At 40.5% G+C, this 72,089-nt stretch overlaps 1 long non-coding RNA gene across 3 annotated transcripts; it reads right to left on the bottom strand.

The window, feature by feature from the left end:
• Positions 1-31,414: 31,414 nt before the first annotated feature.
• LOC310849434 lies at positions 31,415-61,742 on the bottom strand. 3 transcript variants are annotated; one of them, XR_014566903.1, is made up of 5 exons: positions 61,683-61,742; positions 58,268-58,400; positions 56,585-56,748; positions 56,177-56,246; positions 31,415-31,550 (listed from the first exon to the last, which is right to left on the bottom strand). It is a non-coding gene; the product is annotated as an uncharacterized lncRNA (long non-coding RNA). The 3 variants fall into 3 exon arrangements; XR_014566904.1 differs by lacking the exon at positions 61,683-61,742 and adding an exon at positions 58,662-58,728 and having other exon boundaries at positions 58,268-58,381; XR_014566905.1 differs by lacking the exon at positions 61,683-61,742 and having other exon boundaries at positions 58,268-58,564.
• Between the last annotated feature and the right edge of the window lie 10,347 nt (positions 61,743-72,089).

The following is a 72,089-nucleotide window of genomic DNA, read 5'->3' as shown; positions in this document are numbered from 1 at the left end:
CCCATTAGCTAAAGTGGTACCTTAGGTTAAGAACAGTTTCAGGTTAAGAATGGACCTCTGGAACAAATTAAGTACTTAACCTGAGGTACTACTGTAATCACAGATAACAGCGTACACATGGCTTGGATCCAAATAACTGTTCACCTCAAAAAGTAAATTGTGGAATTTGGAAAGTTTCAGAAAAAAGGCAACCAAACTGATCAAGGGAATGGAGAAGCTCCCCTATGAGGAAAGTTTGCATCATTTGGAGCTTTTCAGTTTACAGAAAATGTGAATAAGAGTCAATATGATAGAAGTGTATAAAATGCACAGCACGGAGATATATTTTTTTCCTCACTCACTCATAACATTAGAACTCATGGCCATCCAATGAAACTGAGTGTTGAAGGATTCAGACAAAAAGTACTTATTCACACATGTAGCTAAATTGTGGATTTTGCTCCCACAAGAGGCACTGGTGGTCACCCACTTGGATGGCTTTAAGGGCAGATTTGAAAATTCATGAGTGTAAAGGCTACCAGTGACTACTAGTCCTGATGGTTCTCCTCTGCCTCCATAGCTTGAGGCTGTGTGCTTCTGAATACCTGTTGCTGGAAATGGTAGGAGATGACAATGCTCTTGTGCTTGGGTGCTGCTTGCAGCCTCCCATTGACATCTGTTTGGGCACTGGAAGAACAGCATACTGGAGTAGATGGACCATTGGCCTGATCCAGCAGGCTCATCTTATGTTGTTAACACTTAGCAGGAGCAAACAAGGCAAATGCATCTATACAAAGCTAGTTCAGAGCCACCATGTATCTGATGGGCCATTGGTAAGAGGATATATTAATTATATTTAATCCTCTACAGACTCACATGTGTGGGTTAACAAACAAATGAAAAACAACTTGTGCTAGTTTTTTAAACTGTGGGGCTAGCAAATAAAGAGCCCCAGTAGCTGAGTTTAAATCCCATCGTTACACAGATTAATGAAGCATAGGAATAGGGTATTAAACCTTCTTTTATTTTGTTCCAGCTGTCAGAGGCAGCTGGCCCCCACTTTTAACCTCATGCAGTGAAACAGACCACAGACTGCAAAGTCAGTTTAAAAATGATTTACTTACCTGAGGTCACACTAATGCATTGCTCTATGAAGCAACTATAAGAAACGCAGGTAGATGCTTTTGGGTAAACAGACACAGACAGCCCCCCATTTCTGCGGGGGTTATGTTCCAAAGCACCACATACCTCAGTGAAATCATGTATAATTGAAACCCAATGAAAAAGCCTGCGAACACCCTGGTTCCACCCTGCCCCCGTTCCGCCCTTTTAATGATATTTCAGTGACATCTTTATAATGTTTCTGGGTCACTTATGGGTTTGGCGCAATGTGCGTATACATAGTTGTGCACATACTGAACACACGTAAATGGGACTGCCTGTATAGCAAAGCAGCCTCAGACACATGTGATATGTTGAGACATGTCAGCCTCCTTTGCATGCAGCATGAAGGGGGGGCTGACAGGAAACAAGCTCTACTTCCTCCCTCTCAGGAGAATAGGGGATGTGACATCACTGAGCCTACTCTAGCAATTTAGAACTCTCGTCCTTAACCCCTTCATACACTAACTAGCATTGTTAGGTTTGTCAGCAAATATCTTACAGTACAGTCAAACCTCAGTTGTCAAACATAATCTGTTCTGGAAGACCATTCAACTTCCAAAACGTTTGACAACTGAAAACTGAAAGCAGAAGCCTCAATACGATAGGGAAACTCAAAAAGGAAGCCACATAGCACATTCTGCTTCCCGAAAACCGTTTGAAAACCGGAGCACTTACTTCTGGGTTTTCGGAGTTTGGGAGCCAAAATGTTCCAAAAAGGAGGTGTTTGGGAACCAAGGTTTGACTGTATCAGGGGTCATGTTACAGTATAAGAACTAGTAAATAAGGAAAATACAGGCTGCGGTATATAAACTCAAGTGGGCCATTAAAGGCACTTGGAAATGAGCTTGTACAAAAGAAGAATCTCCTCTGACTTTTCTCAAGCAATACTTTTCTACGAAGTTGGAAAGTGTTGTTTGTTCTGTGCGTGGCAGAGATAGTCAGCTCACAGAAGGAAAACAAGGTACAACCAAATGTTTGCCTACAATAATGCATCCCTGTCAGGTGCAAAAGCATGTTTAAGGCATCCCTCAGGGATCCGACTCCAGCATTCTACCCTTTTCCTTGACTGCCACAGCTGCATCACACAATGATTTTATTTTTATGTTTCTGCTAACTGCCATACCCCAGACACCATCCACATCAGATCCAAAAACAAAACAAAATGCATAAAGCATCAGTCATCAACAAAATACACAAACTTGTAAGAAACATGGTCCAATGATTTCATGAAATAAAACTGACTAGGCAGAGCTGAAGAGAACAAACAGCATAAGAAAAGATACAAATGTAGGTCGGAAAATATTTAAAGGGAAGTAAGATGCAGGTATGGTTTGGGAACATATAAATCAGAACTGAAAGCAAAACAGAAGCAAATGCCAGAGGGAGTGAGAATGACTGCTTCTTAATCGGAAAAGGGTTGACATCATTTTAAAACCTCTCCTTGAACAAAACAGTACAATGCAGCAGAAGAAGGATGATACACAGAATCACACAGATTGCACTGTACAGATTGTTAGAGTTAGACTTGCCAGACCGTATAAAAATAACCTTCCTGAACTTGGAATGACCTCATTAAGGTTTTAGCCACAATGCCTACAGGAAGTAAGTCAGCAGTAGTACATAACATGCATGCCTTTCAGCATCACAGACAGACAGACACATTACATAGAAGAACACTGTATTTACTTTGTTTTGTTTTGTTTTTTAAGCCAACTACATCACACTGACTAGTTGCAACTCATCTTCTCTTAACTATATCCATCCTCAATCTCTGGGCTAGTTAAACCTTTATGCAAGTATGCTGAACAGTAAGATGCTCACCACACTGCAGAGCAGAGAAGAAAGCAGGGATGGGGGGGGGGGGGCGGGAGGATGGTTTGGTTCCCTGTTTAATGTGAACCTACCTAAGAGATACACAGTAGATGATGTTTGTGATATTTTTTTGGACGGTTAAGTCATACTGCACTCTGATCATTTTTAGCCAGTTAAATCATGTTGTATCCTGATAGTTGGCAGATAAAGATCCAATATCATGTGAAAATTCAATAAATGCCAAAAACATGTGAATGGTCACGAATAAAGCTATTGCCCTCAACCCTCTTTTATCTATATGCAACTCAAAGAGATCTTGTCACTTATCTTATGACAATGGCAAGACTAACCATAAGGGAGGTAGGAATTCAACATGGTGCTCAACAGAGCAATCCCCCTCTCCTCTCCCTGTAGGTTCTCCTGGCTCCACAGAGTGGATTTGGGGAACGCATGGGGGTGGAGAGGGGTTAGATGCCCTTGCACTAGTGGGAGCCTTTCTGCTGCCTTCAGCCAGAGTGCTTGGTTCACTGAATGCAGCCCTATGTTTTGGAGATTTTTAAATGCAAACCTGATGGAAATCTGGGTTTCAACAATTGTGGGATATAGTTCTCATGGGAAAACGTACTATTAAAATATGAGAATGAAGAAACAATAAGAAACCGGACCAGTTTTATGCTGCCACAAAGGAATATGCCCACAGAGCTCCAGCAGCTCATGGTTGCTTGCAGAAATATTCTTGTTATTTGATGGACTATAGGAATTGACAAGCTTTTGACTGTCTTTTTCCCCTTTTCAGATTTGGAATGCTGTACTCATCTGTCAGCAGAGGGGATTTCCTGTTTGTGCTGTGTTTATCTGAAAATCAATAAAATATTTTTTTTCTGAAGGAAACAAAAACAAAACAGCAACATATGTACTAAATTAGCTAAGGCTTTGTAGCTGGAGGGGAACAGACTCCCTCCAGTGTTTGACAGTGGAACAGACTCCCCTTGGAAGGTCATGGACTCTCATTCATTGGAAGTTTTTAAGCAGAGGTTGGCTGGCCATCTGTCATGGATGATTAAGATTCAACTTGGGTTGAGATTGCAGGGGTTGGATTATATGATCCTTGGGGTTCCTTCCAACTCTATTATTCTACAATGCTATTATTCTAATGCAAATGATTGTGGGTTTGGTGACCTTGGTGCTGATGAGAATACTGACCAGTTGTTTCAGAAAGAACAGCTCAACTGGATTCAGAACTTTTAAACAGGACAGGTCTTGTGGGAATGTGAATTAGCCTTCATTAGGGTGCAATCAGGATGAATTTAGGGCAAAGAGATTATTGATCTATCTAAAAGCTCTTCACATCACTTTTTAAGCATAAGCTTCACACACAAAAAGAAAACTCATACAAGATAAGCAAAATGCCCCACATAGTATATTCTTACAAAACAGAGTGGCCAAACAGCATTTAAAAGCCAAGGGGGGGGGGGGAACTGGGTCTTTAAAGTCTGTTTAAAAAATATCAAGGGAAGAAGTCTATCTAACATCCTATGGTATTGCATTTCATAGCTGTGGGGCCACTGGTGACAAGGCTCTGTCCTAAGTGCTTGTCAACTGTACAGGCTTAGTTGATAGACATCTGTCACCTTTAATCTTTTAAGGAGAGATTAATAGTGCAATCATATGCATGTCTGCTGCTCAGGAGCTGCGCTGAGTCAAATGAAGCTTACTCTCGGGTAAGTGTTTATAGAATTGCAACTTAATATCCAGTGACTTCAATGCACTCTGGTGATTGAAAAGTTGCTTAACAATATTCAAGATTTATTTGTTTTTCGTCCAATGAATAAACATATTTGGCGAAAACAGAACAGATACAAAAAGCAAACTATCAGCAGTGAACTATTTTGCAATGTAAATTGACTCAGTTGAGTGTGAGTAGAAGGATCTGCAGACTGGAACCAGTGAATGACAGGCAGCTTAGAGTTTCAGTTCCGCTGCCTGCATAAGTCATTCACAGCATCTACTGGTCCTAAGTGCAAGGGCTTGAAGAGCCAGAGGAGTGATCTGCAATACAGAGCAGAGCATTAATTCCTGGACTCTTATGTGCACAGTAGCTCCTGCATGGCTTTCTTGGGCTATGCTGTGCTCCCTATTATTAAAATGTGAAGGGAGATAAGAAAACGTAGTTACGCTCAGGCAAAAATATCTAGTTGTTGGGGGGGGGGGGGAAGGGGAGCAGTAACACAGGCTCTTTTACAGAGAAAATAGATGTTCAGAGCTTAATAAAGAAGAAATTAAAGACTTGTTCATACTAGCCCCCTCTAGCTCTTCACACACCCCTTAGTTTAGTATAAATATAGCTTTGGCACAGCTTTTCACAGATGAGTAGCTATGTTCAAATGTCAATCATTTGTCTGTAAGGAGGCACTCCAGTCTACTCTGAGTGGCTGCCCAAACTGCAAGTGTGAAGGAGCATTAAAACCACACTCACAGGAACCAGGGAAGAAACAACTGGACAGAATGACAGGAAGGATCCGGAATCGACGAGACCAAAGATTTACAGAAGATTGGGAAAAGTTTATCCAATATATGCAAAAACTGAGTGATAATAAAATTACGTTTGTAAGCTTTAAGGAAGCTCTGTGAGGGGAAAGGGTTAAAAGGGTAGAAATGTGTAAAAAGTAACAATAGGAAGGAATGGCAGAGAAATTGAGGGAAGTCAAAAAAGAGAAGTAAGATGTAATTAAGATGTATGGAATGTATAAATTTGTTTTTGTATTTGAAAACTAATAAAAATATAATATATATATAAAAAGAAACAAATGATAATGCTACAGTCTGAATATTATTATTATTGTTATTATTATTATTATTATTTTATTTTCACAGAGTTGGGGGCATATGATGCCAATCCTGGCCAACTGCACTGGCTGCCAATTAGTTTCTGGGCCAAATTCAAAGTGTTGGTTTTAACCTATAAAGCCTTAAATGGCTCAGGACCACAATACCACCATAGGCACCAACCTGAACACTGCAATCATCATTTGAGGCCTTTCATGTGTCTCTACTCCTTAAGAGGTTTGAGGGGGGTGGCAACATGAGAAAGGGCCCTTTTGCCATGGGTCCCTGCTTGTGGAATGCTCTCCCTAGAGCAGCTCGCCTGGCGCCCTCATTACATATCTTTAGATGCCAGGCAAAAACATTCTTCTTCTCCCTGGCACCTATGGCCCATCCTGGTGCATCTACAGCATCACAACTAGATGCCTTCATCTGCCCCAGCCGCAACAAAGCACATCTCTCCCATATCAGTCTCTACAGCCACAGCAAGTGCTGCAACCTTCCAATAGTTCGATTTCATTCCCAAAGGCACACTCCTCCATTGTCTCCCGAGACAGACAGATGTCAACAACAATGGCCTTTTAAACTGGGTGTGTGTGTGTGTGTGTATTATTTTGTTTGTTATCATGGTATATATTTTTGTGTTTTATATTGTAAACAACCTTTTGATCTTTAGATGAACGGTGTCAAATAACTTTAATAAGTGATGGTGTGATGATGATGATAAAATTACTAAACATAAAATGTGCTATTATACCACTTTCACAGTCATGGAGAATCTTGGGAACTGTCATTTTTATTAAAGATCCTGAGAACTGTAGTCCTGTGATACCATGCCCATAACAAAAGATGGTTCCCAGGATTGTTTGGGGGATGTCATGGCTGTTAAAATGGTAAAGGAGTGTTTTAAATCTATGTTGTGGATGTGACACCTCTGGCCAAGGCAGCAGTGTTTGGAAAGATGTATACAAAACATAACCCACAAGGGAAGATATTTATACGCAAGTGAATTTATTTGATTAACCTCATTATTTATATCAGCAGCTCTCAAATAAAGCATATGCCTTTGATTCAGAGATGTTCAATTAGTCTCTCACTCCACGGGCAAATTTGTGGTAGAGCAGAGTGATTGTTGAATTGATTGAAACCAAATCAGCAAAGATGAAGGATCATATTCATAACAGTCACATGCCACCATGAATGTTTAATCAGCCCAACAGGCTAACTCACAGATCATACCCCAACCACAGTTCGTATCTAGAGCTCCCCTAATACACTTTTATCATTTCTGATCTTCTTCTGACATGCATTTTAATAAATGCTGAAGATGAAATGAATTCTTTTTTAAAAAAAGCCAATGCTAAACTGGCTGTAGGAAATGTTTTGAAATGACTTAGTACATTCTTAGAATCTCAGTTTGAACTGATTGAACAGGCCAGTTAGAACAGATCTTGTATATTTTGGTGAAGTTCTTCAATTATGTATTTCTCTCACACACAGGCTTACACAGGGAGGGGGCATCAGGGAATTCTGCAGTTAGAGGTGGAATACTGAATGCTATAGACTGGTGATAAATGGCTAAGAATTTATTCTCTGTTGGACAGGCTAAGCTTACACATTCAGGGTTTAATTGATCAAAATATTAAGAGTAGGGAAAGCTTGCTCATTCTGGGATTTTCCATTTTATCTTTTTATATTTTCCCTTCCAACATTCATGTGTGCAAGTCACTAGAGATGTCTGATGTTACTAAACTTGTTGAAGAAAATCAGAGAGATGTACAGTGCTTGTCCTGCATTGTTGCAGAGATGTGTTGGGCTCATGCAGTCTACAGTGCAATAAAAGATAGTGGCCATTTTAGGCTCAAATATCCTCTGAGAATGTCACAGTATTGTTCTGTTGGTATAGCTATTTTATATGGGTTTACTATTTTGTGTGTATGTAAAACAACACACACCAAGAAAACAACAACCTGAAGTGGAAATATACAGAATTAATTTGAGACTGAACTAAAGCTGGGGAAAATGAGAAATCAAAGAAACCAAGACAGACAGATTATCCCATCCCTAGCTGCTTTGCAAGGGGAATCCCCTGTTTTATTTCATCTGTTGAGACTAACCATGTGGTTAGTCCCTGTGAATTAAACAAAATCCTTTTGTTCTTTGAATGATCACAGTCATTACTCCTTTGTTTCACTGCATAGCAAACTACTGCATAGCAAGGTTCAAAGAAATGCATAACTGATGCTGAAGGTACAATGTGCTGAGAGTCTCAGAGGACTTATCTTGTCCAATTTGTATGCTGTACTGCCGAGCAGGTTTGCAATTTATGCTAACAGTTAATGAAATGTGGAAGCAAATGTAGTTGAAATAGTATAATAAAAAGTGAAATCTCTTCTCTCCCCCCAAGAAACTGGCTTGACAGTAACTGAGTCTCTGATGCAATCTCTCCTGTGAAAAAGAAAAGAGAACAAATTCATGGGCGCGCCTGGGTGTGTGAGGATGCAGCAGGGGAGGCACTCCCTTCTCAGCCCGATCAGGCTGATTAGAAGTTAAGGCTTTCTGGGAAATGATATATAATGAGTTGAAAAAGGTATTTAAGTATACCTTTCCTAAGAAACCAGAGGCCTTCCTTTTAGGCATTGTTGTCCAGAGGGTGCTAAAGAAGGACCAAACATTCTTTATGTATGCAACAACAGCAGCAAGGATACTTGTAGCTAAACATTGCAAAACCCAAGACTTGCCCACACTGGAAGAATGGCAGATGCAACTGATAGACATTATGGAACTTGCAGAAATGACTGGCAGAATCCGAGACCTAGGAGAGGAAGCAGTGGAAGAGGACTGGAAGAAATTTAAGGACTATTTACAAAAACATTGCAAATTGTATGAGTGTTAAGAAAGATGCCGGAGTGTAAATAACATGGCACCACTAAGCTGGTTGAAAAAATTATGAACATAAGTGAAATCTAAGAAAAGATAAGTTTTGGATAAATATTATGTCTAAATTAAGTATTAAAGGTCTGGATAAAAGTATCTAAAGCTAGGGACACAATATTGGAAAATTTTGAAATAAGGTGATAATTTGCTGGTTAAAGTTTTATAAACCAGGAACGCAGGAACGAGAGATGTGAGGAAGTCCAAAAAGTAAATATGTTTATTGTTTAATTGATGTAAGTTTTTTTTCTTTTTTTCTTTTTTGTTGTTCTTTTGTTTTTCTCCTCTTTACTGTACTAAGAAAATCTTTAATAAATATTTTTTTAAAAAAAAAAAAATAATAGAAGTATGCCTGCCTCTTGTATCCTCACCATCTTGCTTTTCCTGCATGGGCTAGAAGGGCAAAATGAGGACACCCTTCCAGTCAAGCTGGGTGGGGGGCGCACTCAGCTTGCTGGAGCCCAGTAAAGGAGAGGGGCAGCAAAGCGGCCGCTGTCTCTATTCCTCTCTGCTGCTTCTGTCCCTGAGTTAACCCTTACCCAGGAGTGGAGCAGTGGGAGCCCGTTGTGGAGCAACTGGTTGCACACCCTCAAAAAATGTGCCCGGGGCTACAGCCCCCTATGCCATGCCCCTGTTCATAGAGGACCCTAGTAGATAGAAGCAGAGAGGAACAGGGGGGGAAGGAGACAAGAGTGATAAGAAAGAGTAGAGGAATAAAGAAGCAACTTGTTTTGTCTAAGTCTTTCTGACTGTGTCCTCCTTAGTTGTTATTTCTATTTTATTCAAGTAGTTCTGCAGTTTAGAGTGAATGGCTTATCCACAGGCACCCACCAAGTTCACTGCTGGGAAGAGGCTCACTTCTAGAATTCTTAGGACCAAGTTTAATATTTCCTCCACAAAATACTGCACTTTGTTAATGACAATGTACATGGATATTTGCATTATGGTGTGCCCTCATTTTCCTCCCTCCTTATGTGAATGGCTCAGGAGTGTGCCTATGTCATGTAGGCCTTGGGTGTCTATGTGTCTCATGGACCCTTCAGATTCACATCTTGAGAGAAAGTAAACAGCAAGAACCAAACCACTTTTAACACACACTGCCCTAAGCTGCAGTAGGATCAAGGCTATTGATTGAGACACGAAGACAAATATTGGTGATAGTGGCGGAGCAAGCTGATCGGGCTCCTGGGGCAGTGCGCATGCCCTGAGCCCAGGGGCGAGACCAGCTGCCTGTGGGGGCAGGGCCAGCCGCCCATAGGGTGGGGCTAGCTGAGGCAGGATGTGGGGTGGGGCAAGCTGGGGCAGGATGCTCCACGGGGCCTCTGAGGAGTCTGCCTGCCTCTTTCCACTCAGCTGCCCTACAGCTGAGGGGGAGGCAGCGGGTGGACTATTTGGGGTAGCGTGGAGCCTGTGGGCACCCAAGCCACTTTGTCACTCCTAGGAGAGACACATGGCTCGGGCGCACTGCGGGTCCCGCAGTGACTGCTGCATGGTATTTTGTCACCCCCCTCAGTGGTGACACCCGGGGTGGACCGCCCCCACCCCCTTCCTCTGCCCCTGGATAGTAGCTGAGGAGCATAGTGAAAAATAAAATAAAGCCCAAAAGTTTGGCGTTGATTCAATACTGAGTAAATCATGTACAGGGATAAAGGAAGAAACAAAAGGTGGCCATTGTATAAATCTTCTTGGAAAACGACCAGTTACTAAGGCCAAAAGGCAGAAGCAAACTCTAGAGAATTAGAAATCTAAGATGTCAGGCATCTTAAATAGATCACCTGATAAATTGCTGAGCTGGGGTTATTATGGTTGTCAAATGTCAGTCTTTATTAAACTACTGCTAGTTAGCTCTGAGATATTTCTTTTTTCTCCTGCCCACGCTGTAGCAGGGAATAGACTACTTCTGTTCATTTCAGTGTGTCTAGCATTTACCAATAATTATTTTCCTGCTAAAGTGCTGAAGTAAACAGACAGAAGCAGCACATGCCCCCCAGGGTAGACTGTTATTCTTTCACATAAGCTAGGATGTAACAGGAAGAAGTGACACAGCTAGTTCATTTTAGGTCCGGACTTGGTAGTCTTACCGTCGGCCCTTTAGACAGGCATTGTGCATTACTTCAGTTGTGAAGTACACAACTGACATTTCTTTTCTTCCCTTCCCCACCATCTGTGCTTTATCACTGCTTCTATATTCCTGCTATGTTAAAGCAAAACAAAATGAACAAAAACAGTTTGCTCACCCCATTTTTTTTTTAAAAAAAGAAGTAGTCTGAGCATGTCAGTTTTTGGATTTTAAATGAATTCAAATCATACCATCATAATTACAACAGAGATAAAAGGAGTTTACTTCAGTTGCCCTGATGGTAAACACATTTGCATGGGAATGAGACCATTTTCTGGTAGCAAAGGAGTGGGTGTGTATGCAAAAATAATAACTGAGCATCTGTAACCATGTAAATACTGTACCCAGTTGGTTGCCCCTGATGATAAAATGCTTTGTTTTGTTTTTAAGGAAAGAAGAAAAATAAAAATTGAAGCAGTGACCAGGGTCAGTTCTGAATTTTCCGCTTTTCAGTTACACTGTCCACTGTGTTGCATTTTGTAGAAGCACAAATAAGCAACCAATACTATGATGACAATGAAAACACAAACTTAAGTATTAATTGTATTAATTATAAGACCCGCAATCCATGCTCATTCTCAGAATGTTTGATATACTAATTATTCGTTCAATTGATTCTTCAGATGCAGTTTCTTCCATTAAGTAAATATGCCGGTCTAGTGGAGTGTGGCTGATTCCATTTATATATGACACGAAGGGAAACCATATATCTAAAAATATGTCATCCACTGCTATCCCTCTAATCCAGAAGTTGCCAATGTGCCTCTATGCAAAAGGTCTCAGTAAATATCCCCTAAAAATGCACAGCACAGGAGATACTGCTTGCTCTTTCTACTCAGGTCCTGTTTGCCCTGGTTTGGCCTCTCCTACATTGAATTCATCCCCTTAAACATGCTGACATGCTCTTTTGCCATTGAAGGGGGTGACTGATGGGGGGGGACATGGCCACATTTTGTGGTGTGCTCTCTTTTTCTGCTGTTTTAGATGACTGGTGTTCATACCACTTTCTCAAGATTCTATTTTTCATTCTTTATTACATTTATATACCTCCCTCCCTCCAGGAACTCAAGGCAGTGCACACAATTCTCCTCCTCTCCATTTTATCTTCGCAACAAACCTGTGAGTGAGGTTAGTCTTAGGTATAGTGACTGGCCCAAGGTCACCCATTAATTAAGCTGAGTGGAGATTCGAACCGTGGCCTCCTGGGTCAAGCCCAACACTTGAATCATTATACCACACTAGCTCCCAAAATGTTGCTGACCCCTGGAAGCCCCCCAAATCACACAGCTATGTGTCAGTTTTCCCACTAACATAATCTGACATTGACTCAGAGGATGAATTGCTTTCTTCTTCTTTTTACTTTTTATCGCAATCTCCATTCTTGCGGCAGCAGTGTTTAGAAATAGCAAGAATTAATGTTTCAAGGTGACAATAAAAAATCAAATTAAAGCAGCATAAATATAAAATATATCCAGTAACAGTATATTCCACAAACAGCAGAAAATCACTACATAACAGCTCTTCAATAATTAATGGTCAGCTCGAAACCAAGATGCATATGCAAGAGTCTTCCTTAAAAGGAAGGTCTTCATCATTTGACAAATGGCCATGAAAGAGAAAATAAGAGAGGCCTTAGACAAGTGTCATGAAGAAACAGAACTGGGCATGTTACTGTGACTTCTAAATATCAATTTAGTACATTTATAAACACATCTTTGTCATTCCTCTGGCAGAAGCCGTCACTGAAAAAGCACTTTAATGTGCATGCAAGATGTGTACTTTTTACTAGGGCAGCATCAGCATAGAGAGGAGCTTCAGTGCCGTATCACGAGGAGTCTATTGGCCTCATTTAGTTTTAAGGCAATTTCAATCAATTTTTCTTGTATATAGCCAAAGGCCTTTACAATGGACCACAGAGAATAAAATGAAACTTTCAACTAATATCATACACGTAACCTGTAGCAGTTTACAACTTAAAAAGTAATTTATAACATTAAGACTTAAGATTGGAGTGCATTCACATAGTTGGAATGGAGCTTCTGGGCTGCCAGTGCAAATTTGGCTACCTGGTGTGCAGTATATAGATGTTTATCTGCTAAGAGTTCCAACTGTTACTTCCTGTGTGGATTGACGTGGAAGCCAATCATGAAATGGCAACATAATTTTTCACCTGGGCATTTTATACAGGGGGCATGTCAGCAGGTACCTGATTGCATCTATGTATACATTTGCGGTCTGTATGAGGAATTCCTCTAAATAAGCCGAGGGCATCTTTTGAAATATTAGTTCTACAAAGGCCCTGCATAGTTGTGGGAAGGTCAGGGTCTAAAGGTAACAGGGCCGTGAGTAATTGATCTTAATTTGGGATACCAAGTAGAGTAGCGGGCAGCAATGATGGATGTTCTGTCTTGGTTGGCATCCTGATCAGAATTCCAATTTCTAAGGTCACGTGGGCTAAGGGCTAAGTTGTTCTCCATTTGAAGATTATAAACCCTAAACTTATCTTGGCACTTTTGTGCCCAGCCACCTGTCCTTAGTTGCAATAACCAGCAGAGCTTAGTAAGAGTATGATCCTCGTAGACATTTATCCTGTGCCAATATCTAGATGGGCTAGATCAATTCTGGCTGCTAGCGAGGGAAGCCCAACTCGGCTCTGAGGTGGGCTGCCGCTGTCCCACAGGGAAGGCCCAAAATCTGCCTCAGAAATTTGTTTTGTCAGATCACTATTTCAGATTTGACACCAGTTCCCCAAATCTTAGCCCCTAGAGCATTTGGGTCATGATTTTAGAGACAAAGATCTTAATAGCTGGGTTGATTAACTGATATTAGCTTAATTGCTTCCGGATGGGGTTTCCATGATGACTTCCCATCAATAAGTAATCCTAGATATTTAAATCTGGGTACTTGCTCAAGGGTGTGACCGCCTAGAGTCTACCTGGACTTGGTAGTCCTCTTGTCAAATACCTTGGTTTTATCATAGTTGATATTTAGATGCTCTTTTTTACACAGCTGTCCAAATTTAACCAGCATCCTTCTAAGTCTGATTTTATTCTGGGATAACAAAACTAAGTCATCAGCGTAGAGAAGAATTGGCATTTTACAATTCCCGAGGGTGGGGGTAAAAAAGAATGGGGATGCCATATCAGGAATGAGATTATTTATATCATATTTAATAGGAAGGATGCCAGTATACATCCTTGCTTGACACCTCTGTTAATTGGAATTGCCTGTGAGAGGGTGCCTTGAAGGCCCTTGAAGGTTCCTCGATGCAGTTGTTGGATGAGCCAGAGAAGTCTTTTATTCATATTTGAAGGGGCCAGTTTGTTCTACAGCTGTTCAGTTGTTCCCTGTCTATTAAATCAAAGGCTGAGGAGAAGTCAACAAATGTAGCATAGAGTCTCTTATGTGGGCTTCTGGTGAATTTACAGATTAAGTGGTACAAAACAAATACTTGGTCTGTGGTGCACCTGCCCTTCTTAAATCTGCTTGTCCTTTGTTTGATGTCCCATTCCAGAATTTTATTTCATAGATATCGTGAGTATAATTTGAAAGCCACATCTAGGAGACTAATGGGTTCTATAGTTATGGGGATCTGGTAGGTCTCCTTTTGGGGGGATTGGCACAACTATGCTGGTGAGCCACCCCAAGGGGATGTCTCCAGTCATGTTTATGTGAGTAAGTAGCTTGGCCAAAACTGGGGTAGTTTTAAGGCAGAAATCTTCTTATTTGATGTTGTCTAGCACAAAAGGAAGTCATAGGAAAACAGCCCAGTGTTGAAGCATGAGTGTTTGATGTTCCCTCCTGAACATCAAAATCACTGGTTATTCCAACCAAGGGCAAAATTGCTTCCTTATAATTATCCAGTTTTAGGAAATTCAGCATGTTAATTGCATCTGCTATCCCAAACTAATTTCAGAGTAGCATTCCCCCCATAAAAATCAACCTTCTGTAAGATCCAAAGTTGTAATTCAGTGAATCTTTAAGCAATAAAACGCAGGAATAATTTAACCGCTTTGTGAATTAGTTACTGTATTGGGGCACTCACTTTAAGGGATCTAGATACCACCTCATTTGAGCCCATTTCGCACTGAGATAGTAAAATCTGTACCTGGGTGTTCCACTTCAATCTGTAGCTCTAGGCTTCCATAATTGAATGTTTATCTATACAAACAACTCCTTCTACATAGCAAACTTGGAAGAAAGCTGGACTAGAGCACATCACCCTCTCATCCAGGTATATGTACAGGGATTGTTATAGATGGGGCAGCAATCAGTCGTGCAGGAGCAGCCCAATACATTTTTTCTGTCTGAGGCAAAGAATAAGATGGTTCTCCTCCCCATTCCATGTAGAAAAAACAAACAGCTTGGCAGCTGAATCTTATTTCAACACTATAAACATAGCACTGTCCTCTACTATGCCTGAGAATGACAGGCTAGCTTAGGGCAGGCCACATACACAACAATGCCCTCTCACACCTTCCCACTGCTCCTCATCCCTCAGCATCTGCCATCTTCACTCTTCCTAATTATAGGACTTGCCCTGCAGCCAAGTCCAACCTGTAGTGTGAAATAGATCATTCAAGAGACACGGGTTTAATAGCTCAGTGAGAACAGTGAGCTTGGTCTGTCACAATCCTGATCTCTCCGATATAAGCCTCAATTTACATAGCCAAAAATTTACATAGCAAAAAACAGAGTATGAAAACGTCTTCTGGGGGGAAATCTGGATACACACACAGCTGAATCTTACGCATATACCTGAGCAACGAACCAACTCAGCATAGGACTGTGCCATGCAAAAGCTGCACAAAGCCTCAGATTCACTGTCATGCTGAGAACCATATTGTTGTACACTGATTAAGCTACATAGAGCATCCCATCACATTTGTCCTGCTTTGGTGCACACCATCCCTTAGGCCAGGGGCAGTCACTGTGGTGCTCTCCAGATCTTGTTGGACTACAATGCCCATCATCCCTGACTTCACCTCTATTCATACTATGTCGTCTTCTCATTCTTCTGTTCATCTAGTCTAAGGTTACCAGATTTTTTCAATGAATCCAGGGACACTTTTCAATTTCAATGGATTTTGTACGGGGACTGATGTGTAAATCCAGGGACTGTCCCCGGGAAACGGGGACGTCTGGTAACCTGGTAACAGCATCTAGTCTCTGGATGCCGTCCTGTTTTTCCACAACACCAAAGTGTAATGATTGCTCTGCTGATGGTGCCAGTGCTTAGAGAAGAGTCACTATGCTGGCACTGGGCTGCTTTTTGTGGTACAACATCAGGAGAGAACGTACAAGATCAGTCTGTGAAAATGTAGTAACTTTCCTAAAAAGGCTGAAAGAGTTAGATGAAACTCCCAAATGAAATCAGGCAACTTTTCTAAAGTGTTTGCAGAGTGAAGGCATTTTGCAGCTCTAGCTTTGCAGCACACATACCACCACTTGCAACACTTTAATACCGACACCAAAGTCAGTATTTTAATAATTCAGGACACGGCATGGGAAATTTGGTCTGTTTAAAGAGAGTGCAGAGGTGGGCTACAAGCTTATTCGTTCTTCCACTTCACCACTCGGGGATCGAGAACTCACCAGGCAGAACTAAGAATGATGAATACATCACAGTGTGTTGTGCAATAAAAATCCAAAGCTCCAGCTGTCAGATTAACTCTCCAGAGGGAAAAGTAGTCTGTTTCTATTGCTATGAAGAAGGCCTTCTATAACTGTGGATTACTGCTACTCTCTAAAGATTCTGAAAAGTGTGATTGATTATTTAATTGTGTATGTTGTCATGTACACCTGTATTTTTGGTTGAGAGATCTCTGAAGACACAGTTTGGGATGAGTTCTACTAATTGCTTCTGCCATCTAAATTTGTGATGTCACTGAAGTTTGTAAATACTTTGTCCAGCACTTAATGCTTGATTGTAGCAATCAGGAAACACTTTCCCCCAAGGATTCCGCTCTAGCTTGAAACTGAAACAAGATTTTGAATGTTTCATTGGCTAGTATTCAGAGACAAAGCACCTAAAGCTTTGTGGACAACTTTTAAAAAAATAATAAGACCTTATTTTAGCCAACATTCTTGATTGCTTGAAATCATGCACCAACACTACCCAACCAACCAGAGTTGTTTCTTAAATTTTGGTGATAAGAATCATACTCAGTTAGACTAATTTTCCAATTTGTTTCTTGCAAAAAAAGAAAGAAAGAAATGCAAATTTGTTCTTCCCATTCAGTTCTACAGTGCTCTTTCTGGTTCCAGGGTGTGTTTGTTTGGGAAGAGGAATTTGGGAGCAACTGAATTAACAGCAGGTGCCCAGAACCATATTTCCTAGGAGAGAATGCACCAATGCATTCCCCACATGATTATAAACACAGGAAGTAGTTTTCATCTACTTGTGTAGTAGAAACTATTGTTTCAAATTTTAATAGTGTCAGAATAAGTAAGTAGACAGAAGACTCCAGCATGGCTCAAAAGGGTCAGCATATCAGGTGGACAAGCTCTACGTAACAGATGATCCATGATGCAAAGAGAATTTTCAGGATGAAGTCAGGGTTCTCTCTCATCCCAAAATACTCCTTAGCCATGTTTGAGCCAGATGGTAAGAAGATCAGCTTCAGGGACTGTAAGAGAGTCTTCTAGCAACAGCATAATATTGGTAAAGACAGAGGGAGGATTTGGGAATTCTGGACCCACCAGCTCTGCCCCGCATAGGACCCTGTTTTAGATACCACACTGCAAGCTTGTGCGGCAATACTTGAAACTTCAGATAGAATCAGTTCTGGTATTTACTCATGTCTTTTGTCAATACACAGTTGCCGCTGACACACTACTGCTATTTGCAATAGTCTTTTGAAAAACATGAATGTACTGTGGATCTATGTTAGCACACACAGGCACTGAATTACAGTATGGGATTGTGTGCATTATAACCTTGCAAGCTTCAACCTGCAATTTCCAGTTAATAGAAATTCATTGATTTATTCTAGCTCTCTGATAAGGAGGGTATACGGCATCACGACAGTTGATTTGCTGTGTGCTGCTGGCAGAAGGCAGTTCTAGACTGTGCATGGACTGATATACTTCTTGGTAAATAGGGATAGACATAATGGACATGGGTTGGGGATGGAACATTATTTTCCTATCCTTTGCCTTCAGCAGAAAAATCCCTTGAGCCAAGCCACATCCTGGCACCATATTTTATTTTACATTCCTATGATCAAAAGCTGGTACTTTAGTCATGCTTTCGGGCTCATTTTTTGGTCAACAACCCATCAAAGTGATGGACAGGCATGTTAGAACCTATCAGAGGTGTGGGGGAGCAGGAAGAGGTCTAGCCACTCTTCACCCTGAGCATCATTCCTTCTCTTGAGTCTCCCTCGCTGCCCTTCCGGAAGACAGAAATGGACCAAGTAGCAAAAGGCAGACTTGGTGCCAGTGGGGATTCACAAGTGCACACTAGATTGCAGTCTTAAATCCTATTATTCACTAAGCTAGTAACAGCCTAGAGATTTCCTATGTAAATAGGAAACACAGTCCAGAATGCATCCCAAAGATTCATAGACATATGCTGTGCAATCACAGTTTGTTCTAGTGGAGTTCAAGGTAAGACAACATTCAAATATTAGGCACAATACCCAGCACCACACATATCCCTCCTGTCCTGTAGCTGCTGTTACTAAGCATGCTTATCAAAGTAGCATCTGCAGGAGGGGAAGCTGGGAAAGATTTATCTGCACATCTAAACTTTCACCTAAGACAATTACAGGAACCAAGCAAAGAGAAGGGGAGGGGAATCTGTTCTGCTCATCATCTCACTAGCATGACCAGCATAGCAGGGGAGATAGAGGGGTGCTCTTTCATCTCACTCCCACCTTTCAATTCATGCCAGGTCTTGGGGTCAAAGTAGCAGGAACTGGCATACTGCCATGACCAATACCACATATAATGCCCCCCACCATCAAAATGTGCAAATGTAAGCTGAAATAGGGTTGATTTCCCATGTTCTCTCAGCTGCTCCAGTCTCCAAATGCATCAGTAGAACAGATACTGTATATCTCCTTGATTGGTGAAATGTTTATTGCCTGTAAATATGAAGAAGCAAATAGAAACTAAACAGAAATCTACACATCCAAGAAAGGGAGGTGAATAATAAGCAGATACAGAACTATACTATTCTGAAAAGTCAAAAAGAATAACTAATTATATCTGAAGGCAAAAAGTTGGGGGAATAAAACGATATGATTCATTGTTTGTTGAAATGTCTCCTCACCAACGTATGTGTCATTCATGAACCAATGAATGAATAACTAATATATGGTGTTGTCTTAAAAGCCAGATTATTATGATACCCATTATGTCAATTCCTATTCTTCTCTGCCCTAAAAACAGCATTTCAGAAGCGACAAATTTCTACTCCTGACTGAAAGAAAGCTCCATACTGAAGCTAATATTCATCTATTATGTACAGCACTTATTGCTTATTTACAGACAAATCACAGACAAGCAAGCTTTAGGGCTATAAATAATGCTCCTCAATCCTAACCTAGCAATAGGGTTCCTTTAACTCAAACATGGTAAACCTGTGGCCCTCGATGTTCCAACCCCCACCTGCCTCAATCAGTTGATGGGCATTCCCATTGAAATGGTGTGTGCGCACTGTGTCATGTGATCCATTATGTGGGGTGGGGCTTACATGGGCCCCCACAATATTTTATTCAAGTTGGCACCCCTGGGGAGTTGTAGTCCATCTGTGCATGGAGGGCTACATGTCTGAATTCCTCCTTTCACCCACTAACTTAGGATCCATACCCTCCAAGTGTCCTGATCTTCCAGGGAATTACAAATCCATCCCGGCTTCTGATTTGATCCTGGAATGTTCCTATTTCCCCTGCCAGTGCTGCTGCCACCAAGCTTGGAAAGGAGAATGAGCTGGCACTTCTCCTGAGCAGCAGAGGCAAGGGAGAATCCTATTGTCTCTCCGTGGCTTCTCCATGGTCACTGCTGCAGCCTCCTCCCTTGGGCAGCTGGTTGTAGCCGCTAGAGAGCAGAGGAGGAGGAAAGACTGTCCCTGTCAAGGACAAGCCCCATGTGACGGGCCGAGTCAGAGGGGCAGGCAGAGGGCAGGGTTGCCCTGGGTGCAGGGCCAGCTTACCCATAGGCACTAGGGGTGCTGAGCACCTGGGCGCTGGGCTCTAAGCCAGGCTGAGAGTCTGGGGCTGAGATTTGGAGTCTTGGGATTGCAGAGCCAGGCCATTCAACAGCTGCTGCCGAGTGGAGCAGAGCCCGTAATATCGGGCGCTGAGGCAGTTGGCCAGCTCTGCCCTCCTGCATGCTTGGGATTGGCGGGCCCGGTCAAGAGGCCCGGTCAGCACACCCAAGGCATGCAGCTTCCCTCCCAAGCCTCTGCAGGAAATGCTCTCCTCCTGCAGCGGCATGGGAGAGAGTTGTGTGCCCCCCCCCAAAGCTCAACAACTCTGAGCTGCCCCCCTAAAAAGCTCAACAACTTTGGCCTCCCCCCCCCCAAATTGGGGGCACTGGGCAGTTTTCTGCAACCCAGTACCGCATATGCTAAAGACAGCCCTGCATGGGTGGGAAGAAAGGGAGAACAAATTGGAGCATAAGGAGGCTTCACAAAAACAGCATATGCTGGAACCATACTAATAACCAGTGCTTTTCTTCTAGGAAAAAAAGGTGCCGGTACTCCCAGAAAAAAAGCACTGCTAATAACTTATACAGCCTATTTACATAATTGTTCAATTGCAGCATATCAAGTAATAAAAGTTCTGGAAACTTTAGCTGCCATGCCTGAACCCAATTTTGCGTTAGGGTAACTGCATGGGACGCGGGTGGCGCTGTGGGTAAAAGCCTCAGCGCCTAGGGCTTGCCGATCGAAAGGTCGGCGGTTCGAATCCCCGCGGCGGGGTGCGCTCCCGTTGCTCGGTCTCAGCGCCTGCCAACCTAGCAGTTTGAAAGCACCCTCGGGTGCAAGTAGATAAATAGGGACCGCTTTCTAGCGGGAAGGTAAACGGCGTTTCCGTGTGCAGCTCTGGCTCGCCAGAGTAGCGATGTCACGCTGGCCACGTGACCCGGAAGTGTCTTCGGACAGCGCTGGCCCCTGGCCTCTTGAGTGAGATGGGCGCACAACCCCAGAGTCTGGCAAGACTGGCCCGTACGGGCAGGGGTACCTTTACCTTTACCTTAACTGCATGGTGGTTGTTTTTTGCCACAAATTTATATTTGGAAGAAATCTATGGCAAGTGAGAATCCACTGCAATCCACAATCATTGGCTTCTAGGCAACATCATACCCATAAAAATATTCTAAGCTGAGTTGTAAGAAACACAGGCCCAGCAATCCACAGAACTAGTGCACAACCTGCAATTTGCACCAGAATGTGGCTGTAGCTTTGCCTTAATAAGGATGAGAGTCTCAGGCTTTGGGGATTAAGATCCAGTATGGATCATTTTCCTGAAGTCAAATTATATTTGTACTCTGAGTTCTTTACTACTGAGTTAATGATGGTTTGCTTCAAGCCATTAACTGTCATTGCTGGGACTTAGGGAAAGATGGCACAGAGCCATGTCACTGACTTAATTTGGAAACAGCAGGTGATTCCTCATATGTTCCATTGAGCAATCAGCTTTGTCCTAATGACTCCAGAGAACAAGGAAAGATTGCTTCCTTTCTTGAAATACATCTAGAATGCAGACGTCCTGCACCGGATATATCATACCAAGAGTTTCAGGCCTTGCATCACCTACTCTTAATGATACATTAAAATAAAACCAAATATTAGAAGGATGGATTGTTAAACCACTATGGGAATTGTAGCTCTGTGAGGGGATCAGGGGACTCCCAACAATTCTGAACACCCCTAACAAACTACAGTTCCCAAGATTCTTTGGGGGAAACCATGACTTTGTAAAGTGGTATAAGAGTGCTTTAAAAGTATAGTGCAGATGGCGTCTCAGTCTGAGAAAATTGTTCCTGAGGGAGGCTACCAAGAACTCCTGTTATGATAGTTGTAGTGCATGGGTGGGGACCCTCAAGCCTAGAGGTCAAATGTGTCCCTCCGGACCACTCTAGCCAGCACCTGAAGGAAGAGATGGACTGAGACCTTATTCCTATCCTGCTAATGTTACAGCAGCCATAGCCAACAGTCAGCTGAGTAAATGTTTATGAGGGAAGGCATGGAAGAGAGGAGTTGTAGCTGGGCAGGAATATTTATTTGAAATAGATTACAGACAGAACTGGAAATAAACTTTTGGCACCTGGTTCAGAATACAGGTGTGTAGGAGTGTGCCAAATACATTGTGGAATTTCAAAGTTTCAGTGACATCGCAACCCACTAAAGCCAGTGTTGGACCTGTAATCTACTGAGTTACTTAAGCCTTGGGCCTGAGTGCCTGATATAAACCTGTCATTCACCCAAAGACTTATAGGCCTTTCCTAGGCATATATCATTCCAGGAAAATCTATCTTCTGTTCTGGAAGAAGTAACCAGTTTTAAGGCTAGTACACATAGCACAAAGTAACCATCCCATCAGCCAAGGCCCTTCCCTGCCCAGCCCGGCCATGTGTTGCCTAAATTTGTTCTTGCAGATCTAGCAGGTTTGGGGAAAGCGAGGCTGCACAGCAGGGAGAAGAGAGGGGAAATTCTTGTTGTGCAAGCAGAAATCCTTGTGCTGATGCAACGAGGGATGTGGATATGGCCTCAACTTTAGAACACCATTTTCCAAAGTAAGAACAGTACTCCCCTCCCCCATTGCATATTAAGTTAAAGCGGCTGCATTCCTGCCTCTCCAAGCTAGCTCAGAACATCAGCACATGAATTAACCACTGACATTTTAAAGTCGTCTTTCCCCTATATTGAACAGTTATACAATAAAATCCAAATGCTTTGAATTATTATAGCTCCTCATGTCACCATGCGAAATGCAGTTCTGACTCGATTGGGAATTCTGACTTCCAGAAGGGCTTATTGAAGTCAGTCTTTTTCCCGCCACTGTATTCTTTTCTTCTGTAATTACATGGATACATCTGCCATAAGTTATGCACCACACAATGTTTTTGAGAGCATTCTTTTGCTGACAAGCTGAGAACACAAAGAAATTTGAATGTCGTTTTTAAAAAAATGAAAACTCCCAACAGTTTAGTCTTAGTTTAATGTGAAATTTGCTAATCACTGCTAGTTCCAGGGTCCTTCTGTTAAAAGTGTTCTTTCATCTGCTATAGTGGTTTCTGTCATCAGATGGGAGAGCCAAATTACACCGTGTGATGTTCAGTTCTGCAGTTTATTGTTAAGTTGTATTGATTTGAATGCCAGAAGCTATTGATCCTGGAAACCACTAACTATAAATGCAGTCTCTGGAACTTGTTAAAAGCAGTCACTGTATTTATGCCAATCCCTCCTACTGTTTGTTTGGATATTCTCCAGAACAAATATTATATAAGCCAAAATCCAGTGTTTATCTTTGTCCTCCCCTCCTCCATTAATTTATTTGCCAACAGAGTGGTGAGGAAGGTAGGGTCAAAAGATAAAGGATTGTCAGACTGATATTGGTAAACTGCAGAGGAACCAAGGAAGTGTGATTTCCTCTTCTGTTTCTCCACATTTCTGAAGATAAATGTAGCAGCATCTCCAGAGTCTTATCCTGCACAGACATTTATGGTTTCCAGGACACATGACAACCTCACCCCTTCTATCCAAGGAAAAACCGATACTGCTCATAATCTCATAGGCTGCACTGCCTCTCCTATCAAAGTTACCAAATAGTGGGCAGTCTAATAGCATTTATAATTATCTAATAGTTTAGTAAACTGTCCCATAAGCAGTGGTATTTTTCTAGAAAAAGAGGTGCCAGAATTCACCATGAACGCCTCTCCTGTTCTCTTAGAATGGCAATGGCGCCCACCTGAGAGATGCTGAAAAAAAGCTGTGCCCATAGGAAATATTAGACAGCAAAACAGTGGGGGATTCTGAGCAGCTAAAGAGCTAGCTAAGGCTAACTTTGATGGACCCATATAGGAGCTATAAGATTATTTTCACACAGCAAGCAGAAAAATAACACAGTAGGCCCATCTGGGCTGTTTCTGTATCAGAAGCTAAGGAGTTTTGCTGTCTGTAGTTTGAACACACCAGGGACGCGGGTGGCGCTGTGGGTAAAACCTCAGTGCCTAGGACTTGCCGATCGCATGGTCGGCGGTTCGAATCCCCGCGGCGGGGTGCGCTCCCGTCGTTCGGTCCCAGCGCCTGCCAACCTAGCAGTTCGAAAGCACCCCCGGGTGCAAGTAGATAAATAGGGACCTCTTACCAGCGGGAAGGTAAATGACGTTCCGTGTGCTGCGCTGGCTCGCCAGATGCAGCTTGTCATGCTGGCCACATGACCCGGAAGTGTCTGCGGACAGTGCTGGCTCCCGGCCTATAGAGTGAGATGAGCGCACAACCCTAGAGTCTGTCAAGACTGGCCCGTATGGGCAGGGGTACCTTTACCTTTACCTTTTTAGTTTGAACACATAGTGAAGCATTCTTAGGACAATTTGAGCACACCAAAGGAACTGAAAAATGCAAGTCAGTTTATTAGTCTGTTCTTCATGTTGACTGTTTTCAACTATTAAAATGATGCTTGAAGGAAAATAAGGGATTATTGCTTACGCTGTCTACTGAATATAGGGGAATAAGCAAACTAGAGGAAGTTTGGTTTAAGTTTAAACATTAGGGGAAATGCATCCATATTGTTTGAGGAGACATGCAGTGAAATAATGTTATTTTCTGAGTCAAAGTGCTTTACGGAAAGTTTAGACATGTATTTCTCTTTACTATATGATTAGGCTAGATATGTGGTATATACTCACTGTTTCTATGACCCTGATAGTATGATAGGATCAATGAGTCAGATACTTATTTCAGATATTTATTTCAAAATAAACATTGACCATTTCTGCCACTGTATTTTGAACATCACAGTGGTGGTGTTTGTTTCACCCTAAATATACCTAATGCTGTGTTGAATTGAATTAAAGTCGGTTGGAAGAATTTGTGTCTTCACTGTATAAAGGGTACTTGATGTCATACTGCTAAAACTTTTTTATTTTAGTGGTATCTGTCTCTTGCATTTCATTTAAACAAATCAGAATGATGTGGCATGGTGAGTTTAATTCTTATATTGTGGATTTTTTTTACATCATATCATGCTTGATCTATTAATTTCATTTCAAAGGATGAACATGACCCACCGACTGTTAAAATGTAGCACCAGAGTAGCAAACTACAACCTAATGACAATTATATGTGTACTGTTACAAATGAAAGAGCCATTTTTTTTATGGGTAAGTGAATCTTCTCACGTTATTTAAATTGGTTTCCATTTTCTTTTCTAGCGAGAGTAACGGCTATAACATTTCCCCCTGATTAGTTTCCAATTTATAAAATGTTTAAAGCATGTTATGTTTAAGGGAGATTGCAGCTACATAATAATACATTACTATTTTAAAATAAATCCTAGCAAGCTTAGGGAGTGGAGAGTTTCCATGCTATTTTACATGCTAATAAAACTGACTAATCAACAGACTATGGAGTCAATACATTTAAGGGAACATCAAAAAATAGTTTGATATAAATAGCCAACAATGATAGTCATATTTAATGGAATTGCTTCTACTGCCTAACTTTTATCATGACAAAAGGTGAATGCTAGAACTGGATAATTGATTTTGGGAATATGCATCCCTTGGTACCTTTTCTGAGGAGTGCACTTGAAACCAACAGCCATGCACTGATCACCTCAGTCAGCAAAGGCTCCCACTTCTCCTGGTTGCTTTCATTTACAGCAACCTTTCCCAACCTGGTGCCCTCCAGATGTTTTCACTATAACTCTTTCACTGAGACTGATTGAAGTTGTAATGCAAAATACAATGTTGAAGAAGAAAGATTTACAGGATGAATAAGCTTTCAATGCCCAGACACCTTCAGGCACATCCTCACAAGCACTGTGTATTCGTGGCAGAAGACTCCAAGTCCAACAAATACAGTTGAGCAGTGAATTCAGATGGAGCACATATTGTCTTCCCTGTTTCCCTTTGTATTTCAGCCATCTCAGGTCCACTATAAATCAGGGGATTGTGTGATGATGAGGCGGTGAGAGGGAACTGTAGAAGGTGGCATTCAGCTATGCATTACAACCAATATGCTTGAGTCCTCATGTCTGAGTTCTGTGAGGCTTATTCCCAGGTAGGATCCAGCAGATCCAAGGTCCCTGACACACTGTCCAAAAACACTTTATGCTCTACTGCTGGTAATGTAACCATCAATAGCAGCTTACTACCCACTTAGGTGAAACCAGGGGTTTCAACTGCAATGGACACTCCCACATACATCAGTGCTGATGCTTCTCTCTGCTGATGGAGGGTAGTGAAGAAAAACCTATGCACCACCTCCCTAAGCCCCCTCTACCATCAACACAGGTCACCTGTCTAATCTCCTCAGGTAAGGTGAGAAGATTGTCACAGGTGGAGCAGATCTCAATGTCAATCTTTCTTCCCCTCTTGTTCCTGAAATAGAGCTTCCCTCCCCACTTTTTCCCTGGTGGGGAGGGAAGCACAATTTTGAGGTCTCCTCAGGGGCCAAAATGCCTTAGGTCAACCCTGACTCCCCTACTTCCATGAGGGACACTTTAAGACTATCACTATTTTGGAGGAGGGTTTCAAGTGCATAGTGGCAAATTCAGGTTTCCTAACTCAAGCGGATTTGGTGTTCTAGCATTTTAAAAAAAGCTTCCAACAAAAGAGAGGACCCTTTGCAGCAAGGAAAGTGATGGAAAAATGAAAAGGTATGTGATTTAAAAAAGCTTGATGCAACATTGTATGATTTCCCCATAAACAAATCAAAGTTAATGCTCAATGAACAGTGGAATTTGCACAAAGTTTGAGGGGAGTTTAGATAAATCAGGATGAAATTCTCAACAGAGCTTTTCTGGAAGCACCCCTGGTTATCAACAGCACAGTTGTCAACGTCTGGGAGAAGACCCATTACAGAATTCAAAAATCATGTTGGCTAAATTAGTCATTTGAAATGGACTGCCTTAAAATACTCTATTATACTGCCAGATATATAATTCACTAAATGTGGAGACAGGATTTTTCACATCAACTCTACCAAATGTTAAAATGTCACAAAAATTCCTTACTGGTTCAACATGGTGTAGTTATGGATATATTTCATGATTACTGCAACAGAAAGTAAGTCTGTCTGGTGCTCCTTCAAGTATTGTAGCACAAACAACTAAAAGTGACAGTTTATCCTAGCCAAACCCTAATTTACTGTTCACTTACTGCATAAATCAACAATGGATGCTGCACAGTGGGAACCCATATGCAAATAGTTTTTTGCATTCTGTTAGAGCAGTGGTTCTCAGAGGGTGTGGCACACCACATTCATTCAGCAGGAGAAGATGGCAAGTGTGGTGGGACAAGGACAGTCAAAGAAACATTTAAACATTTCAGCATAGTAGAGTATCAATAGATAGACAGATCTACATCTAGAAACAGCATCCACACCTCTCTTCAAGAGCACTGGTTATTCTTCTACAGTTCTCCCCAACATATTGTTGTGAACAGGGATTTTCAAATCTGACAACTATGAAAGATCAGAAAAGAGAAAGACTTATTTGTGTTGATGAAGAGGAGGAGGAGGAGGAGGAGGAGTTTGGATTTGATATCCTGCTTTATCACTACCCGAAGGAGTCTCAAAGCGGCTAACATTCTTCTTTCCCTTCCTCCCCCACAACAAACACTCTGTGAGGTGAGTGGGGCTGAGAGACTTCAGAGATGTGTGACTAGCCCAAGGTCACCCAGCAGCTGCATGTGGAGGAGCGGAGACGCAAACCCGGTTCACCAGATTACGAGCCTACCGCTCTTAACCACAACACCACACTGGCTCCTCCTGATGAGAGCTTGTTTGTCTCAAATCAGATCTAATATACGGTGAATGAGATTACCTGGCAAAACCAAGCTCACACCTCTCATTAAGTTTGTATACATGCTTAAGATACATGTGTAAGAGGCTTGTTTATAATTATATTTTGGGAATAATTCGTGTTCTTATGTAGCTGCATTGTTTTATACTTTCTGGGTGTCCCATTATCTTATTATAAAGGTTGTACTATATGTTATAAATCAAGCACTGCTAGTAGTTGGTTGTTTTTGTTTTTATTGATAAGAAATATATTGAAAAACAAAAAGAAACAACTAGCAGTGCTTGATTAATAACATATAGCACAACTTCAGCGTAGCATGAGCAAATTTTTATTCTGAAAGTGTGGCCCAGAGAAAAACATTTGAGAACTTCTATATTAGAGGGACACTTCAATCATTTGTTTTGCTGTCAGCAACATCTAGGTTTACTGGGCAATGCTTGCAATCCAGGACTCGTTGTGTTTCATAATTGAAACTAAATGCTTTCCTCCTTGCTCCGTAAATATTTCTCACAATGAAAGTGTTTAGAGGCCCAAAGTACGCCTTTGAGCTAGTCCCTAACAAACACTAAGCACACCTTACCTAAAATTCTCCTGAACAGATTCCATTAAAATGAATGGGCCTCACACAAAACCATGCTAAATCTCCATGTGCCCTACCCCTCCATTATAGTGGCTTTTACACAAGAGATGGTACTAACTATGAAGCAAAAACTGCTGATCTCTTTAAGCAGCTCAAACTTTCCCTTCCTTCACTCCTCTGTGGTTCTCATATTGATGGCAAATTTAATTATGGATAAATTCCATCAATGAAAGCCAACAAAACATCAAGCTTGGTTTTTTGAGTTATATGTGGCTTAGGTGAGATTAGTTTAGAGGTACAACAGAAGCTGCTGAAGTCACAAGAGTGTATACTGAGCCCTAGTTAGCATCAATTATTGTTGCCGGAAGCCTGAACAATGCCTTGCCATTAAAGACCACAGAGGAATAATTCATAGCTTACAAAGAGCTGAATTTGGGCCTGAAGGCACCCTCGACAGTTGTTTATTGGAATAATTGCAGTGATGTAGCTAATGGAGATCAACAGCTTCAAATCTCAATAGGACTGTTTTTAAATATTTTGACAAATAGACTGTTGATAACATGTGCTGTTTCTACCTGGTCTTTTATTGGTGTTTTTGTCCAGACCAACAGTCATTTGTATAACAGTTTTATTTTAGCACTCTTAGACTACAGTCCTGGACACAGTTATCAGGAAATAAGCTTTATCAAACTCAGTGAGACCTAGTAAGCATAGGAGTTCATGCCCATAACAGTTAAGAATTGATCAATTTTATACTTAAAAGTCTTTTTAAAATGCTCTAACAGAACACTTTTTAACATTTCCTAAGCGTAACGGGGGGTGGGGTTAAGGGACTATTATGCAGCTGCCAAGATAGACCAGAGCAATACTATATTGAAACAACCCCTAGCATAAGAGCTTATGTCCCTGCTGTATATTATTTATTGAATATTACTGTTTAAAAAACTAAAAAAATATTTTATGCATATAGTCCAAATAAAGATTTTGAAATAAAGTTTTAAAGTGACAATTGAGTATAGCTGAAAAGGAAAAGCTTGAATCATTGCAGTAGTGGTATTTAAAGTAACGGACACTCTCTGAGGCAGACTTTAAAGTAGCTACAGTACAATTAACAAGGTAAGGATGCTTTTGCACTGCATCTCCCCCAGTTCTTTCCAAGTAAAACAGTTTGTTACTTAAAATCATTGCAGAAATGGTGTTTATAGAATACAGCACTCCCCGAGGTGGTTTATAAAGTGGCAACGGTGCAATTAACAGTATGTGGGTTGTTTTGTGTAAATGTTTGTTACTTTGTGCCTCTCAGCAGTAATATTTAGACACACCAGCAATACTAAATTCTGTTGAGGGAATGTTCTGTGAAACATTAAGCTGTTATGTGCACAGAACAGTCTACATACACTTTGGAGGTGGGAAGAAATTTGGATCATAATTTTTCTTTAGTCTAATGGACACAGTTCCCAACCATGGGTGAAGAGGAGCAGATGGGTAATCATTCTCGTTAAAAAAAGATAGGCAATATTTCTTTATTTTATAACTTGAAAATAGTTAACACAACTAATTTATTAAGAACTATGCCTATGAATAAACAACACTCCAAATGCAAAGGACCTAACCCTGAATCATTGCTGTTTTCATGTCATTTGCCTATCAGTAGTTGGATAACAGTCAGTTCCTGCCATAAAAAGTTCATTTCAGTCTACAGATCTATTTGCGTTTTTTCTTCTCCCTTTAGCTGTATTCAATGCAAAGTCCTCCAGTGCAGGACTTGGTGGGGGGGGCAGACACTGAGGGCCCCACTTAGCAGAATGAGCAGAAGGGTCCCCAAAGGTCACAAACTTGCATAACACCAAGGAAAGGGAAGAGGATCCCGGCAAAGGGTGTAGCCACTATTGGTACAAGCTGAAGATGGGGAAGGGGAGGTTGGGGGCTTAGGATGTACTCACAGGACATCAGAGGGTGTCGAAAGGGCAGCTGACAAATCACAGGAGCCAGGGGAAGAGGACACATCGCCAGAATCAGACATGTATCAGTCTCTGCAAACACAGCAGACTCTGAGGCATCTGGAACAGTGAGAAGTGCACTCCAGGAGCCTGGGGCAGGCAAGGGAACACATCTCAGCTTACTAGTTGACCAGGTGAAGACCATAGGGCTTGTTAAGTCTGGGAGGAGCTTTGTTGTCACTCAGCTGGATTAAGTTCAGGGCAGGTGAGGATCACGTGCCTTGTCAAGTGGAGAGACACAGCTGTTCAGCTGGAGCAAACCCAGGTGTGTCAATGAAGATTGGAAGGGATATAGGGGAAGCAAGGCAGGGCCTCTGTGTCTGCTCAACTTTAAAATCACATTTTAAATCCCACACTTCCAGAGCAATTTGGGATTTTTAAAAAGAAATCAGCACTTCAGTGCAAATTTATTATGTACTTTCTTCCTTTTGTAAAGCATTCTGGAGATTTTTACAGTCAAGCTGTATAAAATTTTTATTAAATAAAATAAACACATTTTTGTATAACCTTTTAATATACACATTCTTCAAGCAATTTTCCCTAAAATAATGCATTATGTATGCTATTTTTATTAATACAGTATATGCATTTTTATTCTTGTGCCCTTTCCCCCAAAATATGCATAGGTTAGAGACGAGCGAATTTCAAATGATAGCAACAGTTTGGTTTGCATGTTGGTTGAAGAAGTGCAAATTTTGTCATTTTGCATTAAAATATAAAGAAAATCAAATTTCTCCCACATCCCTAGCTATTACCAACCTTCTTTTTCTACAACCTATTCTGTGCCCATTATTTCATTTGACTTGCATCCCATAATGCAGTGGGGTTATACTCAATGCCCTCCTTCCCTTAATGCAAGGATTTCACACGACAGAACTCCACCACTCTCCTCTCTCCACCTGTGTCCTGAACCCTCATAAACCTTTCTAGAGGGCTGGTAGAAAACTCAGACTAGATTTAGGGTTTGTGTGTGTGTACAGGTCTCATGCAGGGAGGAGAAGCTCCATTTCACAGCCAAAAATTATTGTGCTAATGGAACAAATTTATTGAATACCATCCCCACCAGGGAATAGGCATTATATTAAAGTGCTGGGTGTCCAGTATAAATTTCACAGGAGGAGAAAATTCCAATTTCATTCCTTTTATATGTGATGGGACTGTTAAAAAAAAAAGTTGATTTTAATTATGTGCTGTAACAGCTTTGAAGACGAATTGTTGTTAAATGGATAATTACTCATCACTATAGACATAAAATATTGAAAGACATAAAATTAGCAATCCAGGTAGCCTTGCATGTTATGATGGCAACTAGTTTTCTAACACCAATTACACTTCATTTTCCTCCATGCATCACTGTATTTACTGGCTGGAAATGCAAAAGAAGTAACTTTAATATATCTCTCCTGCTGCAGTCAAACTTCTTTTGTGACTGGAGAGGATCTATCCCACAGAGAAGCTGAGTGTAAGTCACTGTGCTTTATAATTCACATGGCTAAGATTCAGCAGGTGAGAATGAGTAATTTGGTAGCTTCAGGGGGGTGAGAAAATCATTTCAAGGCATCCAAAAGTCTGGCACATCAAAACCCCCTCTGTGTGTCACTTCTTCAGAACTGTCAGTATGTAAGGGACACAGAGTCCAGGCCAGCATCTTCAACTCTGGAAATGTAGAGATTGAGAGAAGGGCATTCTAGCTTCTGCCACCAGAAGACCAAGCATCCAACACATCATTGCAAAAGGAAGGCCAACCTGTTTCCATCCACCAGCCAGAAAAGCATCAGGGGACTTCAGTGTTTTCATTCCTGATAGCTTTATTCCACATGTCATAACAATTTTCCAAAACTGTTTCTTAGTTCTAATTTTACCTTTCTATTTCATTAAATCATCATCATCATCATCATCATCCTTAAAAATGAATGAATCTTAAACAGAGAGAATAAATTAGCCCGTCTCCGCAGTCAAATGTTATTCATAACTTTATAACCTTTATCAAGCATTTTCTTATAGAGCAATCATATGCATAAATCAGTAAATGAGCATAGGACTGCAGCATTGAACTTAATGGGAGTTGGTTCTGAAACTATATCTATGAGATTGCTCTGCTAGACTCTTTAAAAAAATAATCATCTTAACCAAATGGCCCCAGAGTCTCTAATTCCCCCCTCCCTTTGCAGGGCAGTGGCATAGCATGCCCCCCTCGGGTGGTTGCCCTGAGCACAAAATTGTTAGGGGGAACAAAATGTCAATCCCCAGTACTGCCTCAATACAGTTGTGTGCTTCTGTTGCTGGACTCCATTGAAAATGGCTTCCCCATATGAACCAGTAAGTGACCTCTCCAGTCAATGGAACAACTCTTCTTTCTTATCTCAGCAGCTGCGGTCTCCTGGGTGACGTGGATGCCATTAGGCAACTGAATGCACATACATACTCCATCCATTTCCCTTCCTCCCTCCCACTCCCCTCTGCATGGCCCCAGCCACTGGCAACCCACGCTACACCACTGCTGCATGGATCTGCAGTGAATTGTTACAATAGTTTAGTTCGATATTTGGAGTTCACACCTTTTTAAACTAGCTGAACTCACTGAATATAAATATGTTTCACCCGAGTTTTAAACAGGTGCTGCAATGTCTCTGTTTACAAATCCAGAACAATACAGCTGCAATACTGCAATAAGTCATGCAGTATGAAATTAGCTGGCACAGCAATCAGTGCATCCCATTCTAAGCACGTTTTTTTGCTGATGCAGCAAAGTTTTGGATTGGCCCATTAGGTATGAAAATAATTCATTACCATAGTAATGGTGGACTGACAAAATAATTAAGCCACAGCACTCAGACCTTAGCCAGTTTACTCTTCTTAATTCAGTGAGGTCAAATTGTCAAGGATGGAACTAAACTTACTTAAATTTAAATATTCCAATAAAATTGATTTATAAATAAGGCTATTATTCAGGCAAAAGTTATTTTAGCATCAATATTTGTTGCCTTAAGGAAAATAAAAAGCTAACATTTTATTTCAATAAGAAGGGGGGGAAATGCTGTATATCTTCTGTCTTTTAAATCTTTCTAAGGCCAACCAGTCATAAACAAAAATTCATCAACAAATGTGGCATCCAAGGTACACAGGAGAAGAAATCAATAGCTTGACCCTCAATTATCCTTATAAATAGGTCCATCATGAATAACACCCAACAATTAACTAGCTTGCCAGGAAATGAGCAAGAATTATGATTATCCAGATGGTGCATTCTCCCCCGCCCCACAAAAAAAAAGTTTACGCCAATGCTTAGCAGCTGGATCACACAGATGACAAGCAATTCCATATACACTAGCTGCCATGTTGGAAGAAAGAGAAAATGGTGGAAACTGAAACCAACAAGGTGTGTGCCTTAAAGTAGGATGGTGCTGTACAATTACTCTGGGAGGGGAATCAAATGTTGGTGTAATAAAAACATTTCAATAATAAGACAGTGTCTCAGTTAGTCACAGATTATTTAAACATTCAGATTAACAGCACAATACTGTTCATGCAAATCCCACAGTGTTCAACAAAGCTGCTGCTATTATGGATGCAGCTTAGGTGAGAGAAAACTGGGTATTGCCCATACCCACAGAAAGAGCAAACTATTGAGTTATTTTGGCAGAAAGAGAGAAGAGAATTAGCTGGTCTGGCACTGGAGTGGCCAAGTGTCCTGTTTTACAGAGGGCTGTAATTTATTTGACAATCTGTTTGGTCCCTGAAGAAGACTGTAAGAAGGGAAGGCAGAAAGTTCCTCTCCAGTATTTACAGTGGACCAACAAGGAGCACCTAGCCTCAGTCTTTCCTACTATGGGGAGCTGCATTGTATTTATAATATTTGAATTATAATAATTATTTCTAAATTTGCACCCATATTTACAAATTTGCATATGCATGCTTTATGCAAATCTGTGTCCTATTTTTGGCTGGTGGGTTTCCTCTTTCGTGGCAATGTTTATGTGAACAGCCTAACTAGCCTATCTGCTTCTTTTCTCCATCTTTCTCAAGAGTACTTTTCTTTACTGATTCCCCATTGCTGCATGCATTTTTTGGTAAGAAGGTGAGAGGACTTGTAAAAAAATAATAATCAAAGTTTGGGTAGGCTTGTAAAGGTAAAGGGACCCAGACCATTAGGTCCAGTCGTGGCCGACTCTGGGGTTGCAGCGCTCATCTCGCTTTATTGGCTGAGTACAGCTTCTGGGTCATGTGGCCAGCATGACTAAGCTGCTTCTGGCGAACCAGAGCAGTGCACGGAAACGCCATTTACCTTCCCACCGGAGCGGTACCTATTTATCTACTTGCACTTTGACATGCTTTTGGTTGGCAGGAGCTGGGACCAAGCAGCGTGAGCTCACCCCGTCGCAGGGATTCGAACTGCCGACCTCCGGATCGGCAAGTTCTAGGCTCAGTGGTTTAACCCACAGCGCCAACCACGCCACCCTTGTAAGGAAAGTCAAAAATTTCCAAGCTGTTCCCTTCCCTTTCACATTTCTGCAAATCTACCATCCAACAACAGTAATAGGGGGGAATGAGAACTGCTTGGGTCTTCATTTGGCTCCCCAAAGCCTTACCAACAGGTGTTCCCAAGGCACAACAAAAAAATTCTTTAAAAAAAAACATGAGCTTTTCTTGAGATGTCTCTGGGGTTGGTGGAATATAAAAGGAATAAGAATGTTCCTAAACTTAGAAATGGGAATTCACAGCAGTGTGAAAACTTAGTTTATTTAAAGGATCTGAGATTAACCCTACAGAAGTGTGGAGGGATTTGATGTGGATTTGGGCACACTGTGAAACAGCTATAGAAGTTCAGAGTAAAACTGTTGGAGTAAAACTGACTGTCAATCATTCTTGATCCAAATATAGCATACAGTTGTTGATATTTGTTAAGCAAACCCTGCAAAATATATGATAGGTATCATGACTACACTCACAATCAAGCAAAAATTTAATTAAACCATCTTTTCAACAAGTTCTTTCCTGATATAACTGACATCAGTTGATATAAATAGCATCAGTTGTGCTTTTTCCAGTAATAAGCATTTCAGGTTATAATTTCTTGCTGTTGCTTAATTATATACAATAATATAGCATGCAACAAGCTGAAATTAGCAAGGGCAGAAATACTTCAATATTCTTGTTCATTATAAATCAGGTTATTTGAAGGCATTTAATTAACATTGTTAATGAATGGCTAGCATTATCGTATTTATGCCACAATATGCACACAGCCAATGCCTCTTAACATCAGTCCTTTGCCCTATTCAGTATTTTTATATCCAGCACTGTAATGAAAAAAGGAAATGTGTTGCTTGGTGTCTAATTTTCAACTGATATATGACCGAAGCACTGTAAAGCAAGTGAAAAGAAGCACATATTGCTTTTCAGGATTCCTGTGTAGTTGTTTCAAAGAGACAGAACTTGAGTCTTAATACAAATAAATTGAACAGTTGCTTAATTTAGTTTGAGTCTGCTTGACATTATAGCAGGCTGGTGGAGATTGTTATGACTCTCTTGGTGCCTTTTGTGTTACTCTCCATTTCAGCACTTCTTCTAAAAATATTTGTATTTCAGTAAGTGGCCATCGCTATGCAATGGAAATATTCTATATGTGTGCAACTAGGTTGGCTAAATGTTACATAAGCAGGGATTCTATTACCCCAATGAACCACATCACTTGCGCACAACCAATGTGATCATAGCTACATTACCACCAGCAACAAGGAGAACTCCATTTAGTATAAATTTGAACGGGGGATGACAACAAAAACAACACTGTTTTTCCTAGCTTATTTTGAGGTGAATATTATAAGCTTTGAATATCTGAGCCAGGTGGCTTCCGGCGGAGTGCTCTCAAGTGGTGGGTCGGGGAATTCGCTCTGCCTCAGTGGAGCATTCCCAGTCACGGTGATCGGGTGAAATAAGGGGGAGTAAGGGCGTCGTGAACCCCTAGAAAGGTCTGAGAGGAGGTCTCAGACCGAAAAAGACACCAAGCAGTGAAGAAAGGGATCCTCTGTCGTTCTAGCACAGTTTAAGTGGAGGAAGTCAGAGGGCTCTCAGCGCAAGAAGGACGCAAACCTGACCGTGAAATGCCCCAAGACCCCAAGGAGAAAAGCACCAGGTTACTCCATATGGCAGATGGTGGGTACAAACGCACTCCCGTATTTCTGAAGTTGAAATAACAAAAAATAATTGAAAGGGAGAGTGGAATTCTTACGGGAAAATAACAAAGATGGAGTGACGAAATAAGGCTGAAGGAGGTCCACCATGTTTGGTGAATAAAGCTGTGACCAGAAAGCTCTATAAAAGGACTTAAGAGTGAGAAAGTGCATACTGAGAATTAAAAGGCAAAGGAACTTACCGGATTTGGCAAAGAAGAATCAAAACTACAAACAGAGTTATTTAAAAATCCTAAAAAGATATTATCTAAAATGTATAATCTATTATTAGAATGGGAATTAAAAGATGAAGAGGTGAAGGAAATTATGATTAAGTGGGCTAGAGATATAGGCCACACGATTCGATTAGACCAAAGGGAGAAATTACGGAAATATGATATCAAATTCACAGCCTGCATCACAATCAGAAAAAATATAATGAAAATGATATATCAATGGTATTTAACCCCAGTCAAATTGGCAAAAAATTATAAATCAAAATCTACTTTGTGCTGGAGATGCAAAACAGAGATAGGAATCATGTATCATATGTGGTGGGAGTGTGTTTATATTAAACAATTTTGGAGTGACATTCAAGAGTAGCTTTAAAAAATGCTTAAAATATCATGTAAAAAAAACCCCGAGGCTCTTGTGAATTATATCAACTGACATTCCTGTAGCTAGGAAAAAAGTTTTCTTATGTTCAACCGCTGTGGCCAGAATGATTATAGCAAAAAAATTGGAAGGGAGAAAAAACTCCCTCAACAAGAGAATGGCAATAAGATTTTGTGAATATATAGAATCAGCAAGACTTACAGCAGTGGTAAGAGGCCAATCAGACCAAAAACTGATAGAGGAGTGGACTTGCGTGAAGGAATACATCAAAAAAGATTGTTCTGGTATTAATATATCAATATGCAACGGATGAAACTTATAGAGTAAAAAATTAAGAAGAAATTGGTATAAGATGAGATAGTGAAAAATAATATTGATAACACAGCAAAAAGAAGAAAATAAATAAAGGAAGCCACACAGAGGTGGAGGGAAGTCAAGATTTATGTCTGTTAGTTTGTATGTTTGTTTCCTTTTTTGTAATCTAAGTTGAGAGGTGTATGTATCTATGTATAATAAGTTTGTTTAGTGTTCTGGTTTGTATTTGTAAGTATTGCATTTATCAATACAAGTTTTAAAAAGAAGAAGAATATCTGAGCCAGGAAACAAGAACTCCAAGTACATATGTAGTTATCATCTCATATGTAGTTATCACCTCTTCTCTTGGAAGAAGCCTGTGTCAACTATGGCCATTAAGAAAGCATGGCCAAGCAGGCCTCAGAAATCATATTGCTCACCAACCCCTTATGAAACCTATTGACATTATTTTGACTTGACTTCCTTATTATGCTTCAAACTTCTAGATGCATTTCTAAAGCCTATGAAAAATAATAACAGTGAGTATTGGTGACACTTTGAAGAGTAACAAGTTTATTGTGGCATAAGTTTCATGGAGTACAGTCCATTTCATCAAATGCATGAAGGGTTATCCTGAATTGAAAGTATATTCAGTAGTACCTCGGGATGCGAACTGGATCCGTTCTTTTCACATTACTTTGTGCCTGCAGATAATCAGTTGGCATGTAGCCTGTGACCTAAGATGGAGCGTGTGGTGTTTGGGGTTTTTTAGCTACAAAATGCTGAATTGATTTGATGTTACATCAGTTTTTACATGACTGTCTGCATGATTTCTAAGCAAAATCCAACAACCTGATCCTATGTTATACTATTACAGCAGCAACCAATCACCGGATTTGGTAGTAGGTTCACAAGGAATGTGTGGGGTTGGGCTGAATGATTCCCTCACCAAAGTGGAATTGTCATAAATGAAAAAAGATATGCACAAAAGTTGTATTAAATTAAAAATATACTAATACCAGCAAAATAGGTCAAGTGAATTGTTAAAGTTACTTAGTTGTTTATTATTATTATTATTATTATTATTATTATTATTATTATTATTATTGCCCTGGGGTTACCATTTGGGTTTCCTACCTCAGGCATCAAATAACTTGGGCCATTTCTGCATGTGGATCCTCTTCAATGGTACATGATAATTGTATTTTTGCTGCCTTTGGTTCTGGCAATATTTCATGGATCAGGCAGCCAGGAATATTAATACTAAACTCCATGAGAACAGTCAGCCAGCAATTACAGAACAAAAGCATAAATGAATGAAATACAAGCTATGGCAAGGTTTAAGGCAAGCAGGTAGAGGCAAAAGCATGTTTGGTTGCCCTTGATTTGAATGAAAGGTTCATTGACAATACATAACCTAACCAAGATTAGGTGGTGGGGTTTTTTTTTAAGCAAAACATTTCTTCCAATTAAATAGAAAGGTTAAGCAAACAGGTTAACAGACTCCAGTGAACAGCATCTGCTTGGTCTGTCAAGCACTTGCTTACACACAGGCATCACATGTATTTTTAGATGGTGTTAAGAGGTACTCAAGCATGTATTCCTAAAACACAGAATTTCAATGAGCTCAACCCATCTGTTTAAGCGTATGTTCCGAGAAGTTACTGTACGTAATTCAGTCTCATGCTTGCTAATATTAGGTCTGGGTTTTTTCCCAGTGGGTAATACATGCAGGACACATTTAACTAATGTGATAAACATAAAGCTGTTTGGAGCTGATTCTAGCTTTTTGATAGCTACAGACCACTCCGTGAAAGCTGCACTGGTTTTTATCTTGCAGAACAGCCACCCAGAAGTTAGTCTGTGATTAATAGCAGCTGTTTCCAGAGAGAGCAAATAATATTGCAGAAAAGCTGTCCGGACACATAGTTGGTTCAATGCTGTCTATGGGAGAGAAAAACTCATTTTTCCAGTATAAGTTGCATATTTATATTGCTAACTTGGTTCTTTGTGTCCAGAAGTTAGATGAGAACTTTTCAATGGAGCGGTGCATTGGGGGGGACCCCACAAATAAAAAAAAACACAAAGTGTTTTCAAGTCCTTCCCAAATGTTTTCTGTTAAAGCGTGTTCTCCTTAGGAGAGAGCACCTGTTGTGGTTGGGGATACAGGCCACCCTATTGTTGCTGGGCAGATTTTGGAGTAGGACCCAGTCAGCAAAATGGTTAAATTGAGTTACTGGGGAGAAGGGAATGTTGCCAAATTTGGAGGTGGGGTCAGAGGTTTTAACTGCTGGACGACCAACTCTGAGCGTCCTCTTGGCTGTTTGCACCGGATCACCCGCCCACCCTCCCTGTAATTGGGGTGTGTGCTTGACCTTGCTATGCCTGTCATGGGGTCGTCTGCCTTGGTGCAGGGGCCTGGTAGGAATTTTGCCATCTGGCTGATTGGCTGGTGCCATTTGGTTTTTGCCTACTGCGTAGCAAATCATCACAACTTGTAAGGTTGGCCATTAGGCATTGGTTAAAATTGGTGTGGAAGGGTAAGTGCCTACCCCTCCAATGGTGGTGTGAAAAGGGAATTCCATTAAAAGAATCCAGGGGCTTGCCATTCTTTTTGTCTTTGTCCCTGGCATCAGACTTGGGCCGTGCAAGCCCCACAGAAACATGTGGGTGAGAAGTGAGGGACTGATGCCCAGCTTCATTTCTCACCCAATATTTGTTTCCCACGCTGGCTTCCGCTGGAATCCGGAAGTCAATTCTGTCCCTGGGCAAGGACAGATAGTCATAACCAATGCCTAAGCAACCACTCACATTTTTTGTATTTGAATAAAGTTGTGGCCAAAATTATGCCAAAAACCTAAACGAAAATTGATGTGTGATGTGTGATTTATTTTGGGGGGTGGCATGGGAACCTCAACATGCAACTTGAGAAACATTATACCAAATAATTATAGTTGATATATAAGGAATAAATGCAAACCATCTATCATGGATTGTGTTCATCAGTCAGATGGACTGATCAAATTATCAATCAAGGCAAAATCCCATACTCTTGTGCATTACTGAACAAGTGTAAACAGATCGTTACTTTCCAATTCATGAACTTTTTCTAAAAGTAAAGCAAACAACTACAAATGTCTAAGTATTAGAGATGGGGTTCACATTCATGTACCCATTAATTTCTTCTTTATGAGTCTACAGCTCATAAAATGCATGTCAGCTCAGTCCTTCACATTTTTCAAAAATGCATAATTGATTTTGATTTTCCAGGTTCCATTGCAAGAACTCTTTATGCAATGGATTTCACTATTTGCAGTTTTACTGATAATTGTTTCCTACAATCACAAGGTATCCATCTAGGGGTGTTGTAATTTGTTTGTCTTGTGGAGTCTTTGCTTTCATCATTGCGTAACACCAACAAGGACACAGTCCCCTATCTTTTAAATTATTATTGTAAATTTTATTTCTTAATTTGGTATCAAGGCACGCTATAAAATAGTAAAGAGGAGCAGAGAAGAGAGGCGGTTGATTTTTTCTGTAATACTTAGCAGTAGCTTTTTCAAAATTCAAATTTATTTATTTACGGCTATTAGCCCATAAAATATGTACAAACATAAAAGCACAGAAACATAAAAACCAATACATCTAAAGTAGCTTTTTTATAAAATGCAGTAAGGCTGGATTCCTAACCTGACTTACCTGAGAGTAAGCACAACTAATTTAAATGGGACTTACTGCTGAATAGAATGGATAACTGACTAACCTGGTAAAATACATAAATTGTATTTTTTTTTAATGTCAGCCATTAGTGAAAGCAACAACATTTTGTACTTCATGGCAAAGTGTGTGTGTCTCTGTAAGACCTTTGCAGAGAGAGAGAGAGAGAGAGAGAGAGAGAGAGAGAGAGAGAGAGAGAGAGAGCTCTACCCCAGATTAAGCAATACATCTCCCCCACCCCCTCGCCCACACATAAGATCAGGAGACAGGAACAGAAACATAACAATGAGTGTTAGTAGTGACTATCATCACCTCAGCTGAACAGAGTTCAATGGAATACACATTTTAGCAGCACCACGGACTTGACATAGAAATGGGTGGCACAATTATAATGGTATGGTTCGAATAGCCAGTTCCTTATTTTTTTCAAGAGCAAAGAAATTTGTTCCATTAGCTATTACCAACACTTGCATGAACCTGATCAAATGGCAGAGGTTGTGAATGACCACAAGCAAGTGAACAGGGCTCAGCTCGAGTGCAAGTTCCATTATTGCAAAAAACATTACGACCCCTACTAAATATTTGTGGCCAAGTCACTAAGATCCCCCATCAAAATTTCAAAGCAAGGAAACTTAGTGCTAAAAACCATATGATTTTACTGACTTCAGCAAAAACCCAGCTGCAAAACATTTTTGAAATGTTACAGTTCCACCACATATACATTTACAGTCTCACAAAGAGAATGTGTTTTATATACAGTATGTGGTGACATTTAAAAGTGATATATTGTATGCATGACTAGAAAGGAGGAGGATTTCTGTGTTCATTCTTGTCTTTTGAAGAAGTACAACTACCTAATGAATAATCAAGTAAAAATTAAGATAATGAGAATAATTCAGAACATACCTTGTTTGAATAAGGATGGCACTTCTGTTATTTGTCATAAACTTATTTCACTACAATGGAAATATTCATGTTAATCCTTATAGATTTCTAGAACAGAGATGAAGCATTAAGAAAAGCAACACTTCACATTTTGAAGATGAACCTTGAAGTAATTTAAGGCAATAATAACTCTAGAAGAGGAAATAATGAATTATATTGGCAAGACCTTGAATTCATAGTTGGCCATTGATACTAAAGTGGAAAATACAACTGTGTTTTACTATGAATGAGTTTCCTGACCTGTGGATCACACAATACAGAGCCAGAAAATGTGGATGGACTCAGATGCTGATCTTGAGATGTCCTTGCATAATAGCAGGATGAGCCAGGATTCTCCCACCAAGCAGATGGTAAGTGTTGTCAACTTTGACATATTGATCAATGCAGTTACTCAACTGACCTGAAGGAACACGATTTAAGAGAAGACTTAGGGATGGATTAGGGATGGATCTGCCAGTTCTAGTTTTCTGAGTTTCTAGTTTCTCCAAGAATCTTAAATTCAGTTCTGCACCTTTCTGAAGCAAGTTATGATTCATAGAATCATAGAATCTATTAGGATCATCTAGTTCAACCTCCTGCAGGAATATGCAGCTGTCCCGTATGGTGATTGAACCTGTGACTTTGGCATTATCAGCACCAAACTCTAACCAACTGAGCTATCCAGTATTGGTTTAAAACAAAAATCCTCATGAAAATCCGAAGCATTTTCTCCTAATAAACACATTTTCAATTAATGTATATATTTTTGCAAGCCATTTTTTTTCTAATATAATCCATTTTTGTAAACATTGTCTGGTTGAAGAACTGCATTGCAAAATTTGGATAAGTCTGGATTTTGAAGAATGGCTGCACTTTGGTTCTCACATTATTTCAGAAAGTGTGCATTTGATAGATTTGACTTCAAATCTCTTCCCCATCTCTAGCAGGCTGATCTAGGTCCCCCAAAGCTGAGTGTGGGCTGCTGACTACAAATTAGAGTATTGTACATGTCTTTGAGAAAAGTGAACCACCTTTATTCCTAAAACACTACTGTGCTAATCACAGAAAGAAAGCCATGTGGATTTCCCACCTGTTTTGGCTCATATACCTCTCCCAGTCAATCATAGGACTAAGGACATGTCCCCCATACTTGGATTGCAGGAGGAAATGGGTTATAGTGCTGCCTATGCAGATACAGAATTTGGGCTGTTAAAGAGCTCTGGCGTTGTCAATATGGTAGCTCACCAGAAGTACACAGATGACAACGCTAGTATTCTAGTCAAAAACGGCCAAAGGACTGTGGGGTTTTTTAGGGGGGGGTGTGTGTTAGAATGAGTCTTCTGGTCCTCAGTATATCACTGGAGAAATTTGATAATATTAAGAAAATGAAAATGAAGGCCACATATCCAAATGTAGTGACCTTGTGTTCTATTAAGCATTTGTGTGAGCATCTTCCAGAGGAAGAAGTAAAAGTGTCATCACTCAGGACAATTAAACATGCACTGGACAAAGTGTAATTTTACATTAGGGAATATCTGCTTTGGGAGGCAGATGGCCTGGTTGATTTAAAAGGTCTTTTCTGCATTTAACTTTGAAGCAACGGAAATCATCTGGAAATGAACCTTGAACTAACACTAACCTTAATAGTTGGAAATGAGCATACTTTCCCAATGACTTTCATTTTTGGGGCTGTGACTAATATTTCTTTGCACCACATTCTAAGCTGCTCCTCTACAGGTCTCAAAAACAGCTTCCAGCATGGTACAATGTGACTCCTATTGAAAAGAATGTTTGCATGTATGTATATAATCCCTAGATTTACTTCTATGTGACTGTATATAGGATTGCAGTCCAGATGTTACAGCCTTACAGAGCCTTCTTTAGATGCACAATTCATGGTTTACTCTGAAGTCCCATTTTGTTACACTCTAGTAAATTCATTTGGAATTGCAGTCTAGGACAATTGGTGTAGAACACAACACAACACCCAATCCTGCACAGGGACACATGGGCATCTGTACAACCAAACTGTGATCTATATTCTTGAGCAGTTCAGTCCATGTGTGATGTTTCAATGGACCATGTGTGCAACCACTTGAACAAGCATGTGTACAGCTTGATGCGAATACAACCCTTATGGTTTTTTTTTGTGGGAATCCAATTAAAACAGGGGAATGAAATATAATTCATCAAAATGTAAGGAAACACAAAAATGCACAACCTTTGGCAAATGTATAGAAAGAATCTATAATGCTGCATGTTGACCTTGGAGATGGATCTTAAAATCAAAGTCTGTTTAACAGATTTTTTTGCAAAATGTACAGCAGGATATCAGGAGTTCAGTAGTGGAATGGAACAAGTCCCTTAATTCCTGGACATCAATTTGGGTACTTGGTGCTGGCATACTGCCACGAGCTTCAAGTCATCGTTGCTGATGCGCAGCTACTCCAGAACACCCACACACTCTCTTTTCACTTTCACCTCCAAAATATGCACTTTTAAAAGGTGGTCCTCAAATTATATCAGTGAATATGAGGGATCCAGCTCTTTTGCCAGTTTCAGAGGGTGAAAAGCATAAGAAGCATAGTGGATGTGGTTGCTAGGCAACTACTTGTGCTTAAACTCCTATTCCTGGTACATAATCACCAGGAACTCTCCTACTAGGATTTCCAAAGTGACTGTGCCAAAGGTTCTGGTCCCCATCAATCCTAATTGCAATGACCTGCATACTGGCTTCCTGTGCCAGATGATAATGACAGCCAATCAGAAAGTCCAAGCTGCTATTGCCTTTGATGCTTCTCCAGTCCCAGGTTGAGCCAATGTAGGTGAGAAATCTTTAGCGGACCAATATATGAGAATCTTCCCTTCTGTCATTATCACACACCATATTTCCTCAATACAGTGGTACCTCAGGTTACATACGCTTCAGGTTACATAGGCTTCAGGTTACAGACTCCGCTAACCCAGAATAGTGCTTCAGGTTAAGAACTTTGCTTCAGGATGAGAACAGAAATCATGCTCCAGCGGCACGGCAGCAGCAGGAGGCCCCATTAGCTAAAGTGGTGCTTCAGGTTAAGAACTTGTAAAGATATACCACTTGTCTGATAATAAATGTTGGAAGTGTAAGGAAAACGAAGGAACATTCTTTCACCTCTGGTGGACTTGCCCTAGAGTGAAGGCTTTCTGGGAAATGATATATAATGAGTTGAAAAAGGTATTTAAGTATACCTTCCCTAAGAAACCAGAGGCCTTTCTTTTGGGTATTGTCGGCCAGAATGTGTTAAAGAAGGATCGAACATTTTTTATGTACGCAACAACAGCAGCACGGATACTTGTCGCTAGGCATTGGAAAACACAAGATCTACCCACACTGGAAGAGTGGCAGATGCAACTGATAGACTATATGGAACTGGCTGAGATGACCGGCAGAATCCGAGACCTGGGAGAGGAGACGGTGGAAGAAGATTGGAAGAAATTTAAGATTTATTTACAAAAATATTGTAAATTGTATGAATGTTAAGAAGGATGCTAGAGTATAAACAACTTGGCACCATTGAGTTTAAGGAAGTGAATTATGAAGATAAGACAAATTTAAGAAATGATAAAAATTTTGGAATATGTTGGTTATATCTAAACTTTTTAAGATCTGAATAAAATGATAGTCAAAATTAGAGATATAACATTGGAAAATTAGATATAAAGACTAGAAATAAGGGGATAAATTTGCTGAATAAAGTTATAACCAGGAACGCAGGAGCGGGAGATGCGAGGGAGTCCAAAGAAGTGAAAAGATTTATGTTAAGAGATGTGATATTGTATTGTCTTATTGGTATTGTGATTCAAACAAAAATTGTTAATAAAAAATATTATACAAAAAAAAATAAGAACAGTTTCAGGTTAAGTACGGACCTCCGGAACGAATTAAGTACTTAACCCGATGTACCACTGTATCAAGATGCACAACTGGGTCTGCATCACATTTGGCAATGGTGGTGACTGACAGCATAACAAATCTGATGCACTGGCTTCTAGGTGTTCTGGAGATAGTTACATAAAGGTGCATGATATAACAGAATAAAGGAAATGCATGCACACTCCATCCTGTACACACATACTCGATCTTACACACACACACATGAGATGTAGTAAGATCAGTCTTAAGTCACCTTCATACTTTTTACCTTAAAATCTTGATCAACATATCAGTGCAGAATATAGTTGTTCCTTTTGTTAAGCTCTATTGCCTTGAAAACACATTATATCAGGTGCCAGCAATGTACCATAATTGCCCTCTGATGTGTTTCTGATTGGTTTCCAGTAGCTGTACTTATCTCAGAAAGCATTAGGTCATGCCGGACCCAGCTACCCCTGCAATGGTCACTGAATGAACTTTTTTAGAGTGAGCTATTGATAATGAGTCTGAAACAATTTCTTCCATTCTCAAGCATTTGGTACTTTGAAAAGTGCTTTTTCCCCTACAAAAGACCAACTCCCCCCTTAGGCATCTTTGGGACATGATTAAGAGTATGGGTTACTTTGGGTTGCCGGAAAAGGAGAAATATATCAAGCTGTTAACCATTAAGAAAATCTCCCTGTTTCTATCGATTAAGTATCATTACTGGAATGTGGGATGACCTTGACTCCTTGCACATACCCTTTAGGCCATTTCCCCCCTCTCTTTTAGGGAAAGATGTATACCACATCTGACTTTGGTAACATAATTCCACTTAAAGACCACTGGACATTTTTGCTCCATATTTAAAGTTGTGCAGTTCTTAAAGTAAATGTGATCTCCTTTTCATGTGCGCCTCTTTGCATGTTGGAGAGGGCTACACACAGAGAAAATAAGACCCATACTGCACATTTCTACTTAACCCATCTCCCTCCCACCCGGTTCCCTCAGGACTAGGCCTATATATAATTTTGCCAATTTTAATTGAAAGAGAAAACCACCCTCTACCACAGCTTTCATCAACTTGGTGCCCTCTGGATGTTTCAGACCACAGATCCAACTCAAGCTCCATTGTGGTGGATGGGGCTGATGGGATTTGTGGTCCAAAAGATTCCAAGGACACCAGATGGGTGAAGGCTTCTCTATCACACACACAAAAACCAGAACTTAATTTGAGCTAAGTCTTACCAGGGCTGGTTTCCATGCCAGGGATCAGCATGGATCATGTGGTATAATAAGACTATTTTAAAGTATATCCAGAGTATAAACTTACTTTATGAAGCCTTTTATTGAATTGTATCATTGATAAGTCCAGCACTCATTGAAAGGCCAAGCTAGATGTGATTTTAACCATGTCATTGCATTTAAGGGAAAAATCCACCATCCATCCATCTACCTACCTTGAGGCAAGGTGCTTCCAGAAGATGTTTTGCCAGTGCTTAGGGGGTAGGGTGGCAATTAGTATTTGGAGGAACTTTGAAAGGCACCAGTCAGCACTTTAAAGAATTCATCTTTTGTAGTTCACAGTCAGGGAGAGTGGGGTGGCAGTGCTGAGTTATGCCCCCTTCAGCAAAAAATGCAGATCTGGCACTGTATGCCTCACCTCTGCCTGCATCCCGAAAGGACCATAACTAGTCTCCACAATTTTGGAATATGGAACTGTTAGCATATGGCAGTTTTAAAGCAGGTTTATGTAGGAATTACCAATGATTATGGTAATGATAATGATATTTGGGTTCCAAAATGTATGAATTGCATCATGATTATGGTAATGAATGCAATATTTAGGTTCCAGAGACTAACATATTCTGAAACCTGTAGGCTTTATGCAGGGATGCTTGTCAGATGAGCAATATGTCAGAGCACATAAACACTAAACTCTGAGAACATTTACTGCACTGCCCAACACAAGATTGAGACTCTGGCAAATTTCCCATAGAGTGTTTCAAACCCTCTGTTTCATATGAACTTATGCCAGGCCTTCCATCTGTGTTGCCACAGAGAAAGATGTGATATTGGCTCAGACATTCTGGCACCATTTTGTGTGTCTCTTGTGATCTGGTCTTTGATAAAGTGTCTGCTGCAGATGTCAACTAGGTCAAGCTGAAAGGGGAAAATGAAATGGTGCAGCACAGAGAAGAAGCAGCGATTAAAATAAAACCCAGCCCAAATGGTACCCTTGAAATCTCCTCTTCCAAAAGGTTTAGGGATGTCACATCTACTTTTCCAGTCAATGTTACTTCCATCAAAACAGCATAGGTCCTCATGTTGCTAACATTTTATAATATTCCTTTTATAACAACAATAAAAAATAATGTTCACAGTGAAGCTGGAATCCAGCCAAAACCTTCTCTCTTTTACACATCCTATAAATCTACATCTTGCATTCTCAGTCAGAAGCTCAAGTGTCTGCACATAGCGCAAGCAAGTGGCTGTCAGTAAAAGAACAGCCTCAGGAAATGTATTTTGTTTTCTGTCACCAAGGAAGAACAATAATCTACTGTGAGGCAGACAGAAAATGTATACTAGCTAGCTGCAAACAACCAATCTGCTCTGCCACTGTGTGCCTTCTCTAGCCCAGTTCAGGCAAACCTCTGAGGTGTTCTGTCAGTGTGTGACCAAGGAATGGCACATTAAGTGTTGAAGAGTATAGGAGCAAAATCAAGGGCACAGAGGGCAGTCTGATCAACATGGGCTATGCTTCTTGTCCTGATTCTACTCACAGACACGACTTGATTTCTCATGACATCACTAGTCAGGTTCCTTAAAAGGTCAGTTTTCAAGGATGTTACTTGCTAGTTGCTGTGTTGGAATCCAATGACTCCAATGTTGCAAATAACATCTAATCTAGCAAAATTTCATCTGGTTTTATCTTGGCACTAGGAGGCAATGTCTGGCCACTACCAAACATTCATTACGTTTGCTCTCGGATTTAATTGCTCGTCTTTCTAATTTTACATACCCCATTTCATTGTCATCCATACATTAAAATAATGTTTACTTGAATTTCCTCAGAGAAATCAGTTGCTTGTTTTTCTCTTTTTCTATAATGAGACAGGAGAAATTAAGTGCTCCAGTTAATGAATATTTAATGGTTTATTTGTTGGGGGGGTGAGGATTAAAATTTGCCACGGTCTACAGAGTTTTAAACAAAAATCGAAAGAAATACACACACAAACACACATATACTAAAATTATTATGGGCCTCATGAGTCATAGATTAAACCAAGGATCATCAAACTTGGGGGGGTGCCTTGGGTACATTTGGAATTTTGAGAAACTGCCATTGGGTTGCTTCCCTCCTTCCCATCATTCCCACAATAGACAGAAAGAGACATTCTTTTCAGTTGCTCATTTTTCTAATCTTGGATTCAGTTCTCCACATTTCCGCATTACTTTGCACCTAAAAATAAGAAGCCCTCATGAAAATTCACCATTTTAATATGATTTTATTCTAATCTGCATATGCTGTATTACATTTTGCCTAATGTACACATCTTTGAAGGCAATTTCCCCATAAATAATGCATTTTGGTATGTTATTTCCACCAAAATGTGCATTTATATGGATACTTTACCACAGTATCTATAGACATTTTTGTACATTTTGGCTGGAGAACTGCATTGCAAAATTCAGAGAAAGACCCATTTTGAAGGAAGGATGTGTTTTGGTTTTCCTATCATTTCTGAAAGTGAGATTTGAGTATAATGACCTCAAAGTGTGAACTGAATCAAATTTCTTCCCCATCTCTAGGTCTGAGTAAAAGCCAGTCGTATCAAAACAGAACCTCTAACTAGCATTATTTTACACAGAAATTAAAGCTTACATTGATAGACTGCACAGCACAAATCACGGGACATTTTCAAAGGCACCATGTTGCTGACCCCATTATTAAACTAAACACATTCCTTTTTCAAACTATGGTTATGCTGAAAAATTCTACAATTTTAAAAAACCATTCTTCCACTTGCACAGCAGGATTTTCCTCTATCCCCTCCTCCCATGTGCTACTTGTGCCCTCTAAATTTTCTCTGAGGGGTAGAGGAAAGCCCCATAATAGGTTTAGGGACTGTGTGGGGACTCATGGGGGAAGAGAGTGGAGGAAGTCCCATTGCTCAAGCAGACCTAGCACACATACCCCACTTAGAACTACGTTGAATTCCTACCCAACGAAAACAGGCACATTGTCAGGGATGAACCAGAGGTCTCATGTTCCCCAGAGGGAGGGGGAAGCCTGGGAGTGGAAGATGTGGACGTGGTGCCCGAGGGGGAGAGAGACAACGAAGAGAGAGAGATTGGGTAAAGCTCAGGCTCAGAATCTGGGGAAAGGTTTACGGCCGCCTCAAGAGGCGTGTGGTAAAGAGGAGGGTGGAATGACGGGGTGAGAAACTTCGCCATTTTATGAGCTGTTGGAAAGGCAAATGCAGGCCTCAGCAGAGATCTGAACTGAGTGACTCTGATGGATGAACGGTGTGCTAATGACCCATTGTAAATATTGTAAATAAAGACTATAAAAACGTCAAGAGGCTCCAGTGGCATCTGTGGTGAGGAGAGACGCCCACAGCTCTGACACACATGACATCCAAAATAGGACTCTCATTGTGATGTGTCAATCACATCCTCCAGAGCAGCTGCTCCCAATTAGGTAAATACTGCAGACCCCCTGCTTTTCAAAAGCCAATCCATGGACCCCCTACTTTTGAAAAGGTTGGTATCTCTGTGGTAGTTTTTGTTATGTAACTGGTGCCACAAACCCCCTGGGTGGGTTACATATACCCCTGCAGTCCGCAGACCACCGGTTGGAGACCACTACTCTAAACGACTGATCCAGTATTGGTGCTTTCCTATGAATTAACCGTATAAAGCTGTAAACATTTACACAAAGAAAGGGATCTGTTTTGTACTTCATCTGACACAGGTCTCTGTCATATTTCTGACAAAACTAAAAGTCCCATGTTCATTACCAGGTCAATTTTTTAAATTCTTAAGCTTATGTTTGTGGCACATTTTCAAAAGTGAGCTTTATTTAAAAGAACCTCTTAAGAATGGGCTGGAGAAGAACAAAAAGGCTAGGCATCTTAAGAGCTTAAGGGGTTTTTTGATGAAAAAATATGTTCTTTCAGGATCAATGGTATAACTGAATGGCTACCAAGTAATAACAATTACTCTGCATTCAATTCCCATAGAAACCAGTAGTACTGGATAGTCAACCAAGGACTTCATGCTCTTCTAACTGCAATTATTGTAAGTTCCTAAAGCAGAATTTTTGCTGGTGCTCAGAATAAGTATGGTACTTAAATTCCCTCCACTTCAATTATTTGCCTCATTGATGTACTCTGAGACCACTTTGCTCCATACGATGGGAAAGCCAGATAAGGCTCTTGGCAGTTCTATCTTTATTGGGATGCATTATTTATCATAGAAACAAAATAACAAATCGGAAGCCGAGGAAAATGGAGCTGATGCTGAAGCCATATGTTGGCCTCCTTCGATTCTTGGCTCTGTGCAGTCATAGTTCTCAGATGCCAGGAAGGCCTTTAAGAATGGCCAGCAGTGCAGTCCTATACATTACATTAACACAGCACTGGAAGTAGCAATTAAGGTTTGACCTCTTCCTAATAAACTGAGGGGAAGTTATCTACTGCTTCCACACACTTCTGTCACTTGCCAGCAAAAGGTCTCCTGCGTTTTCATGCGAGAGCTGTATTTAGGTCAATGCGTCATGGTGCTAAGTAATGTGCTTTTCAAAAGACAAAGGATGCTGCTGTGGTCAAAGGAGATAAACAAGGTCAAGGTAAAAATAATGGCTGCTACTTCACCCTTTTAGAGCTAGGATTTTCATGAGCCTGGTGCTCATAACCTAGCAGTAGATCCCCTGTGCTGCTGTCTCTGTATGTCAGGCATTTAGTCCATTACGTGTTTCATTTCAGAGGGGATTTTTCTGCACATGTTTAAAGGAAAGAGGCATCATGGAAGGCAGGGGATGGCTCAGTCAGTAGAGCCTGAGACTCTTAATCTCAGGCCAGGAGTTCAATCCCCATGTTGGTGAGAAAGATTCCTGCACTGTAGGGCATTGGACTAGATGACCCTTGTGGTCCCTTCAAACTCTAGAATTCTATGGTTCTATTTTGTGTGGAATAATAAAAGTTGAGCTGCAGTCTTGTACACGTTTAACCGGTGTGAGCGAGACTCTTTGGTAGATGGGTTTTCACACATTTTAAGAGTCTTCTGGATTAGAATCTCCAGTGACAGTAGCACATATTGGGAGATTAATCTGGTAACTTAGTCACACAGGTCTCAAAATGGGGATATTTACTGAACACATGCACAACCAAAATATGCACATTTAAGTGAATATCTTAGCAAATAAGCACACAAACACTTTTCTTTGGTTTACTATTACGCATGCACTGTTAGAGTTGTTGCAAGCAGAATCCCTGGTCTGCACTTTCTGCAGAGCAGAAATGAATGTTCTCCATCACAACAAACAACTGCAAAACTTTACTGGAAACAGTCTTAAAACAGTTACAATTAAATGTTGCAAAATAAAAATAATACATTGCTTTTAAACAAGCAAACAATGTGATTCTGTATTCTTTAAATCCTTAATGCAGTTCAGTAACTTTCCTCTCTCTGCTCCCAGAGAGAGATCCTATGCAAGCATCTTGCTTGTTCAAGATCGCTCACCTGGAGTTTATAATGCTGCTGGCTCCAATGACTAACTAAGATGCTGAGTTCTCAGGTTTCATCTTCCTGCCATGAGAGATCACTGCTTGGGTTTCCAGGATAAGTCATCCATTAGCCTTGAACACTCTCTTTGCCACATTTTCTAAAGACAAACCTCTTGAGCAAACTTAATGCAAACCTCTCTACATAGCATTTTGGCTTTGGTTTGGTTAATATCTAGCAGCATGAATAGGCCCCTTTCAAGAAACAGCAGATTCCCATCTATATCCATTGCCTTACTTTTACGAAAAGTTTCAATATCTCACTCTCTGCAACACAAAACTGTCAACAATGCAACAGTTCTTTTTGCTATTGATGCAGTTTTGCATTCAGTAGTTGTTTTCAATAGTTTATGTCTAGCCTTTTTCATCACCTCCAAGACCAGCAGAGCATAAATATCTGCTGAAGACACAACATATATTAAACAAACCAAAGATTGGTGGAATTGCTGTGCATTTATTTAACAATCAATCAGTTGGATACGGCATGCAATCTAATCACATTTCTTATTGGCAATTGTGCTTTCTTTTCTGATAGTCCTGTGAATGCTTTACCAGGTTCTCTTTATAGTTAACAAACATCAATGGGGAAGAGACAAAAGAAGAAACTCATTTCATTCGTTTGGGTCAACAAATTGTTATAAAACAGTTGTATTTATCCATTGTATTTGATTCATGAAAGCCTGTGTAGATTGCAGTAATTTATCCAATGCTTCTACGTTTCAGCTACTTACATTTTCAATCTCTCTGTGTGCCTATTGTGAATTGCTGACCACTTCTCACCAGCTCAAACTTCAGAAACTTTGGAACCAACATAGTTAGAAATTAGAATCATAGAGATGGAAGGGACCCAGGGGTCATCTAGTCCAACCCCTACAATGCAGGATTCTCAGCTAAAGCATCCATGACAGATGACCATTCACTTTCTGCTTAAAAATCTCCAAAGAAGGAGAGCCCACCACTTCTTGTGGGAGTCTGTTCCACTTCCGAAAAGCTCTTACTGTCATAAAGTGTTTTCGAATGTTCAGTAGGAATCTCCTTTCTTGTAACTTGAAGCCATTGCCTCGAGTCCTACCCTTCAGAGCAGGAGAAAACAAGCATGCTCCCTCTTCCATGTGACAGCCCTTAAGATATCTGAAGATGGGTACCATATCTCAGTCTCCTCTTCTCCAGGCTAAATATACCCAGCCCCTTCAAGCGCTTCTTGTAAGGCTTGGTTTCCAGACCCTTGACCATCTTGGTTTCCTTCCTCTGCACACATTCCAGCTTGCACCAGCCCATCACTTTCCTAACTGCACTCAGTTTGATTAAAAAATTGCACTGGAAAGAGCAGGGTAACAACCACTAGCTGGCAATATCATAGAACTTCCATGTGAACAAATCATTATGAATGTTCAGGCAGTTTGGATGCTCCCTCCATCCTCTATGAGGAACGGCTAAGGGAGCTGGGCATGTTTAGCCTGGAGAAGAGGAGGTTAAGGGGTGATATGATAGCCATGTTCAAATATATAAAAGGATGTCACATAGAGGAGGGAAAAAGGTTGTTTTCTGCTGCTCCAGAGAAGCGGACACAGAGCAATGGATCCAAACTACAAGAAAGAAGATTCCACCTAAACATTAGGAAGAACTTCCTGACAGTAAGAGCTGTTCGACAGTGGAATTTGCTGCTAAGGAGTGTGGTGGAGTCTCCTTCTTTGGAGGTCTTTAAGCAGAGGCTTGACAACCATATGTCAGGAGTGCTCTGATGGTGTTTCCTGCTTGGCAGGGGGTTGGACTTGGCCCTTGTGGTCTCTTCCAACTCTATGATTCTATGATTCCATCCCTCAGAATTGTTTTCCTTCTCAGAGCTCCAGTCTTCCTGGATGAGGAGCCTTGTAGTATCCAACTCTGAGCATTTCCTTGTTAAATAGCTGAAAGTCTGGTCAAGCTGGACTGACTTGAGCAAAGCTTTCACTCTGAATTTGTCTTGACCTTTATGCTTATATTTACAGTTATAAATATGGATAGAATATGCTGCTTCATGCATTCCTTTGATAGATGAAAAGCTGGGATTTAAATTAAATTAATTATGCCATGCAGAGTTGGCAGAATTTGGTCAGAATGCAGTGTGTTTGGGGAGAGGTGAAAAAAACAAGGGGGAGTTATTCAAGCCATCTTCTAGGGAGGTTTCCTCTTTCACCAAGATAATTTAGGAAGGTATCACAACATGTAGGTAGCAGCTAAAGAAATAATGCAAGGGTGCCAGGAAGTTAGCAGCCAATTTTTGCAAGCATGCTGGATGGAAGTTTCTAGCATAGGGTTCCCTCCCAGAGCTAATGGCATCAGTCCATCGTGTGGGCAAGCGTTTGAGTCCTGATGGTCTCCCTCCATGGCAGCTGCTATGTAAAAAACAAAAATAGGTCACATCAAATGCTTATACACATTTAATATCACATCTAGTGTTGTGCTAAATGGAAAACTCCCCAAGGGTATTTTTTATTGATCTGTAAACCATTGCGGGAGCCTTTCTAGTTGAAGAGCGAATGAATGAAAGATCTATCTGAACTCCAGTACCAAACAATTGTGCTGATGCCCTTCGAAAAGTGTCTCACACACAAATCCCCAGGTTCTTGGAAATTTAAAAAAAAAAATTTCCGAATTTCTCACTGAGTGGAATACTCTCAAAAAAAATTTTTGATGGTGTGTGTTCCTTTTGATCATGACCAGGATTAAGAGATGTTCAAGATCAGCACTACACAGGACATTCACATATAATTGAAACTCTGGATGAATAAAGCTATCATTGACTCAGACATATCTCTTCTAAAAGACAGCCAAACATCATCTTTAAGGGGATGGAGTGGGGGCGAACACTTACAAGAAAACATCAAACCTTATTACTCACATCCTCATTCACATCTTTCTAAAACCATTTTTCCTTGGTGCAATGCAATGCTATTTTAAGGAATGCCTTCATACAAACATTGTATTTCAATGAAACCCTTTATTTATATGCTGAAACCTGAGCTTTGAAAGAATGTCCTGCCCAGATGAATAGCTTAGATGAATTCAAAAGTCAAATATCAGAAAAGAAGCCATTATGAAGTGAAGCAATCTTGTGGGTTTTTACAGATTTTTCAGAGCTCCAATGACAAACCGAACAATGTTGAAAATTATTGACTGTGCCTGCTATGCACAAAACAATACCCCAAAAAGAGTGACTAGATTAATTTGGCCATTTGTCTTTTTAAATGTTAAAACTCTCAGTGCAAGTTCTTTGTTGTTTGTCAATGACACTGAAGTTTTTTTTGTTTGCAATACAGCCGTCTAAATAAATATTTTTAGAAAGCAGATGACTGTGTTGCTAGTAGCACTGTTGTTCTTGCAAAGTAGAAAGCACAAACCTTGGTTCTTTGTGAGATGTTTTTATTCTGTTGAAGGACATGACTCAATAGTTCAGGTTATTTGGCTCCACTGAAAGTCAAAGTGAAGATATTAATGTGTCCTCCTTTCAGAGAGATATATGACACTACCATTGCAATATTCCTTACCATGGAATTTTCCGGCACATTAAATAGAAGGTACCACCTACAGAGTACTGGAGTGACGTCTCACCTGTACCCATTGGGAATCTGATAAAAGGGCATTGACCTGTCTAGGACACACAAATAAATGATCCTTTTCATAGTTGTACGCCATGTCCAAAAGGCTCCAGAGGTTAATTAGAAGGCTCATAGCCAAAACCTCTCCCCTTGCAGGAGTCCATTGCTAATTAATCATTTTCTAATCAAGTTTTTTTAAAAAAGACTTACATCAATTAGCAGGTCAGTTTTCAGTGCCCTGACATGGCCAAAATGCTCAGACTTTATAGCTTGGTTGTTAGCATCTGTCTGTCTCGGGAGACAATGGAGGAGAGCATCTTTGGGGGTGAAGTCAAACTGTTGGAAGGTTGCAGCGCTTGCTGTGGCTGTAGAGACTGATGCAAAAGAGACATGTTTTGTTGCAGTTGGGGCAGATGAAGGCATCCAGTTGTGGTCAAAATGCTCAGACTTTATCTAGTTGCAAACAAACGCCTCCGTGGCTTCCTTGAGCATGTCCAAGAAAAGACAGAATGCACCCACTTATAGTTGTTTTTAAGCACAGCGTCATAGTGGCTTAGCAGCATAGAAAGAGGTCTTATACTAAGGGCAACTGGTGCATCTATCCATCTGTCTACCCTTACTTATCAACAACTCTCTAGGGTTTCAGACTGGGATCTCTCTAAGCCCTACCTGGCGATTCTGGGAACTGAACCTTAGACCTTCTGTGTGCAAAGCAGCTTCTCTGCCACCGGACTATATTCTATTTTAAATAGAGATAAGCCCAATCTTCCCCCAACATTGCTGCTTATCCAAGGATCTTTCCCCCTTGTTGTGCACCAGAATCATCTCCTTTCCCATTTGAGCTGAGATGCAGGTCCAGAGATCTTTAGTCATCTCCTTCCTAGCATGAACACCAGCAGAGACTTTAGCAGAGCCCTCCACTTACTTTTCTCTACTGGTTCTTGCCACTGCACAGATTGCACGAGAGCGAGCTGAATAGGTTGGAGATAGAACTTTTCTCACTCCTGGGCTGCCTTTTCTCACAGGAGAGAAAGCAGCCAAAGCCATGACCCTCCAAGGAATGGAGTTTGTTGTTGCTGGCCCTTGAATCTCTGCAGATTTCAACTTATGGGTCTTGTTAAAATTAGTTGCCTGATACTGGGGTCTCTAAAGGCCAAACTGCGTATAAAATGGGGTGGGAGATCTGTCATCAGAACTGACTCACATCCTTTTTGTTTGTGCTTGAAAGCAGATGCAGTGAGTTTCAGTTCTGACTGTAGCAAAGCCACTTTGGGAAGTGGGATAATCAACTCTTTTCTCCCTTGCTGCTTTCTCAAGTGAGAGCCACCCCCCTCACCACCAAAAAGCACCTGTATTTCACCAAGGGGGAAATATGGGTACAGTTATGCTGTGCTTGTATTTTCCTTCATCTGGATAAACTAGCTGGAAGGGGAAAAACTTGAATTGGGAAAACAATACAGGGGAAAGAAGATAAAACAACTTCCCCAATGCCAGGGCTTCCCTGGATTTGCTTTTATGTTCAAATGAAGGCATCAGGAGTTCCAGTCATGAATCTTCTGCATCATGTGTAGTTTTGGCCATCCAGGAAACACAGCGGTGGTGTGGACTGGACCTACTAAGTCTCAATCCTGATTTTGTACCACAATATGTTCCTTTAGAAAGCACCCATAGATCAATCTAGCCCAATTTTATGGGCCTGCGCTTAACTGTGATCATATCTGATGCTCAAATCCCAGACTCTCTTGTACATGTACATTTCTTATTATCTCCATCCATCACAGTGGCAAGGCTAACCTCTGTGCTTGACTTTTCATTGCAGGTTGGTTCAAGACGGCATTATATAGGACTGGGGAAAGGATTTATATCCCAGACTGAGCATTCAGCAACACATACCTTACAGCTCCAAGTAATGCAGCCTTCTTTCATCTGGTGCTCATTTTCCTTCAGTTGAATCCTATTACCATCCAAGCACCCCGCCTGCCTGAGGCAAGCCTCCAGCTTGTTTATCTGCAAGAGGGCAGGGGAGCTGTGGAATGGGACAAGGCAGAAACTTAGCAGCTGAATGATAAGATGTAATAAATCATTGTTAGAGCATACGTTTAATAGGTCCAAAATCCTTCAATCCTTCTTTTTGCTGCCAGCAAACTAAAGATAGATTCATATACAAACACATTCTCTTTCCAGCAAGTAATTTTCTACATTCAGTTCTTGGTGACTATCACATAATGTGTGATCACACAAATAGACATGCTAGGTTCTTAAAATCTTGAGACTCTTAAAATCTGACTGGCTAGGGGAAGAGTAGAACGTGCGTCCCAATTGCCTGCAAAATAACTTGCCACAGAGCTCTTCTCAGTGGGACATAATGATTAATGTGTTATATTTAAATGTACAGCTCCCCTTATCCCATGGCATCAGGGCAGGTAAACAAAATTTTATATAGCAGAGATAATTATCTGTCCTTGAGCACTAAGTCTAAAGAGCAGCAAACATTATTCAGGAATTAATAATTTTCTAAAGTACCTCCTGAAGGAAACAAGGTGATTGTGCAAATTGGACTTTTAAATGGGCTCAAAAATGTCTACCTTTGTGAATGATCTGTGTGCTCTCAGTGTGCTGATGAACAAAAACTGGAGAGTCTTTGAAGAACTATGGAGGTAACTTAAGAAACTCCTTATGCTCTGGTTTGCATACCACTTTAACCCATAGTTAAAATAAACTATGGTTTAAATGTGAATGTGCAGTGTGTGCACACTACTGAAATCGTGGATACTTCATTCTTCCCCCACTTCTGGTGCTGCCAGGAAACAAGCATAGCAATGATTATTGTTGTAAGTTTGGGGGATCAGTCTGGATGATGCCCTGAGTCCCACTTAATTCTTGGGGTCCTGCATCCAGTATTTATGTATTCATTAATTTATTTATACATACATACATACATACATACATACAAACATACATACATACTTCCCCAGCCACTCTGGGCAGCTTTCAACAAAATAGTAAAATACAGTAATGCATCAAACGTTAAAAGCTTCCCTAAACAGGGCTGCCTTCAGATGTCTTCTAAAAATCTGGTAGTTGTTGTTCTCTTTGACATTTGGTAGGAGGGCATTCCATAGGGTGGGTGCCACTACTGAGAAAGCCCTCTGCCTGGTTCCCTGTAACTTGGCTTCTTGCAGTGAGGGAACCACCAGAAGGCCCTCGGCACTGGACCTCAGGGTCCGGGTAGAACGTTGGGGGTGGAGACGCTCCTTCAGTAAGGGTTAAAAGCTCTGATAGAGGATTCTATTGCTGAACTAGGCAATTGTAAGGCAATGGACTTGGTCGGTCACTTAAATGTCTTTCATTAGCATTCCCAAAGAATGAGCTAGGCTGCAAGTGATGGTGCCCTCTGGGCAAATGGGTGGGCCTCCCCACCTCACCTAACTGCCAGGTAGACAAAACAAAGGGGAGTGTAGTGTGAGCTGGACAGAAAGCAGGTAGAGAAGTTGGAGACATAGAGACAGGTTTGCTCTATGCAAAGCTTTGGTGCTTCTCTGGAAACCTAATGGGGAAGCAAGATCTGTTGGGGTGTTAATACTGCGAGCCCCTCCATCAGCTTGTATGTATGTGAAAATAGAACCATATATCCGAATAACACCACAGTCTCCACTGAACTTTCTTCCAAAGAAATCAAACCCTGGGTAAGTGCTTGGAACCCTAGGGGTTTTTCACCAGAAGGGTATGAAATCAGTTTTCTAGGCTTTCCCTGAATACATTTGTAGCATAATGAAGCGGGATGCGGGGACGGGTTCTGTCTGTGCAAGCATTTCAGGTGGCCAGATGGAACAATTCTGCTTTCCTCCCTCTGTGTGCTATTCTGGGGGTTCTCCCAACACATTCCCAGCCAATTTCTGGGGGCACACAAGTGGGGAGGGGAAGATCCATTATATAAGCAGAAGTCCTTGCACAGAGCTTCCACAGACAGGGCTCATTAGGTGAATTGTGCCCACAGAAAATTAAAACATTCTATAAATCCACACTATGTGTTGTCCTAAGGGACGCAGGTGGCGCTGTGGGTTAAACCACAGAGCCTAGGACTTGCCGATCAGAAGGTCGGCGGTTCGAATCCCAGCAACGGGGTGAGCTCCCATTGCTCGGTCCCTGCTCCTGCCAACATAGCAGTTTGAAAGCATGTCAAAGTGCAAGTAGATAAATAGGTACCACTCTGGCGGGAAGGTAAACGCCGTTTCCGTGTGCTGCTCTGGTTCGCCAGAAGCGGCTTAGTCATGCTGGCCACATGACCCGGAAGCTGTACGCCGGCTCAGTCGGCCAATAAAGCGAAATGAGCGCCGCAACCCCAGAGTCGGCCACGACTGGACCTAATGGTCAGGGGTCCCTTGACCTTTATGTGTTATCCAAGTAATCATAATAAAATAACTATTTGCTGTGTTTTGAGTGTGCAGTAAGTTCCATGGAAACAGAAGCCAGATCAGCTAACAGTTCAGAAATTGCAACATGGAATTGGGTTGTTTGCCGTTAAAAAAGCAGTGCGAGTTTCACAGGTGCATCTCTAATAACCATTAATTGGAAACTGAACAGGATTTCATTCCCTTTGAAGAAGATCCAGCAGATTTAGTCCCCTTTGCTGTCACTATATGACACTATCCTTTCTTCTTGTTAATGGGGAAAAGGCCATTTGGGAGTTGATCACCGGAAGAAAGGACAGACAAGAACAAGCCCGTTTCCCTTTCAATAGCATTTTGAATTCTACTGAAGAGTGAATGTTAAAAAGAGGGAGAGAAAGTGCACTCCAGACTTAGTGCAGGCACCAATACTGATGCTTCAGGACTCCTGTTGATCTGTCACAATGTGCGTGACTTTGAGGAAACTGTATCCCTGTGCATTTAAAAGTTGAAGAGGAAACTGTGAATGGCCCTCTGAGTTCAAATCAGAGACAACCTGAAAAGATTCAGAACATATTTTGTGAGCAATATGTCTAGTATGAGTATTGATCTCTTCCCAGTGTGGCCTGCGGCCCATTGTGTTTTTCATTATAAAGTAAATTAGATCTAGGACTACTGAAAGACTTATGAATAGGACTGGACTAATCCAAATTGTCCTTGTGCTACTGGACTACATGGAGCAACTGCAGTAGCTCTACAATATGAACAGCTCCACCAACTGTATGAATAGAGTACCAGCCAGCCTGTCTCTTCCTCAAAGGAAGTGCATCGCTCAATCCACTTCAAAACTGCAAGTCTGTGATGGTGCAGGAAGGATGGCTAGAATCAAATCCTTACTGGGTTCAACAGAGAAGGATTACCTTGTGCTGTGCATGCTCTGGAAACAAAGGAACTATGAGGAACAGCTGAAACAGCTGGGTATGTTTCACCTGGATAAGAGAAAAATAAAGGAAGAGATGTTAGTGATCTTAAAATTTCTGCAAAGAAACATGGAGCACTGCCCTGTACAACCAAGTTGATCCATTTAGCTCTGTATTGTCTACACCAACATTTTGTTGGACTCCAATTCCCAGCAACCCTAGATGACCTCCAAGATCTTTTCCAACCCTGTAATGCTATGATGATATTTTTCATTTTTTGCAAATGCCCCATTGGCTGGCATAATAATATTTCTCCGCGAACACTAGGTTTGGGGAGGTTTTTAAAAGCATCTTTTTATATCATTACAATTAGGTTGTTGCACAATGTTGTTCTCTTTCGTTTGCATCACCACCAGCAGGAGCACATGAAGGGAGCTGGAACCATAGCAGTGCCCTCTCAGTGGTGGTACTGCTTTCTCTGAGAAGGGGATGGAGCAGGATAGGGTGGTGGTGAGGTCTGGCCCCTTGCCTGGCTAATTCAACAACTGAATCCTTGCTGGATCTAGGAATTAGAAGGCACTCAGTCACACAGCCCTAACATGAGTTGTATAATCACAGTTTAAATGTGGGCAAATATTTCATTTGTGAGCCTGGCTGTTATGAATGGAAACTCATAATTGTCCCAAGTGTTTGGTTGAATTACAATGTTGAATAATGTTGAATTACAATGTAATAGCTATTCTTTTAACAAAAGCCATCACAACAGTATTAGGAAAATCTATTTATTTATTTTTTGGCTGTGGCCTGGAAAATGCTTTTGTTGTATTTAATTTTATTCTTTTAAAATTTTATTTTGTATGCTGCTTTTGCACTTAAATGTGCCAAAAATGGGAAAGGGTGGGGGAAGATGAAGACTCCTCAATGTATTATTTCAATCAGTCTTAAAGGCTTATTCATTTCAAAGCATAATATGCCATTCTGATTAATTAATTAATTATGATAATATTAATATGATAACATTTTAAATCCATTGAAACATAAAGTCTCAATCATGAAAACATTCCAATTAAAAAGAGAGATTAATGCACAATAAAATGTAAAACGGAGTTTTAAAAAGGCAGACTGGGTTTCATTTGAAAGTGCTAATTGGCACTATCTTTTACCTGCAAGTTAAAAAAAGAAATTCAGCTATACAGTATATATAATAAGAACATAAGAAAGGTCATGCTGGATTAGACTAAAGCCCCATGTAATTCAGCATCCTATTCTGGTAGCGGCCCACTGTGGCAAGGCCCCAAGCAGACATGAGTACAGTAATCTTCTCTCACTCCTGCTCCTTAGTAACTGAAGGTCACCTATCATAGAAGAGGAAAGCAAGTTGTTAAATGTTAGTACATTTAAGGGCCTATTCTCATGAGCCCATTAATTACTCCTTAGTTCACCCATTAACTACTAGTCCATATGAGCATGTATCAAGATTCAGCTATCACTGCTAATGTGGACAGAAAAGTATGGTGTGAAGTTGTGCTGTTCCTCACTTTTAATTAACCCCCCCCCAAAAAAAAAACCATGACAGGACAGGATTCAAGCATACGATCCTTAGAAAATTTACCCAAGTTCTGTGTCAGCTAAACCATTTCCCTTTTCCTTTGTGGATCAAGTGTTTCTAAAGTAAGGTAAAAGGTAAAGGACCCCTGGACGGTTAAGTCCAGGCAAAGGCGACTATGGGGTTGTGGCACTCATCTTGCTTTCAGGCCGAGGGAGCCAGTGTTTGTCCAGAGACAGCTTGTGGCCAGCATGACTAAACCGCTTCTGGTGCAACGGAACACCATGATGGAAACCAGAGAGCATGGGAATGCCATTTACCTTCCCGCCACAGTGGTACCTATTTATCTACTTGCACTGGCATGCTTTCAAACTGCTAGGTTGACAGGAGCTGGGACAGAGCAACGGGAGCTCACCCTGTCACGGGGATGCAGGTGGTGTTGTGCTCTAAACCACTGAGCTGCTTGGACTTGCCAATCAGAAGTAATAGCAATTAAAAGAAGAGGAATCCATTGCTGTTTGGCCTTCCAGTGGCGTAGTGTGGGGGGTGCAGGGGGGGCCGGCCGCACCGGGCGCAACATCTGAGGGTTAGGGTTAGGGGGCGCAAATCCACTGGAGAGGGGGTGCAAATTACTTGCCTTGCCCTGGGTGCTGACAACCCACGCTACGCCACTGTGGCCTTCTCGAGCTTTTCTAAGCACCAGTAATTTTTGCTTTGAAATCCGCCTAAGTCTGTTTTTAATAATAATAATAAAACCCACAGAAGTACTAAATTAGCAGCAGACTCTCTTTTGATGAACATCTCATGCACAACCTAAAAGTACATAGTAGGAGGGAACCATTCCTCTAAACAGCTTTTGAAGTAGCATTCGAAGGCCAGTAAGCATTGTTTCTAGGGGCCACAGTGAAATGTACAGTGCAAACCTAGGATTGCTTACTTGAAAGGATTGAAGTCTTAGCCTCTTTTGGAAGGATGTATTCACAGATATGTACCATGCCGTTAACAGAGACTGCAAAGTATGTTTTGAAAAGGGGCATGAGAAGTGAACGTGTTTTCTCCTCTTTCTTCGATTTAATTAACAGTTCCACAGCTGTTGGAAGACTATACTGTAACTTCCATCACCTTTAGTCATGCTGGTTGCAACTGATCAGAGTTCAAGTCCAACAATGTCTAGAGTGTCATAGGCTGCCCCACCCTGATTTAGACACTTAAGGAGAAATCAAATATTTGAAGTTTGGCATTCATGTATTTTTGATCTCTAATATATTAAACAATGCCTCCAAGACATGTAACCTATTTAATCAGGTGCAGCTAACCGATGCCATTGATTTCATGGAGGACATAGGCACAATTAAATTTCTACTTGGGGGTGGGGCGGTTTATGATTTTTTTTTTAATTATCAGTTTTCTGTAACTAATGGCCATCATTTTATTGTCCATACATATTTAAAACAGTTCTTGTGAAGGTGTTGGAGATTCGCAGATTTTATGTTAAGAGATCCCATGCGAGAAGTGAAATAGATTGCCATTTGTGATAATAAAATTCTTCAAGAAGAATGAAAATCCTCCTGCAACTATTGATTTATGTCTCTTTTACTGTTAGCTTTAATTACCAAAAACATAAAAACTGTACAGCTCTCCAATACTAGAGCATACAATAATTAAAAATCTATGGCCGAAAATCCATTTTTATATAAGATAAATTAATTTCATGACTTAAAAGGTGCTAAATGAATTCAGTGATATTTCAATGCGTCTGAAGCACACTTCTTCATCTATGCTACAATCCGGCAATTTAGTAAAGAAATTGATGTCCAATGTAAAACAGGATAGGAAGAATTCAGAAGGAAATGTTTAGAAAGGAAAACATATTAAATCATACATTGAGTAGAAACACATTTTATAATAATAATATCAATAAATGCAACTGTGTTATGATCTTCCTTTTAATTTGTCTCTTGAATAGCTCATATTTTTTTTGGCCCAGGGTCAATTTTTGTTCTTTCAGGGGACAGGGAGGTAGTAATTACTGTGCTTTCCTTTTGTGTGTGAGAAAGGGACTCACAAAACATCTTAAATAGGTACAGGGCTTTTTTCAGCTGGAACTCACTAGACCTCAGTTCCGGCACCTTTCAGGTGGGTGCCATTGCCATTATAAGAGAACAAGGGAGGTGTTCATACTGAATTCTGGCACCTCTTTTTCTAGAAAAATAGCACTGAATAGGTGCATCTTAAACCATGAATGCATGTAAAAACAGGCCTTATTTTTTTCATTCCCTGGAAATATTCTCACCTGAAGAATTTATTTAGGGCCTGGCACAAAACAAGGGATGTGATATAGAGACTAGAATGTGCAAAAATGTGGATGTGAAGCAGCCAATCACACAGCACTAATATTTGTGTCAGCATTGTAAAAGGACATGTGTTAAGGTTAAGTTTTGTTATTATCAACCCAAACCTTTATTTTATTTTATTTATTTTATTTTATTTTTTTAAACATCAATTAATACTACCCAAACATTTCCCCTTTGGGAGACAGTTGGGAAGGGTTGTTGTTTTTTACAAGAAAAAGGATCTTCAGTAAAGCAAGCACATGAATTTTAAAAAAAACAAATGAAAAGCAACAGCACCGATAATGAAACTCTTTATACTCTCCGTCAATTTAAGCTGCAATTCCTCCTCATCTATTTTTGTGCCCTGAAATCTCATTAAAATTGGCAGCGGTGTGCTTTAATGTTGAAATACTATTTAATTTTGTCATCTGCCTTTGCAGAAGTTAATGTAATATCTAACTGTTTTTCTGTACAAACAAATAACATCTTTCCAGGGAATGAATATAGATTTGAACCTGTCTGCAATACAGAAAAATAGCAAAGACTAAGGGAAGGGGAGAGCTCTAGATCTTCACATCAAATGTTTTCTTTTTGACCTGCATTTTTTTCAGATCAAAACCTGCCATAGTATATAAACTTCTCTGAAAACACCTTACTTCAATCATTTTGATCCTCAGGAAAGACCCTCTTAGTATTTATTTCATTTATTTCTGTAAAAAAATGGGTTTACAACCTACTAGAACAAAAGACCTCTACACTATTTGGAATAGTGTAAAATATTCTATTAAAATACCAATAAAAAGCAAAGTTTAAAAACAGGTTATACAAAAAAGGATCAGTAATCTTTAACACTCAACATCTTACTAAAACTGATTTAGTGGGGTGGACATTTCATAGAATTGTAGAGTTGGAACAGACATCAAGAATCATCTAGTCCAACCCCCTGCAGTGTAAAAATCTGAATGAAAGCATCCAACCTCTGCTTAAAAACCTCCATAACCTTCCGAGGGTGTCTGTTCTACTGTCTAACAGCTCTAAGTGCTGCCTGATGTTTAACCTGAATCTCCTTTCTTTTAACTTGTATTCATGGGTATGGGTCCTGCTCTCCAGATCAAGAGAAAACAAGCTTGCTCCATCTTCCATGTGATAGCCCTTTAGATATTGAAGATGGCTATTATATCTCCTCTCACTCTCATCTTTCTCGTGTTAAACATACCTAACTCCCAACCATTTCTCTTAAGGCTTGGTTTCCAGACCCTTGATCATCTTTCACCCTCCTCTGTACAGGTTTCAGCTTGTCAATATCCTTCTTAAATTGTGGTGCCCAGAACTGGACACAATGTTCCAGCAGTGGCCTGACCAAGGCAAAGTAGACTGGTCCTATTACTTCCCTAGATTAGGACACTAGACTTGTGTTGATGCAGCCTAGAAAGCATCAGTTTTTTGCTGCTGCATCATGCTGTTGACTCATGTTAAGCTTGTGGTCTATTAAGACCTTAGATACTTTTCACATTACTACTGGTAAGCCAGGTGTGCCCCATCTTATACTGGTGTATCTGGTTATTCCTGCCTATGTGTAGAACCTTACATTTGTCCCTATTGAAAGTAGTTTTGTTATTTTGGGCCCAGTTCTCCAATCAGTTGCGGCTATCTTGAATCTCATTTATGCCTTTTGTGGCATTAGCTATCCCTCCCAGTTTAGTATCATCTGCTAATTTGATGATCACCCCCTAAATTCCTTTGCCCAAGTCATTTATAAAGACAATGAACAACAATGATCTCAGGACAGAACCCTGTGGCACCCCACTTGTCACTTTTCTCCAGGATAATGATAGTTACCTTAGCCTTATTTTCCCCAAATTTTGAAAATGGGGACAACATTTTCCTGCCTCCAATCTGCAGAGACCTCACCAAGAATTCTCAAAGATAATAGACAAAGGCTTTGAAGTTACATCCACAAGCTCCTTTAATATCCTTGGATGCAGCTCATCAGGCCCTGGAGATTTGAATTCATTTAAAGTTGCTAGGTGTTCCCTTACCACCTCTTTTCCTAATCTTGGGCTGCAGCTCCCTTCTTGTGTTGTTTATTCTGTTATCACTAGGTTGGGTACTGCTTCCCTTTTGGGTGCTGACAGAGGCAAAGTAGATGTTGAGCAGTTCCACCTCCTCTCTGTCACCCAATAGCATTTCTCCCATCCATCTTTAAATCCCTTGTCTTTGAGTATTTCTGACCATGCGATCTCATCCAGTACTTCCTTCAGCTTTTTGACATCAGCCTTCTTAAAGTTCTATCAATGCTACATAGGATGTTGGGATACATGCACTTATTTAGGTAGCGGATTGTGGGACAGTAAATGAATATCCATTACCATTCTACAACCGCACATCAAGCAATGGCAAACATATTTCAAAAATCCTGAATTTTATCAAAACAGGAATACACACACACACAACATTTTGCCTTAATCCCATAAACATCAATGACTGATGTCACAGCCATCTGATGAAACAGAAGGGATTAGTAGTAACATATTTTATTTCCCATCAATATTAGATGAGATGTATGACTTTAAATGAAACTGCTCGTCGCATGTATTTTCATGCTGCAAACACCAAGAAAGATTGATTTCATTTGGTGATATTCTTAGTTCATAAAACCTGCTTATATTGTTTTCAAGTCTCCAGAGTCAATGTGTATACGTATTCCAAAGGCAAAGTTCAAATGACTAAAGAAAAATGTATATTAAAGAAGGCTTTGAGACTCAAAAGGAGGGCAGGGGACAGAAATCCCTATGAATTTGTCTCCAAGTTGGGAGAAGGTGAAGTATCATACAAGTTGGGAGAAGGTGAAGTATCATGCACTAATCAGCATGTCTGCAAATCCCTTTTCTCATCTCTTTAAGTGTGTGTGTGTGTGTGTGTGTGTGCGCGCGCGCGCTATTTGTCTTACAAGTGCCTACATAGAAAGTTACAACAAATGGTAAACTGTATGGCACAGTAATGTTCATTACACCATTACCTACCCATTGTCTCCCATTCTGATACACTGTCAAAGTGTGAAAGGCAAGATAGCAGGGTGGTGGGGCTCAATGAAGAATGGTGGGTTTGAGGAGGACAGATGAACAGGGTGACAGTGGAGCTGTTGTTGGCTATCAAACATCTCTACAACACTGGAAACATCCAGTATGTATGGCATAGTACAGTGTGTGTGTGTGTGTGTGTGTGTGTGTGAGAGAGAGAGAGAGAGAGAGAGAGAGAGAGAGAGATGGGAATGAAGAAGTGGGAATGGTTTGTTTGCATGCAAGATGTTTAAAAATCAATGAAACATTAATAACAATGGATGAACTTGGAAGTCTACTATTTTAATATCAATTTACCTATATATGAAGGCTAATATACAATTTCTATAATCTTCATTAATCTGCAATTTCTTCAACTGAATCAACATGTTCTGCAAGCACTCAAAGGATGCTTTCTTCTTAAAGTTCATTTACAAAAACTGGTTCCTATGGTATCTTGACCTTTTTAGGTAGGAGAGTCTTTCCTCTGATAAGTGCAACAGCTTTCATCTTCATATCCCATCCAAATTTCATTCTTTTTTTAAGAAGTACTTATAGCCAGTTGATTTCTTTGGATAGTTCCTATTGTGAATAACCCTAGAACAGGTCTCTAAGCTTTTAAGTAAATAATTGGCACTAAAATTGGTTTTACCCACTTGTTCCCTATTCTGAAGAGGTTTTCGAGTGCAACCAGAGAAAAGGGAGCAAAGCAATCTGATATGAGGTTAAGATGAAGGAGACAGGCACAGTGATAGCATATTCACTGTCTTAAAATGCATGTGTGTGTATTTATCTAGCCAGTAGAGTAGATGTGGGAGCCATTAAAATAATCATCATACAGAAGTGCCGTGTTATGGTTCACTGGGGAGCATTCTAACGCAGCATTGTCAGGTATCAAATGGTTTTGCGTGGACTATGTGTGAGCATGTGTCAGTGTGTGCACTGAAGCAAGTGTGGTGATGAGTCTGAGCATGCAAAGCAATCACAGTAGCAACACATGATAATTTGGTACATCAGTACTTCTGCTCTCTGGATGAAAGCCAAAAAGATGGGTGCCTTGGGTTGCTTTATTGATTCATCAGCATTTCCTCATCACACTCCTGCCTGCTGCTATTAAAATCCACAAACCTGCCACATCTGCTGAGTGGAAATAATGATAATCTTCTGTGTATACTCAAAATAAAGAGTGCTCATGATATGAGAGGCTTACATGCTACGGTAACAAGAGCAATACAGTAAGCTGTGCTGCTAGTTGATTAAATCACCTCTTCAATATAAACATGAAGAACTGACAGCTGTATATTTTCTTTGGGGATTTATATTACCATCTGGCTTTATAATTTGCAGATGGATGTTGTGCGTTGTGTTGTCGTTTGCTGGTTTCAAGGTATTCTAGAGTAAGGCAGCTCTGACTTCATATTTGTTTGGTAATATCTTGCACATGATTCATTAACATTCCTAATTATCAGAGACTAAAGGAAACCAAATGCATGATAAGAGATGTGAATTATAGTAGTGAAATATTTCTTGTATGTCTGCATTTTATTAAAATGTGTAGTAAAATTCAATGAAAATAGTCTGATATTTTTTTTTTTAAAGTTCAAAACCAGGCATAGCACCAACTTGGTGTGTGGTTCTGCAAATGTCAGAATCCATACCATTGCCAGGGGTCAGGGTACCAATACTTAAGTCTGCTCTACCTTGGTACTTTTGGTGGCTGGTGCAGCCATCTTTATCTCCCCCAAAAGTAATGCACAAAAAGTATCATTGTCAGACCTTACCAGGAAGAGTCATTGTCTCCTGTAATTGGGCTCTAAGAAAAACCAATTCACCAAGCCTCACAAAGGGAAATGGATTGTAAGTGCAACATCATGCCAACCATCATCCTCCCTCTAATGGTGCCAAGTCCCCAATATCCCATAGGAAGGTAGAGTTTGTGTGTTGACATTAGGAACACTTTTGGATTTTATAGGCCAAAGCTAAGGCACCAGCCTGGAAATCAGAAGTTATCATCAATCATTGGGTTGGATCCAGACTTAGTTGTGTTTAGAGTAGACCTATCGAAATAAATGGTGTGTGTGTTAGTCATGGTCAACTTGCCCTGTTGATTTCAATGGTTCTACTCTAAACACAGCTATGTCTGGATCCAACCCAGAAAGTCCAGCTCCACATTGATTCTGGTAACTTTATGTGATCCAGGTGCTAGCTCTATCAGCAATATTAAGGTTAAGGCTACTAGGGAGGAGGATCTTCATATGTTCAATATTAAAAGTCTAAAGCTGTGGTTATCTTGTTCATCAATAAATTATTTAGAAAGAAAATTAACTGGAATTTCTTTGGGGGGGTTAAGTGCATGCATGAAAAATATTATTTGAAAAGCAAAATAAGGCAAAATATACTTGAGAGAAAGGTAGAAAGGGGAGACAAGAGAGACCCTCAAGGGAAAAGAAGTTTGTTGACCTAGTTACTACTGTGCATCAACATCTAAGTGAGTTTCATGGCTCCTAATAGGTTTTTCTCACACACCAGTGTGTTTTGGAGATAAATAATTCAGAATCACATAGGTCTATTGATGAAATATAGGTATTCCACTGTTGGTGCGTGCAGAAAATTCAGAAACTTCAACTGGCTATTTCTAATGCATGAGCATTTCCAGGAGTTGTGAAAAATACCAATGAGGAGCTGTGGGAGATACATAGAAATATATTCATGAGTGCAAAGATTACCCCCACCCACCCACCCACACACCTTGGAGTTTATAAAGAAGCAGTGCAAATACCCAGAGGACCAGTTTAGATTTCCAGACCTGTGGTTTTACTACCTTAAATTTGTAACCCCAGCAATATGTTGTCATTTGATAAATTGTACCAATGTGCTATGTTAGATCCAATAATGCCATATCTATTTATATTTATGAACCGCTTCCTCCTCCTCCTTTAAAATTTGTCATTCAGTAAAATCATTATATGATAAACTGCTGACAAGAGCTAGAAGTGTTAATGTATATGATAGATTTTTTGTTATATATTGTATATATGGAAACATATATTCCTAAACAGTTACAGCTATCTGAAGCTCCAGCTCTTACCTCAAACTTCCTTTAAAATATATAATATAAAATGTATATAAAATGTTTTGTGCCTCCATTATTCAATATGTGCTTCTTTATTTTTTAAACATCTGGATCCTTCACAAAACCACAGCACAGATAGGAGTTGTATTCCTTTAGAACATTTGGCATGTGAATATTATAAGGATGTGAATGAAGAAGGAAACTGTACGTCTATTTGTAAAACATCAAATTAAACACAGAATAAGGACATTGCTACCAATAGTCCTTGGAGTTTTCATTGCTAGTTAGTTTAAAATTGCATGTGAAATTATTTTTAAATCATGTCAAATGCCAGCTGTTTTGTGCAAGACACACCAATGACAAGGCAATCATTGTATTGTTTTTAACACTTGATTG

This window comes from Podarcis gaigeae, assembly GCF_964106915.1.
Source record: "Podarcis gaigeae genome assembly, chromosome: 7".
Lineage (NCBI taxonomy): Eukaryota > Metazoa > Chordata > Lepidosauria > Squamata > Lacertidae > Podarcis > Podarcis gaigeae.
This window is presented reverse-complemented; position numbering and strand designations above follow the sequence as displayed.